This window comes from Diabrotica undecimpunctata, chromosome 5, assembly GCF_040954645.1.
Source record: "Diabrotica undecimpunctata isolate CICGRU chromosome 5, icDiaUnde3, whole genome shotgun sequence".
Classification (NCBI taxonomy): Eukaryota; Metazoa; Arthropoda; class Insecta; order Coleoptera; family Chrysomelidae; genus Diabrotica; species Diabrotica undecimpunctata.
In genome coordinates this window covers 133,148,844-133,220,932 of record NC_092807.1, presented here as the reverse complement: position 1 = coordinate 133,220,932, position 72,089 = coordinate 133,148,844, and the positions used below count along the sequence as shown (strand labels likewise).

Below are 72,089 nucleotides of genomic sequence, written 5' to 3'. Positions count from 1 at the left end.
AGATTCCAGAAACCGGTCGAACGATGACCTGGATTTACTTTCTAGTACAATCAGAGGGATTGGCCTGAATTCTACGGCTAGCTGTATTTTCATATATAATAACGGAGCTTTGATTGAAGGGAAACAGTCAAAAAAAGATATCGCGATCGGGTATTAAAAAATGTGACGCTCGGATATACAAATTATTATAAGATAAATTATTATAAATAAAATTTAAATAAATTAAATTCGTAAGTGTTATAAATATTGAACCTTTAGTAAATTAAGATAAGAATAATAAATTAGAATTAATAAAAACAATACAATACATTCAATTTTGTACTGAAATACAAAACGCACACGACAAAATACTTTAAGCCCTTCGCCGTGGTGATCTTCCAACGTTAGAGAATTCAGATATATCGCACATAAAGATGAGATTTATTTGAGGCGCCGAAAATATAGTCGAAAGTGTTAAAATCAGAAGTATAAGTAAACAACGAAAAAATAAATAAAGAGAAGCAAAGAAAAATACACCTTTTGTTATTTCTTCTGAAACAAATTATAAATATTTACTGACAGAGTAGACATAAGAAAACTAATATATGGATCATATAATTGATTTAGCTTACGTGTCAATAATTCTGTTGTGTCAGTGATGTCCATATTGCTCAGATAACGTTTCGATAAAACTTATTCAATTTAATGGAGATCGTATAACTTTTATATTTATTTAAGGTATATCAATTACTTTCCTTACGCGTGGCATAACCTTATACTTTTAATCTTGTGAAAAAATTCTTAAATTCCTAATGAGCAAATACAAAAAATCGATTGTACACATCATCTTTTTATTCTATGATTAAGAAAATAAGATTAAGACAAATATACTGGGTGTGACAAGTTTACATTAATACGGTCAACAATTGAATTTATTTTAAAGTTTACATGTGTTAAGAAAATATTATCAGCTTCTTCGAAATAATCAGCGAAATATTTAAATTAAAAGTGTTGTGCTTTTGTTATATTATTTACCATGAGTTTTTGTCAAGTACCTAAAAGCCAATTTCATAAATATTTTAACGTAAGCTAAATATTTACGTTTATGTACACAAATAATCTAGGCCCTTTTGTTCGCGTCGGAAGAGTTTAGGTGTGATTCTTTCAAAAATCATATACAAACTGTTTGTATTATCTTTAAAATTAAAATGAATTGGTCACTATCCTTTAATAGTTTACCCTCGTAAGAAAACTAGCTCAGACAAAGAAAAATTTAAAATGGAAAATTTAAAACAAAGCTAACCTTTATTATTGTGTAACGAACATTTATATACATATATATATATATATATATATATATATATATATATATATATATATATATATATATATATATATATTAGGGTAGATCGAAAAATCGAAGTTTCAAAAACTGTTTTGGAATAGTAGGGGAAAGGAGGGCAAGATGACGATAGTAAGGTTAAAAAAATCCTAGAACTGATAATAGTACTTTACATATTAAAATTAGATTACGTAAGGGTTAATATTTCAAATTAAAATTTTAAAATGTATCTACCTATGTCATATTCGTCATCTTACCCTTCGTGGAGGGTAAGATGACTAATTGTGAAGGGTAAGATGACGAGGTATGCCTATTCTAAGAAAAAAAGGAAAAAAAGTAAACAAATTAAAGTAAAATGCATTTATTCTGTAACTAATGCAACACTTTTAATAGGTCCTACATTTTTAAAAGCATCAATCACAAGTCCATTATTTTACCTTTGCTTCTTGACAATCCATTCCAGTGCATTCAGCGTGAGCCCATTCCCTACACCTGCTGCAGCAATACCATAGCTCATCTTTTCCTCTTTCATTGCAGATTATACAATCTCTTTCTTCCTCTGAATCGTTATCAGTGTCAGCATATTCCATATCTACTGACGGGTTAGACGAGTCGTCAAGTTTTATTTTTCCCTTAGTCATTTTTCCTTTGCCTTTATTGAGAGTGAATTTCCTATTTTTTTGCTGAAAATTAAAGTCTTTGCTTCTATTTTGTTTTTCAATTTTCTTCTGTTCTTTTATATTCCTTTTCCTCTCTTTTGCTAATTTTGCAGCTTCCTTTTCTTCTAAAATCTTTACTATTGGTGTACTAGAAATAACGAGAGGTGGTAATTTCTTTCTGGGTCGTTTTGCTCTCACTTCAGCAACAGGTAATTTAGGTAGACCATTATTCAATATATGATTTGATACATGAGGGGGTGTCTGGCCAGCTATTCCTGATGTAGATGGACCTGGCATATTTGGAATAGAAATTTCGTCAGATATTTGAACAGATTCTTGAGGTACTGTTTCTTTTAAAACAGATATCGGTGACATTCCTTGAATATCTGGCATTTCCTCTTCGACCTCTACATTTTCCAAAGCAGAGGTAGTTTGAACTTCCGTTGAAATTGGTTTGTCTTTATTTGTTATTAAAGATGCCTCAAAATCAAGTATATCAAACACCTGGCTATCAACAGGATATATGCCAGTGGCTCTAAAACCACTAAGAGCATTTGAAACAGTTGCTGCTTTTAAGTACGCTTCCCCAAATAGGGTTGCAATGTCATACAATGTTATAAGCCGACCCGGATTACTAATCAAAAAATCTTCGCAAGCTCGTGAGTATGCTGTTTTCAGAGGTCCATATATTGACACATCCAATGGTTGCATACGATGACTGGTATGCGGTGGGAAACCAAGTAGAGTAATGTGATTTTTCCGGCATAGCTTAATGACTTCCAAAGAAACGTGACTGGTGTGATTATCCATTAACACTAACACAGGTTTGTTTTGGACAAGCGTGTTGAATGAAATGTTCCAAATATTTAACAAAATTTTCAGAAGTCATCCATCCAGATGTTATCCAAAATATTACCAATAGGTTAAGGAATCAAAGTCTAGGCGAAGAAGACCAGAGAGATATAGACTCATTCTGGAACAGGATAAGGGAAGATATTGAGTCAGCAGCACAAGATGAAATAGGAACAGAAACTTGTACCCGAAAAAATCACTGGTTTGACGATGAATGCAAAGACGCAACACAGAAAAAAAATGAAGCCTATGCAAAAATGCTTACCCGCCGAACTAGAACAAGTATAGAGAATTACCAGACAAAGAGAAGGAAAGAAAAGAAAATACACAGAATGAAGAAACGAAACCACTTAAAAAAGGAACTTCAATATATAGAAAACCTCAACAGAGAGAAATAATTCAGAACATTCTCTATAAGAAAGTTAACATCAACAGAAAAGAATTTAAGGCAAACACAAATCAATGTAGAAGTTTAAATGGCGATCTCTTAACAACAAGAACAGACGTACTAAACCGATGGACGGAATATTTTAACCAGATACTTAATATAGAGGAAGAAGAAGAAAACCCGGAAGACGAAAGCTGCGAGGTAAGCGGAGCAGACGAGAGGGAGGAGGATCCACCAACGATCCTGGAAGTTAAAGACGCTGTAAACAAACTAGCCAGAAACAAATCACCCGGAATAGATAATCTCCCAGCGGAATTATATAAAGAAGGTGGCCACGATATCATAATAGCGCTACAGCAGCTTATAAAAGAAATATGGATACAGAAGTCCCTTCCCAATAATTGGAATACTGGAATACTTTGCACCATACACAAAAGGGGAGATATCTTTGAATGCTCTAACCATCGAGGAATTACGCTCCTAAATGCAGCGTATAAAATATTCTCCAATATACTATGCCATCGTATGGCACCATATGCAGAGCGAATAATAGGACAATACCAGGCTGGTTTCAGAGGTGGTAAATCAACAATTCATCAGATTTCAACCCTGAGACAAATTCTAGAGAAAACACTGGAATACGGTGTAGACACGCACCACATATTTATAGACTACAAGGCAGCCTACAACTCTGTAAATAGAAGAGAATTGTTTAGAGTAATGATAGACCTAGGAGTACCAAATCAGTTGGTAAGTTTAACCAAACTAACCCTTGAAAAAGTTAAATTCAAAGTACGAATCCAGGGGGAACTCTCTGAACCTTTTAAAACAAATAACGGGCTACGTCAGGGAGACCCACTCTTCTGTATACTATTCAATCTAGCTCTGGAAAAAGTAATACGTACGTCACAAATCACAACTACCGGTTCAATATATAACAAATCTGTGCAAATCTTAGCATATGCTGATGATATCAATATTGTTGGGAGAACGGAAAACGCAGCACGAGAGGCGTACGTAGCATTAAAGGAAGCGGCTAGAAAAATGGGATTAATAATAAACACCAATAAAACAAAATACATGAAAATAGGTACGCAACCACAAACACTACGACCACTTGTTATAGAAAATGACGTCATCGAAGCAGTTAACGAATTTGTATACCTGGGAACGCTCGTCAATACTGAAAATGACACTACCGCAGAGATAAACCGCAGAATTTGCACGGCTAATAGATGATATTTTGGGCTTAATCTCCTTTTTAAATCTACAGTTATATCAAGAAATACAAAAGTAAAACTCTACAAAACAACAATACGCCCAGTCCTAACATATGGTTCAGAAACCTGGACTTTAACAAAAAGCAATGAAAACATGTTAGGATGTTTCGAAAGAAAAATACTAAGGTGCATCTATGGAGCGGTAAATGAAAATGGTGTCTGGAGAAGACGACACAACTTCGAACTCTATAGGATATACCAGGAAGCAGATATCGTAAAACACATAAAGATAGGACGTCTGAGGTGGGTAGGCCATGTAATGCGGATGGAACAAACCGACCCAGCTAGAAACCGCTCCTTGATAGACCTATTGGTCAAAGAAGAAGAGGAAGACCCAGAACAAGATTCCTAGATAACATCGATGAAGACATGAGAAATATGGAAATACGTGCTTGGCGGAGGAAGGCGGTGGATAGGGACGACTGGAGAAAAATTCTTGGGGAGGCTAGGACCCACACAGGGCTGTAAAGCCAAAAAAAATGATGATGATGTAGATGGTTGCATTTTTACTCTTGGAAATATTAGGAACGGTGGTATAAAATTTCCAACGGCATTCATGCCACAAACAGCAGTCACGTTAATTCCTCTTTCTGGCGAAGAAATTTTCACAACTCGACGGTTGCCTCTTGGGGTTAATATTTTAGGATCCTTGGTAGGTACTGAAGATAAACCGGTTTCATCAATATTGTAAATTTGATTAGCAGAATATGAATAATTTTGATGCAATTCTTTGTATCCCTTAAAGAAAATTTAGGTAGATAGATTAAATTTTTTCATAAAGGATTGTGCAAAGTCTATACCAACCATTTTCTTTGTAGTGTTAAATCTATCAGCAACACCACAATGAACGGCAAAACGAAAGCAATTTTTCTAAACTGATCCGTGGTTAATCCAAATGCCCGTTTATCTATATCTATCACATATTTTTTAAGTTGATTTAGTTGTTCTTCATTAAATGTTGGTTTAAAGCGGCCAGCATTTTCAGGAAAATTCTGAAATATAAAAGTTAACTTTTAAAAATGAAAATGACTAGGATACACAAGTTACCTCATTAGGATATTTTTTAACATATCTTCTCAGAGTAGGTTCTGGAATATTATATGCTTTTGAGGCTGCATTGACACTTAACTGTTGAGCAGTTATTTCAGCCATTGCTCTTTTCATACTTTCTTTCGACCAAGATTGTCTGTCTGTCTTTCTTTTGTATATTTTGCCCATATTTAAATCTGAAATTGAAAATAGGTATGACTTACTGTTAATTTTAGTTCATTCGGGTAAGATGACGAATAACTCGTCATCTTACCCACAAGTGTCATCTTTTTTTCTAAAAATCGTAAAGTCAAATTTATTATTCATAATGAATATTTTCTGTAAGTAATTTGTTCGTAAAAGATATTAGTTTCGAACAAAAAATACAACAGTTATTCAATACTTACTAAAAACCTTTAACACCTTATTTTCGAAAACAATAATATTGTTAGCACTAACAGAATATTGGTACCAACACTTGTATCATACTAATACCAGGCGACAGTCCTTTGAAGTTACGTGGCCAAGCCGCCAATGACAGCTAACAACCAGAAAATTAATAGTCAATGGGCATATCACACAATATAAATTCTTAAGAGCGTAGGCGCAAAATTTCGGGCCAATGTTTTTTAAATGCATTCATTTTTTCCGAATCCTGAAAAAACTAATAAGTATTTTTGAAAAATTTAAACGCAGAGTGAAAGACTACATTATTACTGAGGGCCGAAAGTCCCTGAAAACTTCTATAATGTTTATTTTAATAAGTTACAGGGGTGAAAAAAAAAGAGAAAATTTAGTGTGATTTTTAATTTGAAATATCTCATTCAAAAAAACTTTTTGTTTATTCTAAGGGACTTTCGGCCCTCGGTAATAATGTAATCTTTCATTCTGTATTTAAATTTTTCAAAAATATTTGTTAGTTTTCTCAGGATTCGAAAAAAAAATGATTGCGTTTAAAAAGAATTGGCCCGAAATTTTGCGCCTACGCTCTTAAATCAAATTGAGCATTTATGTTGACTTTCAATAAATATGAAATATTGCACTAAATAGTTACCTGCAGGGCCGACTTTTGTTGACATTCTTAATGGTGTAATTATTTTTTATTTACAAAAGGTAATTTACTGATGCCACCCGGCTGTCGCGGAAGTTACGCTAAAACGTCTTTTGATTTGAATTGAACAATTATCGGTCTAATTATGTTTCCAACAATTTTTAGTTTGAGCATTTTAGTAATTTCTTTGTTTCGTTTAAGAGCGTAGACGCAAAATTTCGGGCCAATGCTTTTTAACATTTTTTTGGAATCCTGAGAAAACTAACAAATATTTTTGTAAAATTTAAACACAGAATGAAAGATTACATTATTACCGAGGGCCGAAAGTCCCTTAGAATAAACAAAAAGTTTTTTTGAATGAGATATTTGAAATTAAAAATCACACTAAATTTTCTCTTTTTTTTTCACCCCTGTAACTTATTAAAATAAACATTATAAAAGTTTTCGGGGACTTTTGGCCCTCAGTAATAATGTGGTCTTTCATTCTACGTTTAAATTTTTCAAAAATACTTATTAGTTTTTTCAGGATTCGAAAAAAATGAATACATTTAAAAAACATTTGCCCCAAATTTTGCGCCTACGCTCTTAAATCAAATATTCTCGTGTATAAAACCCTCTATATATTTTTATTTCTTAAAAATACTATATTCGTATTGTTGTCTTCGAGCGCGCCGACATTTGGCCACCATCTGTTGATTTTTTGACCTGAGCCTTCGGAGACTTGCGTCTTTCAATAAAAGAAATAGCACTGACACCAAATTTAATGTTTTCATTTTGAACTAGGTATCCCTTGGCAGAGCAAAGTTTATTTTTTTATAGCTCGGACAGACACGTCGGCGTCGGCTTACTGTTCGAAAGTCAAACCAATACTATTATGTAATTAGTAATAACTAATAATAATTACAAAGCAATAGTAATTACCTGTTATTATTCTTAGGAAATCTAAATAAACTTATTCCTTTTCCTGTCACAGATGAACATCCGCGAATCGCACAAATATATCCAGACATTTTAAATATAAATTAAACTTTTAACTATAAACTATAACTATAAACTTATATATTTAACTATAAACTATAACTATAACCTTTTAACTATAAATAAATTATATAAATGGTCAAATGCACTTGTTGTGTCGAGTATTTACCATAGACGCCTACGGACTATCGAAAACAACCAGAATTAAAGAATAAGCACTTGTTTTTGACAGTAATACAACCAGAATCGGGCATGCGTATACAAAAATGGTACACGCTTTTGGACCGCTATGTCGCTTCTATGCTAATACTAAACTCTGGCCGCTAACGTATTTGTAGTCAAAGGCGAGAAACCTTGGAACTTGAAACATCTGTTCGGTCCTGACTGAAAACAGTGTTGCCAGAATTGTATGTTGGAAAACTATCGGGAATTCGTCATCTTACCCGATTCGTCATCTTACCCCCCTTTACCCTACGCAAAAGTTGCCAATTGGTATTACAAAGCTAATCTTTATTTGCGATTTTTTAAAAAATGTTCATGTTCTGCCCTCTACTGGGGTTTAAAAAATTTAAAAAATAAAAATAAATAAAAAAATGCGAACTTATGATTTTAATTGAAAAGTTAAGTAATAAGTATATATTATTATATAATGATCCAATTGAAATATCTTTGAAATATGACATTTTTATTCCTCTACCCACTCCCTACCTTCCCTTCTAATTTTGATTATTTATTGTTTGTAGTCTTTTTTTGGCATAATTTTGACATGTATTTGTGTTAATCAATTTTTACCTTGATAAAACTGTCTCCTTTTTGTGACCCAACAACCGATGAAGATGCTTCAGTTACGAGCTTCACGAATCTCTCTACAAATTGGGTGTAACAGGGAATTGTAGCGATGTCGATGATTTTTTCAGTACAACCGCAAAAAGTATTTTTTAAATCCTCTACTTTCAGCAATGGAGGGCAAGTTATTTTATTGTTTTGCCAATCAATCAGATATCAGATCAATATAGTTATGCGACATAAATTTAAAGCAAATATTTCTGATCAGCACTCAAGTCAATTAAATCTGTTTCTGGTAACTCACAGTCAATACAATTATAGTTTACAACTGGCATATTTTTGCCCTGCACTATTTGATTTCCTATAGTTTCTGCAAAAGCTCTTGGACCTTGAGTTTGACCGTCAAGCTTTTGGAAAAGATGTCTTAAAGGCAATTCATTAGCGTAAAACTGACAAACAAATCCAAAAGGCACGTCCTAACTTTAACTCTAGTTGAGAAATTACACATTTTTTCCCGTATTTACCACAGTTCCGTTACAGCCTACTACCACTAGTTCTTCGTGATTATATCTATAACTCTCTATAAAGTTAATATTATTTTGACAAACGCTTAGAGCTGATCCAGAAAGGGGTACTGTGTAACCTAAAAATATAGAGCCTGGATCTTGAACTAATGAAACATGCTCTTCGAGTGCAGTTCTTGCAAACAATACTTTCAATAATGAAGGTTTTATCTTTCCTTCCGTCAAAATATATGACCTTCAAAGTTTCGGAGGAGTTTTCTTTTCTTGATTGGTCTCTTGCTCTTATTAATTTATTTCTGTCTATTACGTTTTTCGTGTTAGCGTTGGTACCAATTCGAAGGTATAGAACTGCCGTTGCTACAGCTGCTGCAGATCTGTCCGATAGTCCATAGCGGTCACAGACTTTGGCCAAGGTAGGAAGTTTGAAATAATTTTGTGTACACTGCATTTCTGTATTGATATTTGCATGAGAAGTGGAAGGCAATTCATGATCTATTTCTATATCAGTTTCTAGCTTTCGCTTTCTTGATTACTTCTGAATTATTATTGAATTTCTTTTCTTTGCATCTCTTTTTTCATTGTTCTGGCCTTATTTGTTAGCTTTAAGGTTTCTTTTACATCGATATTTCCAATAATCATTTTTATAGGTCTTTTATTTTTAGTTACTTTTTTCCTTGTCACAAAAACATTTTTCAAAAATTTTCCATTTGCAAGCGCTGATATCAAACAGACGAGTGTTCTCAGTTTGAAATTACTGGACACGTATTTTGTAACTATTATTTTTCTTAACTTCCAGATACCTCAAAAGTTTTAAATATTTGTCGTGATGACTTTTTATTAATTGTAAAACACGTTTTCTTGTCATGGTAGGAATTGAAGCTTTCTGCCACATACTTGTCAGACAGTAATGTTAGATATCTCAAAAACCGTTGGTTTCTTTCCCGGAGTTTGGAGATTTTAAATTATACCTTGTTCATAAATAACACTGTAAAACATCAGCTTATGAAGGAAGTACGTTACCTTAAAAATTTGCAGGGACACCACCTGATGGATAAGTACTCAATGTATTGCCTAGTATAGCGTATCTTATTACACAATCGCCAAAAACCACAAAACTGTTCAATTTTCATGATTAACTGCAAACAAATGTACGTATGTTACGTTAGGACTTACAAACATTAGGCTGAAAGTCGCAGCACCCCCGTAGCCAACATTTTTTTTTCGTTTTTCAAAAGACTGTGGAGAGCAGAGGATGTAATTTTTGCAAAAGTCATAATAATACTTTCTTATTACCGTTAATAAAAGTCACTTTCAATTGTCAATTATTTTTTAACTTCAACATTTTGTTTTCGTTTTTTAAAGTCGATCTACCCTATATATATATATATATATATATATATATATATATATATATATATATATATATATATATATATATATATATATATATATATATATATATATATATTTATATCTATTTATATATATAACTGTTTTGGATGGGTTGAAGTCAATAAAAGGGCTATCGGTTAACTATTTTTTTATAAGCTGCCCACAAATTTCTCTATTTTTAGTGCCGAGGCTGCGGCCATATATGAAGCTTTAATTTATTTTAAATTTGCATCCTATAGTTCAGCAGTAATTTTATCTGATTCATTATCTGTACTTACAGCTATTCAAAAGCCGCAACTACCATGTAGTACTTCTAATCCATACATTTTTTACATACAATCCATACAATTAAAAAATGCTTATTTGAAATTAATAAATACACCCAAAAAATACAATTGATGTGGATCAAAGCACATTCAGGACTTACATATAATGAACACGTAGACCAGTTAGTATCATCCTTGCATTATAGATGCTTTTGCTTGTTCAAGAACTGAACAAATGAACAACTGGAAAGCACACTGGGAAAAGTACTGTATTATTTCAACAACACAATATAGTTTGATACAACCAAGTATTCCAAAGAAACCTTGGTATAACAATTTCATCCTCCCTCGCAAATATATAACTACCATCAGTAGACTTAGATTTGGTCATGCATGTTATCGTGTACATTTATTTAAAATAAATATATTAGATTCCGATATTTGTCAAGAATGTCAGATTAAAAGTGACTTAAACCACATATTTTTTGAATGTCAAAAGTATAAACAACACACCAACAACCTTATTAAAAGAATGATGGACAGGAACATCCCACTTCCTGTTAATATTCTCTTTCTACTATCACTTAATGAAAAGAAAATGTTTGACTGCTTGATAAACTTTTTGTCTGATAGTAAAGTATGCCTGTAATTAGATTTGTAACCTATGTTTGGAAAAAATAAAAAAAAAAAAGATTAAAAAAAAGGAATATAAAAAAATACTTAAAAAAATAGATTAAAAAAATAAATTAAAAAAAAAATAAATTAAAAAAAAAATAAATAAAAAACAAGGATTATAAAAAAAATATTAAAAAAAAAATTAAAAAAAAAAGAAAAAAATTAAAAAAAAATAAAAATATAGTAAAACAATCACTAAGAGGATCTAAACCTCCGAGGTGTTGAATCGGGTTTATGTCCTAACGTAGTGATTAAAAAAATATATATATTACCATAGTTGTATTTATTAACATAGTAGGTAGATATTTTTATTTGTAAGATGTATACACTATGTATTTCACGTCTGTCAATAACTGAATTATAATAAAGGTATAATATAGTATTTATTAACATAGTATGTACATTAGCTAAGTACGGAATAATTATATTTTTTTATATCTCGAGCTTTCAATTGTGTTTACAATTATTATCAAGAGCTAAAAAAGACAAAATATCTTACAAGGTTGAACTAGAAAGAAAAAACAATTTTTGTTAACTTACCAAATAAAAATTAGTTTAGTAAATAAAAATTGCTGCTAATACATCTTAAAAATAATTAATATAAAAATGTCCTAATCTAATAAATGCTTCTCTGAAAATTTTTTAGTATAATTTTGAAAACATTTTTTTAATACAAAAACAATTGAATTTATAAATAAGTTAAAATAGCAACCAATTACAAATAAGCCTCAATGTCATAAAGGCCAATTTAAAATTTTTATTTTTGACAATTATATTGCATATATATTGCACAAATATATATATATATATATATATATATATATATATATATATATATATATATAAATAAATCTATATATATATATATATATATATATATATATATCGACGCTTGAAAGGTAAAACAGCTAATACGCCAATTGTGAATTTTACAGGAGAACCGTTTAAAGTTTGAAATTTTGAAAAAAAAATCATAATTTTTGTTGTAAGCATACTATCTTGACCAATCTTAGGAAAATAAATGTTATATAGTAGAATCCTTTTATGCTATAAATTTCTAAAAGAAATACCATCTAGTTTTAAAATTAATGGCGCATTATACAAAGTGATTCTTGAATGCAAACAGGAGAAATGTATTATAAACATAATGCATTATATAACTAGGTAACTGAAAACGGCTAATTTACCAAATATGAGTAACTTTGTGAGAAGGTGAAATGTTTTATAATGTATTTATGTTATGAGATGCATGCTATTAGAAGTGTCTTTTGTGAAAATTACAAGAATATAAGTCATTCTCGGTTTAAATTCTAATATTATTGTATTATATTTATTGCATCATTATTAGATATTCTAGACATTTTACATCAAAAGACGAAAAGAAATAGTTCAAGTTAATGGAAAATACTTTATTACTAGGAAAAAAAAAACAAGTGAGGTTTTTGCACAAAAATAATAAAAATCACATCAGCAATATTAAAGTTGAAGTCCATCTTCTTCGTCAGTTTCTGGAAGGACATCATTTACACTATTACCTCTAGGTAGATTTAAATATTCATTATGATATTGCAAGGGTATTACATTCGAATGACACAATTTGTTCAGATCGTTATATTTTTGTTTGGAAATTGACAAAGATGTTGGATATAAGTTGCAATTTGGTGGATTCTTTACTTTACCGCTGATTTGTATGATCTCCTCTTGAGCATCTGAAGCCATTGAAAACTTTGCATACATCTTAGTTGGTTCAGACTTCTTGAATGTAGCGACTCTTATTTTACTTATTTTTCCTGCAAGATTTCCTTTAAAATATTTGTCTGATATGTCATCCCATGAAATGAAATCTTTATGCAACATGGGGTGAACTGCATAAGGTTCAGGAATGTTACGAGCTAATTCAAAAACAGTTGGCCATTGTGAAGGTGCCCAAATAATATGCTTATCTACGCCTTTTTCTATGACAGAATGCATGCTGTCAACTGGCATGTAGGAGTGACCTGGCAGAAGATAATTAATCTGGATCACATTTATATTTTTGCAGGACATCAAGTTGTAGTGGAGAGAGGCCAAAACAGTACGGTTCTTATTTTGACCTGGGAATGAGTCACAATAAAGCAGTAGTTTCGTGATTTTCCCACGGTCATCAATTTTTTTCATGAACGATACTAGACATGTGGCTATTTCGTTAGCTCCTCTCTTTCCTTGGCTTTCATTCCAATAATAGCAGTGGCCTTTCCTTGTTGTACTTTCATAGAAAGTAAAGTTATACAATGCCAATTTTCTGGAGTAATAAAGTAGCATACTTTCCCCGTACGGTGTATTTAAAACTTTCTGTAAGTCGAAGGAGACACACAGGATACTTCTATTTTTCTCATGAATTTTTTGGTGATATTCAAATCTCTTCTTACTTTCAACTTTTTCTTTATCGTGTTCTTGCTTTTCTACTTCAGTTTCCGGTCTAGGGTTGTTTTCGAAACCAACACACTTGACACATTTGTCTTTCTTGGCAATATGAATTCCGATATTGAATTCGTTCGTAAATATTTTTCTAAATAACCTTTCTGACACAACATCTATACCTGTTTCTATTTCTCTTTTCTTATATAGATTATAAAGATTTGTAATATTCTTAAACTCATTCGGCAAATAAAGTTTGGTGGAGTCTTTTGTTGCATAGTGTGACGGCACTGCTGGCAAACTTGTAATGAAGTTTCCTACAGAGTTCAACACTTCTTCTTTTGTTTTATTCGGAGGGATAGTTTTTCCTCGCATGTCCTCTTTTCCCAAACCATAACAAGCATTAAAGAGTGTGTAATGTACATATTATCTTTGTGATACATTCAAAGTAGATAATAAAAACTTCAAACAAACTTGACGTTGTCCTTCACCTTCATTAATAAAATATAGAAATGTATTAGACTTTCTACTTTCATGTTTTACTCTCTTTCTCTTAACAGATTCTTTCTTTGACATCGAAACAAGCCAATCGCGACGTCTTTGTGGAGATAGTGACCAAAAGTAATTAAATATATTCAATCTTCTTTCCTCAGATATATCGTTACAGCGATTAGTGCATTTCTTTGGTTGGCATGGATTTGGTCCTATTTCTTTTGCTGGAACTTCTATGCCATTTTTCTTCTTATATTGTTTGCCACTTCGATATAATTTTTGCCTTTCGCTCGCTTTATTAGGCCGATTTTTCTTATATGCTGATTCTCCCACTGTTCCATTTTCAGCAGCAACCGCTTTTGTTTTCTTCTCTTTCCTTTTCAATCTCTTTTTGGCTGCTGTTTCCTCTTTACTATCTTCTTCCTCAGACGAACCTTCCCAAGAACTTGAATCGCAGTCGTACTCTAAAATTCTTTCTTCTTCATCTAAGAAGTCTGTATAGGCCGATTGCAAAACACTTTTACGGCTACGAAAGTTAGCTACCTTGCTAGGTCCAGATGTGGTATCATCAGCTGAAACGTCTCCGGCAATACCACTATACAAGTCTATACCCACGGTTTCTTCAAGAACTGGTGAATTTTGAACATCTTGTACCAATCTTTGATTTGTATTGAAGTAATTTTGCTGATAAACTGGGGTGTCAATATCCAAACATTGATTATTATTGGAGTGGATCTGCATTTCTTGGGAAACTATTGGTAAACATTCATCAGTCAATAGTGAATTTTCAGGAAAAACTTCAGACACAATAGCAGGAGCAACTACTGCAGATGCATTGTTTTGAATTGGTTGTAAATCTGTATAAATTGGCGACGCCTGATAAATAAGTTCAGAGGAACAATCAGGTACAGGTTGGCTTTGTTCTAAATAATCCATAGAAGTGCAGCTGCAAGTATTTAAATTATGTTGTTTAATCACATTGAAAGAACCAGCAGCGTGATATAAACCCGTGACCTTCTGGATTACCTTTGTGGATGAAGAACAGCTTGTTTGAAGATCTATAATCTTCTTTCTGTTTTGAACTATTTTCATAATACGATCTGCTCGCGACATTTTTATCTGCAAAAAAAAATGCTTTGAAAGTAAAAACAACCTTCATTAAGTTATTATATTTTTTCAAAATGACACTTATAATATTTCTAAAATAAATGTTCGATACTAAATTTGAATACTATCTGTAAATGAATATTACTGTTTTTTTATTCTTAATATAAATTAGTACTGTCACAAATTTCACTTTTAGTAACAAAAATTCAGAGGATTGGCTCTGAACAGAGTAATGACAAGAAACAAATAAATTATAAAACATTTTTATATCTTTTATGACACTCTCAAATTTAGCTGCTGTAAATCTTTCAATATTTTAAACTTTAGTATGAGAATACTATGTATAAAAATTAAATGTTTTTATTGCCAAGACTGAAATTCTCTTGAGCACCAAATAAGGAAGAAATGTGTCTAAGAGATTTATAATAAAACATTTCCCATTTGCCGCGAACATTTTGGCTCACATTGTGTACCTACCATAAAATAGAGCTGCTGTAGGTGAAGTATGAATTAAAACAATTGTTATTTACTTATCAGACTTATGTTATTAATATTTTATAAGTGTTTTTTGCAAAATATTAATAAACCATGTCTTTACTTCTGTGTTGAGGTTATGTTTGAAATTTTAAAAATAATAGGTATAATAAGATTAATAATAAAAATCTAACTACAGAATATTTATAATTAAAACGAAACACTTACCTTCATGAACGAAAAAAATGTATTTATTACACCATACATAAACTGGCAGAGAAAAACTAGTTGTTTACGAGCCGAATAATGTAAGACTGGCCAAAAGTATCCGTTAGAACGTTAACATTGCATATTTTGTATCATGAAAACAAAGTGTAAATTGTTTAAAATGCTTTTTATCTTTGGAAGGACCGTCTTCAAAGTAGATAATTTAGCACGTGTGATATTATTTTAAACAGATAAAATGTATAATACGCCATCTGTACCCGTAACTGCCGTAAACAAAATTGTTTTAAGCACCACTATGCAATATGTATTCTGCCATATGAAATGACTAACACGGCTTTAAGGCTCTAATACCTGAAAGTAAAATTAACTTATTTGCTAGAAGTAAACTTGTTAGGTGTGTTATACGACAGATAACATATTTTTGGACTAAAATTTGGAGCATAAGACACAGTTGCTTTCAAAACCATCCTAAAAATAAAATGTTTAATACGCCAAAAAAGTAGTTCAAACAGCCTAAATTCCCTTTGTACATACATAGAAAAATTCACTGAATCTTATGGTGTATAAAGTCTATTTTGCAAAAAGTGGCGTATTATACATTTTACCTTTCAAGCGTCGATATATATATATATATATATATATATATATGTATATATTTGTGCCATCCTATATTCTCATAAATAATGCAAAGAGAATAACAATTAAGGAACCTTTTCTAATATTATTATAAATACCTTTTCCTACCTTTCTAATATATTAGTAAAAGAAACGATTACTGAGAAATAATGAGTATTCATCTAAAATCAATCATAATCATAAGCTTTTAGTTCTCATTGAAAATAATTTTCCTTTAGACATTAATGCTCAAGTTTAATAATAGTGTGTCCAATTATAATTAGCATTTCTAAAATTTATTGTCAGCACGTTTCTTTAGTAATGTTACTAATATAAGAACATTTTTATGTCGATTATATTATTATTTTTGTTGTAAATCTTTAATTCGATTGAATATGGTAATTACAGACAGATAACCCTTGTGAATATGATATATAAAATACTCAAACATTTGGGCTCATGCTCTGAAGAAATTGTGAGCTAATATCAGAGTGGATTCAAACTGGATGATTCAACATACTTTGAAATTTTGAAGAATTTGCAAGACTAAAAAAATGTAGATCTTTTAAATCTCTAAAACGAACTTTAATTGTATAATATTTCATTTTTTAGGTGGGTTTAAGTTAAATTCTGATACCCTTGTTTCAGCTACAGAAAATGAATTATTAAAAGCTTGATCGTTACAAAATTCTTATTCTTCCCAAAACTATAGGATCTATTTCGTGTTGACAGAAATTTATGTCTAAATATTTCAGTTGTTAGATTTTGTACAATATCGCATTTATATTAAATATTTCGTTATAAAGGCAAAGAAAATTAAACCAAATTTTTAAAATTTCGTAAATTTAGCCCCACTTATAAATTCGACTCTCGAATTTTCGTCTTCGATAATTTGATTGAAAACTGGAATTAACTCATTTCATTTTGAATTAACAACGCTTACAATTTTCGACTTAAAGGTCCATCATCACAATTTGTTAGGATACTTCGATTTAGAATTGAATTCGGAATAAATGTTCTTTTTACCGAATGAAATTCCATTTAAAGAGCTGGCCATTACACTTGCACCATCGTAACATGGAGCAATAAATTTATTTTTGTAATTATATGACTCATTGATCATTTATTAAACTATATAGAGCGTCTGCAGATCTATTCTCGCTAATATCATCATCATCAGTGGCATTACAGCTCGTTATGAGTCAAAGCCTTCTTCAGAACAATCTTCCATTTGCCCCTGTCTCTGGCAACTCTTCTCCATGCTTTAACTCCGATGGATTTTAAATCATCCTCTATGTTATCTTGATACCTAAGTTTTGATCTTCCTCTGGCTCGTCTTCCCACTGGTCCTCTTCGGTCGAAAATTTTTCCGATCGTTGCATCTTCATCTCGCCTAATTACATGTCCTATCCATCGAAGGCGTGCTTTTATAACTCAAAGTTGTAGCGCCTACGCCACAAACCCTGTTCTTGGACTCCTCCATATATTTTCCTTAGAATTTGTCTCTCGAAACGTTTAAGCAATTCTTGGTCGTTCTGTGTAAGTAACCACGTTTCTGACCCGTATGTTACCACTGGCCTTATTAGTGTTTTATATATGGTAACTTTAATTTTTCTGGGTAGTTTTGGGGCCATCTGTTTCCTCAAGCCATAATAGCACTTATTGGCAAGCACTATTCTTCTTTTAATTTCTTCGCTGACATTGTTGACTTTAGTCAGCAGCGAACCCAGGTAGACGAAGGTGTCCACACCTTCCAGTTCCAGATCATCAATTAATAGTCTAGGTATCTGGTTGCCTGATCACTTGGTTTTCTGTGCTTGTATTTTTAATCCCATTCTCAGTGCAGACGCCTTTAGTGATCAAAATGCTTCGATCAGAGATTTTGTGGACCTAGCAATAATGTGGACCTGTCTGAGTTCATTTTTACAATGGAAGGGTCTTGAAAAGTAGTTTTGGATTCTGACTACACTCTCTACACCTGTGAGTGTAAGTTCCGTTAGTTGAACAAGATGAAGCGGCATTTGAAATTCCACCATAGCCTGTAGAAGTTTTTGTCTGTTGACTAAGTCGTATGCGGCTTTGAAATCCACGAATATGTGGTGGGTGTCGACTCCGAACTCAAACGTTTTCTCAAGAATCTGCCTGACTGTGAAGATTTGATCCGTTGTTGATTTATTGGGTCGAAAACCGCACTGGTAGTTCCCAACTATTTGTTCAGCATAGGGGATCAATTTTCTGTACAATACGTTGGACAATATTTTATATGCCACTTTAAGTAGGGTTTCAGCATTTTCATATGGCTCTTTATTTTTCCTTTTAAATGTCCTTTTTTCTTCTCGTCTAAGATTTTCATAGTATTCCAGGTTTGATCTCGTTCTGCGCTGCTGAAGTCTCTTATATGCTTCATTTTTCTGTTGGTTAATGGATCTACATTCTTCGTCAAACCAATCTTCGTTTATTTTAGCCTGGTTAGGTTTAAAAAGCCTTTAGCCGCTGTATTTAGCTTTCTTGCATTTGGTCCAGTGTTTATTGGGCAAACGCTGGCCCATTATAATGATTTCAAATCTTTCTTGATTTTGGCTGCTTGAAATAGGCATTTCAATCAAACTGCAGATTATAATATCGTTTAAAATATTGATAACGCGAAGGTGGAAAGCGAATTCACCGCCTTTAGAGAGAAGATATTCACTGACTAGCCATGTTGCACCTTCGTAAGCGTAAGACAGAGGTATATTGACGTTTTATTCTATTCTAAGGCGAAAATTTGAAGCGCCTTTTAACCTTTACGAGGAGCTCAAAAATATTACTTCGGAGAGAATGAACTAAGACATGAGAAGACATGAGAAATATGGAAATACGTGCTTGGCGGAGGAAGGCGATGGATAGGGACGACTGGAGAAAAATTCTTGGGGAGGCTAGGACCCACACAGGGTTGTAAAGCCAAAATGATGATGATGATGATGAGAATGAACTAAAACTTCGGAGAGAATATAAAAAAAATGCTTTTTTAATTTAAGTAGGTGGTATGTCAAAATTTATAAATCTCAATTTTGAACTACATAATTTATTATTGTACATTTTAAGAGGTAAGGCGGCATCTAACTTGCCTTCACCAACGGGCCACCAACGGCAGAGGAATAAATTATATTACGAACCTATTCGAACACGATTAGTTCATCTACGGATATTACTAACTGCGACGACCCTAATAACAAGCTCTGAGGTAATACAAGCTATAACATGATCAAAAAATGGCAAAGTGACAGGTTTTGATGAAATTCCAAGTGGAATATACAAGCTTATAAATTGCAGCAATGTTTTAAAGGCTATAACTTCGTTTTTCAATACCATTTATACCAGCGGACACCTACCCAATGGTTTATTAAATTGATTGTTCATAGCTCTACCTAAGAAAACAACAGAAAAAACCAGTGCTGGTTGTGGAACCATCAGTTTGTTAAGGCCAGGTTCCTCCAAATAATTTTCACAAAGAATCGAAACAAATTTTTTTTCCAAAAATGGCTAGAAAATACTCTTATTAAAACTGCAAAAATGGGTCGGAAAATTGAAAAGTTCGCCATTTTTTTTTTCTGTGAAAATGTTTCGTTCTAGTTCTGACCATAGAATATGAAACCCTTTTGTTTTTTGCTTTTCGATTATTCGTTTTCAAGAAGTGATGATACCCGTATACAAATTGGATGAGTTTGGGTAGCCATTTTCAGAGCGGCTATTAAAAAAATTGTTTTTCAAGTAGTTTAATATGTCTTTTCACCTATAAAAGGTTTGATTTTCAAATATCTTTTGTACTGTTGTCCATAGCTCTGCATAATAAGACAACAGCAAAAACCTGTGTTGATAGAACGATCGGTTTGTTAAAGCCAGGTTCCCCCAAGCAATTTTCAAAAAATCAAAAAAATTTTTTCAAAAATTGCTAGAAAATACTAAAAAGGGATTTTCTATAGGAAAATTTATTTAAAAAAAAACACGGTTTTTGTAGTACAGAAGTATTCTAAAGGTAATATATGGCCGTATCTATAATAAATGCGAGGAATGCCGCCCTCTACCTAGTATATCTTACTTAAAAACAAGGTGGCATCAAATTTCTTGTTTCTGAAGTGTTCTTGTGGTTTTCGTCCCAAGTAGTATTGTGACAAACAAATCTGTGCAAATCTTAGCATATGCTTGTCGGTAACTGATATAACTCCCATCTTCTTCTAAAGAGGGAGAAGGCAAGTTAACCGCTCTATCCGTCGCTTGGAGTGACCTCAGAGAGTAAGGCTCTCTGTCGGAAGCCATTATTACCTAGCTAGGGATTAAAAGCCTTTTTCAAAGAATAACACAGTTATAAAAAAGTTTATTAATTAAAATGCACAGTAATTATAATAAGTAGAAATGATATAATATAACTTATGCTAAGAATCTGAAAGAGACGTATAATTATCTCCTGATCCGGAAATCGGGAGAATAATTATACTAATTAGTCTTAAACTAAGGATCTGGAAAGGAATACACGTTAGTTATTAATAATAAACAAAATACAACAAAATTCAAATTAGTAAATATAGAAAATGTCACTTGTCAAAAGTACTTGGAGTAGGAAGGAGTTGAGCTAGAAACTCGGGATAAGGACAGGAATGTCGGTTGTTATGCCAATCGGGATAATCAACAATAAAATGGGGAAGAAGTACACTGTAAAAATAATTATAAGCAAAATTCAAATTATTTTTCAAACAAATTTTCTAAGTCAATTGGACCTGTAGAAAATAATCAAATGGTGACAAATAGGCACAAATAATGTATATCAATTCAAAATAGCAGTAAATAAAATAACAACAAGTATTAAGGTCATAAAAATAATAATAGAAATTTTAACAGTGTAGCTGGAAAAATAAATATCATTAATTCAAAGATAGAAAAAAGTACAAGTTATTTTCAATAGTGTACCTGAAAGAGAAAGAAAAGAGAAATAGCATACAAGTTATATATATATATATATCAAGGAGTTATATTCAAAGTTTAAATATCAAATACCAACCTTATGCAGTGTACCTGAAAAAGGAAAAGGAAGTAAAACACAGTTTATGTACGTTTATTTGCAAGTATCAATATGCCTGAAAGAGAAAAATAAAACAACACAGGAAGTCTTTATTAAATCTCAATCTTTGCAAAAGGATATATGCACCGTTCGGTGGCAAAGTCCCGTAAAGTAGGGACTTAGCAAATCTGTAAGAGAAAATTTTCTTACATGACCTGTAAGCCTGTCGAAATAATCAGGATTTAGACTAAGTCCAAAAACACAGATTAATTCGGCGAAAAATGGCGACGCTCTTAAAGGAATTTATCAGCAAATTTGACTAAGTCAAAAAGCATAAATAAATCCTTCAAAAATGGCCGCCGTGGTTTGTAGACAAACCGTAGTTAAAGATGTGGAACGTTAGGTTCCGGGTTTTAGAGGTGAGCTGAAAGAAAAACAAGAACTCTCTAGGAACTGAATCAACCAGAGGATCTTACTTGCCTAGAAGGCTGGACCAGCGGACATATCCTGACCCGGTCTGATTTCCTGGCCGTCGTGCACTTCTTTTATACAGAAAAAAGTAGGTCAATCGTAACGGTCGTTTTGGACCTTTTTACGATTGACCGAGCACGGCGACCAATGCCCAATTTTCAGAATTATCATTGGCTGCAGCTCGGATGCATTTCGACCAACGATAATTCAGAAAATGAGCAACAGACTTCTGAATTATGATTGGCTGCAATTACTGTTGCCATTTGACCAATCACAATTCAGCAGGCTGGGCGACATGCTGATGATATCAATATTGTTGGGAGAACGGAAAACGCAGCACGAGAGGCGTACGTAGCATTACGTCATCGAAGCAGTTAACGAATTTTTATACCTAGGAGCGCTCGTCAATACTGAAAATGACACTACCGCAGAGATAAACCGCAGAATTTGCACGGCTAATAGATGCTATTTTGGGCTTAATCTCCTTTTTAAATCTACAGTTATATCAAGAAATACAAAAGTAAAACTCTACAAAACAATAATACGCCCAGTCCTAACATATGGTTCAGAAACCTGGACTTTAACAAAAAGCAATGAAAACATGTTAGGATGTTTCGAAAGAAAAATACTAAGGCGCATCTATGGAGCGGTAAATGAAAATGGTGTCTGGAGAAGACGATACAACTTCGAACTCTATAGGATATACCAGGAACCAGATATCGTAAAACACATAAAGATAGGACGTCTGAGGTGGGTAGGCCATCTAATGCGGATGGAGCAAACCGACCCAGCTAGAAACACGCTCCTTGATAGACCTATTGGTCAAAGAAGAAGAGGAAGACCCAGAACAAGATTCCTAGATAACATCGATGAAGACATGAGAAATATGGAAATACGTGCTTGGCGGAGGAAGGCGATGGATAGGGACGACTGGAGAAAAATTCTTGGGGAGGCTAGGACCCACACAGAGTTGTAAAGCCAAAATGATGATGAGTATTATGACAATAGTTCATTTTTCGACGACCGAATCAATCGGTGGCCGACTCTGAATACGATAGAATCATTTTAATCGTTAGTTCGTTTCGATACTTTTGCGTTTAAAAGAAATAACGAGTAACCGATTGATTAAGTTGAATCGACTGAAAATTAAGAGCATTGCTTATGGTATTTCATATGTGTATTCACCTTCACCTAAATTATTGGAATATCACGTTTATTTTTATCACCTAAATATAAATTGTTTAACACAGATATTTTCCAATTCCAATATTCCCGGCCTGTAGCTGTCTCTGCCTTGCACGAAATGTTTAATTCAATATTTAGTATTTTAATTTTTCAATCATTAAAATGTACACATTCAGCCACATGGTATATATCGGTCTACGTGGCAAGTGAGGAACGGGATTTGGTCGTTCAATACTTGGAAGTTATTGAATCAAAATGAACAAATCAATCGCGATTGGTGCAACACTAGTCCCAAGCTTTCATTACATATCCTACTGGAATGTTAAAGACGTATTGGTTTGTCCGCAACCAATCTTACCGTACAGGTGACCACTCTTGTACTTCCATCCATATAAAATATCAGAAAAAGATGATATAATTTAACAGTTTATTTAATTTTAGCAAATACATAAAATTAAAAAGGCTATATTATAAATTGACAGATTTGTAATCTATAGGTACATATATTACAAAAGCTAGCACTACTTAATGTAAATCTGAATGTGTTTGATTTATTTCTTTAAACTAACTTGATTTTTGAAAAAAATATTTACGGTAGTTTGGATATCCAGCTTGGATCCCTAACACAGGCGAAAAAACTAGGATATTTTTTAAAACCTATCCCGTATGCTCAGGTCAACATAATCTGAAAAATAAGTAATATCTTGGATAAAACCAGATATATTTTCGGTTAGAGCACTTCACTGGCCTTCATACATCCTTGTGTACTGTAGGACTACGAAATAGTCAAATCTAGCAAAGAAGGTTTATAGTTTTACAGAAACTAAAATATCATCCAACATTCGGACTAACAAATACGATTTCAAATGACAAATGTAACTAAATGTGAGATTATCTAAATCAAACAGATCACAAATTTCCATTTTAATAACTAACAAGACTTTAAGATACTTCAATCACCTATTATCACAAAACAACGTAAACGGTGATTGCAAATACAAAATATCACACTATACAACAAACGTTATAAGAAAATGATAATCTAAAAACAAAATGGAAGTACATCACTAAATTAGTAATATCTGTAATGTATCCGATATATTAAACTGCTTAGTTATTAAATTTCGTAGAGTATTTTTATGCCAGAACTAATCACTCATCGATTGATTTTTGTTTTTTTTTCCCTCTAATAATTATATGAAAAGCTAAAAGGGCAATAATGTAGATTATTGCCCTTTTAGCTTTTCATGTTGTTTCATTGCACTATGTTCTGAGGAGAAAACTGAAACACCTCTCACCCTTAACCCTTTCTTGCACCATGAGCCCAAAAGGGAACCCAACATACAACCCAACTCATGGAAAATTCCATGAGTAATTCCTTTGTACAATTTTGAATATCTAAACACAATTTTCATACTTAGGAAGGCTGGTCTATAATGTAACATGTGCTGTTATTTTAAAATAAAAATGAGCTGTTCATACACGGCAACAATTTATGTATATCAGATATATTACTTATTTCTTATAAGAATATAAAAATATATAGACCAAGAGGGGCATTTTATAAACGAGCTAATATATATATATATATATATATATATATATATATATATATATATATATATATATATATATATATATATATATATATATTATACGGAGCCATCGAAAAAAATTGTAATTACGGTAGGTTGTGGAATTTAGATTTAAATAACACTTGTTGGCAATGTTGGGTTTAAACTAAACTTGTGGCTTATTCCATTCAAAAACAGAATTGTATTAACAAAATTGAATTCAATAGGTTAGCTTAGGTGGAAGGGGCTAAAAAATCCACCCACGTTATTTGTGTTGCACAATATATTCTAATTAATTTTTTTCGATGGCTTTACATCATGAACAAGGTGACAACTGTAAAAATGTAAACAAAAAAGTATTCAACCATTCATTTTTATGACACTTAAAAGTTGTTTAGCATCGAATATAGAAGCTCATAGTTATTTGGCAGATCATTCTTATGTTTAAACTATAAAAAATTAAAGCTAATTATAGAATATCAAAAAATTAAGTTTTGTTATATTTTTCATGTGCGAAAAACAATGTTATATATTTCGATGTACCAAATCCTATATTCTCAATCTCAATATTGATAAACAATTACTATAAACTGATAAACATATAAAAACCATTACTGAATCCAACCCTAAGTAGCAATTCCCACTACCACTCTAACCCCACCCTCAAGAAATACAGACATGTCTTAGAAAATGAAGAATAGAATCTCTCTCTCTCTACTGTTAAATCGCATGGACAACAGATGTTGTGTCGTTCTCGTGCTTTTCTCTCTCTGACATTGGTTTCGAAACAAAAGAGACGGCTTGTTCATCTCTCTTAATGATAACCACTAGTTACCACGCGATAAAATACCGCGAATACATTCTCAAGTTTTGACTCTTGTGGACAACAGGCGTGCTCTCCACATCTCTTAGTCATAATGATTAGTTAACGCCAACAGTACCTTAAGACACGTGGTAAAACCGCTGTTAACTATAGTCACCAATCATAGGAAGTTTTCTCCAGGTTTAAAGAAATAAAACGATAACTTCTCTTATTAATAAGATTATTTGTACTTATTATTTGAAGATATAGTTTTTGCGGCGTAATTGAAATTACTTTCTGAGTCTAATCCGGCTCAGTATCTCAAGATAGGAGAAATAGCAGCAAATTTTAAAATTGGAGACTTTAATTTTTTCAGAAATTAACATAAACTTAACTTTTCAATATAAATTGTGTAATTGTTGGATATTTGACAATATGTAAATGTTAAACAAATCTTCACATTAATTTATTAAAAAAAAAACATTATTAAAAATTACAAAATATAATAATAGTCAAACAAGGTTGTAATATATCATGGTATTAAATATTTTATGACGACAATGCCACACTTGTGATAACTATAAGCTAGCCAAAAATTTGGTCTATTATCAGTTACCTGCGTAAAATGTATCGATATATAATTTGCATCTTGCATATTTAAACTTTTAATACAGTTAAAGCTTTATAAAAACGTAAGGGTGTAGGCCCCCTTAGGCTAGATAATAAAAGATGCCATTAATAAAATATGAGTTGTATTTAGTTGAATTCGCGATCGTGTAAAATTACTGGAACTACTAAGGTCCAACCGTACAATCCTAGACAGAGCCAGCTGGAAATTGTTTTCACCCACATGGAGGCAGGATTGTAGTGAAGTTTATCCAGATTGGAGTTTGGACTAAAAACAAGAAAGGCTGTTAATATTTTTTATAACTTTACTCGCTTTCTATAATAGTTGTTTCTAAGATAGCTTGTAATTGATTAAACAAATTAACTGATTTTATCGATATGAATATTATTCTCGCTCAACTCATACAGAAATACTTAATATAACATTTAACCATTCATAATAAACACTCAAGATAAAATAATTTTGGAAAGGACTACATATGGTCCACACTTTTGTATGTGGTTGAATCGTGTTTGTATGGGGAGAACTTAAGCTTATTGAAATCATTAAAAAGCGGAAATCTGCACATTTTCAGCATGTCGAGACATAATAGATACCTAACAATAAAACACTGAAAACTTTAGTTTTCCCCTTGATTTTCCCATTGGCTTAAAACATCATGTTATTATATTATTATCTTGTTCCACTAAATATCATAAAATTAGTTTTAGCCGTAATATTTAACCTAAATAATTCTCCTTTTGTATTAATACTGTTTAAAAGTTCTTTACAAAACAAAAAACTTCAAGCATACTATTGGACAAACAAGAAAACATTTTAATGGAGACAGAACAAAAATTAGGAAGATGGACAGAATATATAGAGAAATTATTATTCCATGACCAGAGACAAGAAAATACATATGAAAATAATCAGAGTAAAGATAAAGGACCCGAAATAACAAAGTCAGAAGTCAGAAGTCTAGAATTATTTATTGTTGTTCGTTGACTCAAGTCATCGAAATTATTCTGTTGTGTATTCCACTAATTTCTTTATCTTTCCTATGTATGTTAAACTTCTTCTTTAAGTTCCGCTCCTGTCGGAGATTGGAAACCATCCTGGTGATTATGATGTTGTTTATTACTTGCCTGAATAGTTCAATTGAACTGCAGTTAAACTGCAGTTCTGAGATTTTACGTCTTTCTAAGCTTCTTCTACCTTTGATTTTGCGTTTCGATATATTAATAAAGAACTAGGTAAGAATAAAATATGAATTGACAAATAAGCGGCGGTCATATTTTGACCACAGGACATTATTGGATGCCATTTGAAACTGTGCTCTGATTGACAACGCGTACAATGTAATCAATTAGAAAAGAATAGCGTCGAATCAGTAGAATTTTTCGACCTACTAAACTAGAAAGACTGTGTCAAACACAATATCGTTGGCCCGTTTTCTATAAGAATTCCATGGGGTGCGAAAAACAAGAAGAAGAACAGCGTCGAAATCTCGGCGTGGTGTCGCATTTCAGAAGAAAGTCTTCAATGACAGATGGGAAGTAATGATATTTCGACGAGGAAAATGCCAGTTTGGTGCAAATTATAACAATTGTTCCGGTGATAAAACACGACTAACACAATCAGAAAGGTTTTGATTAGAAGGCATATAATGCCGAGTAGAGTGTGGTATCAGTTCTTGTATGTGTTTAATACGATTGACAATTAATGGGTAGAAACGTTAGACCAAGAGAGCGCAATCGTCGAGTCAGATCAAATATCGGAAGTAGAACCCTTTGACAAAGGTGACGAGATCAGCCAGCAATATGGCTGCCAAGAGTTCCAACTAGCAGTATAGCTGCCATATCAGTATAGCAGATCTTGCGATAGATGTTCTTGTATAGAAATAACACAAGAAATGTAACACATACGAGTACAGAGGTCAGATGTATCTGTTCAAATGTTTCATCATCCTAGAATACATTAAGTACCGCAACGGTTGTAGAAGACGTTTGACTAGCAAAAAGACATGGAAAAAGAATAAAAACAAGAGAATAGAAACAAAAATACGACTGATTTACGAACGAATAGCCCGCTTTGTACAAGGTTTGTCAAAGGGACGAAAAGAATAAGAAAAGAAGTCAGTCGTAGAATTCCATTTTAGGTCCAGTACCGTAAAAATGAAAGGTTCCTCTTTGTCACCGAAGAACATGTCAAAATGTCTAAGCCAAAGCCTTGAATATAAACGAAGATGGTTGTTGACGTTGTTGATTTGTCTAGCGAAAAACTATCGAGCTTTAAAAGCTAAACGAGCACTCACTGCAGAAGGTGAGTAGATAAAAGAGAATCACTTGTAGCGTGATTCTGGCGGAAGGCCGTCGAGATGGTTGCTGGACAATTGCCTAGCGAAAAACCATCGAACTTTAAAAGCTAAGCGAGTGCTCACTGCAGAAGGTGATTAGATAAAAGAGTTACTCTTGTAGAGTTTTTTAAGCGAAATAAAACGAAGAAGAAATGCCGTAAGTAACAATACGTAGTAAAAACTCTTGGAGAGGTTTAGAAAAATCAGATCTCCAGAGAATCCTTTTATAGTTCCAAAATTTCTTATTTACTTTTATTTGTCGATACGTTTGCTTCATATCGCAAATGACACAACAACGAAAATATCGAAAATTACGTCAAACGAGATGCCATTTTAGGTCCAGTATAAAAGTCCAGTATAATTAGCGACACACCTCGAACGTCCTCTAGATTGACGTCGATGCTAGTACGAATTTTGTAGAAAAGAATCGAAATAAAAATTAGTTTTCAAAAAACATTCTGTTCAGTTTTCATGTCCTGTGGTCAAAATATGACCGCCGCTTATTTTTCACTTCATATTTTATTGTTACCTAATTCTTTATTAATATATCGAAACGCAGGGCAAAATCAAAGGCAGAAGAAGCTTAGAAAGACGTAAAATCTCATGGCTACGCAATCTCGGTGAATAGTTTAACTGCAGTTCAATTGAACTACTCAGGCAAGCATTCTCTGTCGGTGTCCATATTAGTTTAGTCTTTTGGCTTCAATGGTGTCTATTATGTCTAGGTCAATTTCCATTTCTCTCCTAATGTCTACGTTTCTCACCTTCTCAAGTCTATTAAGCCGGCAACATCGTCTCCAATAGTCCATTCCCATGGCCTTAATTTTTTAATTGTTTCTTTGATTTATTTCTCACCGCCCGTACAACCCAATACTTTCTATTCTTCTTCTTCTTCTTCTTCTTGACTTTCTTTAAAACTCGAGATGAGTCTTCGCCGCATCCACTAGAGCCCTCGATCTTACACTTTCTATTATTGTTTTATAAATTCTTCTTTTATTTTCTTTTGTTATTTTATTATTCCGCAAGAGTCCGTGCAGCTGTCTAGTGGCTCACCTTGCTTGACCAATCCTAGGATGTATTTCTTCGTTACTCCCTGCTTTTAATATTATTTGGGCTCCCATGTATTTGAAGGTTTCGATTGATTTTGTACTTCCTTGTTTCTTTTATAGTTCCTTTATTTCAATTTGTAGGCTTTCTGGTTTTTCTCTTGCAACTAAATTCTCTGTTTTTGTATATTAATTGTAAGGACCCACTTGGTGTACTCATCTTCCAGTTTTCTAAGCATATAGTCTATAGAACTCTCGTCTTCAACTAGAATTGGCTTGGCCGTCAACGAAGTATATCGTGTACAATATCTCGTCTACGATTGAGATGACCATATTGGAGCATTTTCTTCTCCAAACAGATTGAGATATATTTTGAAGAGCTTTGATTTAGACCCTTACTAAAAGGAATTTCTCTAGTTAATTTGTTTCCAGTTTTAATGTTTACCTTCATATTTTTGTAAAGTTGTTGTACTGCTTTTATATATATATATATATATATATATATATATATATATATATATATATATATATATATATATATATATATATATATATATATATATATTATATATATATATATATATATATATATATATATATATATATTATATATATATATTATATATATATATATATATATATATATATATATATATATATATATATATATATATATATATATATATATATATATATATATATATATATATATATATATATATATATATATATATATATATACAGGGTGGTCCTAAAGTAATTGTACAAACAGAAACCATAGATTCTGTACTTTAAAATATTACGATTTAAGCCAACTTGCTTTAATAAAATGTTGATATTAAGAAAGATACAGGGTGTTAAAGTGGAAATTTAAAATTCTATTTTTCGCTATAACTTTTACGTTTGTAAATATTTTTGGACAAAAATTTACAATTGGGCGCTTTTAAGTAGGATAAATTATAATTTTATACATAAATTAATGTTACTGATAGATGGCGCCACATATGCCACAGGTGTGGCATAGATTTGCGCTTAACTTTTTTGCTCTTAAAGTTACCTCTATTTGTGTTAAAAAATATTAAACATACATTATTTTTACAAAGAAAAGGTATACTTGTTAGTAACCTCAAAATTTAACCGTTTTCGAGATAATCGCATTTTATAAGTCAGCTGTCTCATAATTCTTAGTTGTGATATTTGTGCGGTAAAGCACTCAATACCTGTAGATAAGCATAATTCATAGTTTATTCTTATTAAAAGAACTCAAAGATGATAATGTAACATAACAAAATTTTTGTTATGGCTGCTAAATGTCTTATTGGAGAAAATATTCTTCATCTTCTTCTTTAGGTGCCGTGTCCGTATTCAGACGCTGGCCGTCATCATGTATACATTTTCCCTTTTCTATCGCTTCTTAAATTTCTATACCTACTGGCGTTGTATTACTTTTTCCCTATTGTAAAATGCTGAAAAACCAAAATATATGGTTTATGTAAGATGGTACACCACCACATTCTAGAGAGAAGGCGTTGAGAACATAGTTAAATATACCTTTTCTGAACGTTGGATTGGACGTGGCAGTCTTATTCCTTGGCAATGTGGTGAGATATTGATATAATTATTTAATTTATAAAAAAACCCAAAATAATACTTATTATTCATTACGTAAATTGTTGTTTACCCATTTTTATTATGACAAATGGAAACTAAAGCACAGGTATGAAATAACACACGTGTCTTGTTTCATAATACTTTTGCTACAAATCTTACCTTAAAGACTCAGCATTTTTACAAAAACATCATCGTTGGCCTAATAACCGATATTGTTATAAATATAGTAAACAAACAGGCAATTTAGTTCAGCATAATATTAGTTCGTTAGTTCATAATATTATCATCATTATCATAATAGTCCATTTGTTCGATATGTAATTATAGTTACTCGTAAGCTTATATGAGTGTATATAAGTAACCAATGAATGAGATACATCACAGTTTAATACATTATTTAACCTTTGCGACATAATATACTATAAGATTTGGATATAGATTCGTCCATTATACATTATAGCCACCACGTAGCCCAGAATTTAATCCGCTTGATTTTGGTGTATGGGGCGTATTAAAACAACGTGTCTATAAGAATGCCATAAACATTTGCAACCAAATATGGGAAGAAATAAATACTGCAATAGTTTCTTTAGAACCAATGATGCTATTTAATATGAGATGATTTTTATGGAATATATTGACAAATGAATTAATGAAAATGGTAGACATATCGAACACTTACTTTAACAAAAAGTTTAGTAATTTAGTTTAACTATTTCTTAATTTGGTTTGTAAACAAAATGTTTTGATTACGACTTTAATTTAACATAAAATATAAAATGTTTGATGTAAAATCCTATTATTCTGTTTTTTATCATATCCTATTATTAATTATCCTGCTGATATATTTATTTTATTTAATATTTCGTTAACTATTAACTTTAGTTATTGGTATTTTATACCAAAATTTAGATTTATTAATGTTTTTGTCTATTTTTCCTTCGTTGCCTGGGGTAATTGCCTTAACTCAGAAATATGCAGCTGATTTATAAAATGCGATTATCTCGAAAACTATTGAGTTTAAAAGTTATTAACAGGTATACCTTTTTTTTGTTGAAATAATGTATCTTTAATATTTTGTATCACAAATACAGTTCACTCAAAGAGCAAAAAAATTAAGTGCAAATTTATGCCACATATGTGGCATATGTGGCGCCCTCTATCCGCTACATCAAAGTGTGCATCAAATTATAATTTCTCATATTTAAAAGTACCCAGTTGTAAATTTTTATGCATAAATGTTTACAAACATGAAAGTTATAGCCAAAAATAAAATTTTTAATTTGCATTTTAACACCCTGTATCTTTCTTAATATCAACATTTTATTAAAGCAATTTAGCTTAAATCGTAATATTTTAAAGTGTAGAATCTACTGTTTCTTTTTGTACAATTACTTAAGGACCACCCTGTATATATATATATATATATATATATATATATATATATATATATATATATATATATATATATTGTTTATTCCGTTATTTACATGACACGTATATTTATATACGTGTCATGTAAATAACACGAGAAAATCTAAATATTTCGAGTTATTCGCGAAAAACCGTTTAAAAACATGCTTTTCTGACGTGTAATTTGTGACCTTTCAATCACGAATAACTCAAAAAATATTGACTTTTCGAAAAATTCTAAACAACATTTTTTTCTCAAAATTCACCTCCGAGTTGGGATGGTAACTACTACAGAGGAAAGGCACATATTGGTATAGGGTAGATTTTGATCTTTGAGCTATTTTTTAAATACTGTCAAAATTCCAAGCAAATCGATGCACAAAAAAAATCAGAGCTTTTCTACTATTTTTACCGTCATATCCTGGACAACTTGTTTTATGCTTGGATCTTTCCCGCCAACTACATGTATATACTAAGTTTGGATTTGTGCAATTAATTCAGTATTGAAAAAACTCGACTTGAACCTTGGCTTCTGACCCTTGAAATATGATGTTAATTATTAAGTAACAAAAATAGAGTTATATTTGAATAGATTGGTAGAAAAGACAGTCTGGGATAAATTAACGATTGTAACAAGTTTACCGGACTACTAACGTTAATTACTATACTAGTACGAATATTGATCTAAATACTTACTTATACCAGTTGGTCAAAGTCATCATAACGTACAAAGTAGCCAAAGCAAACATAACGTGGAAGAAACTCCAACTGTATGCCACAGTTTCCTCCTCATTGTCCCATACCTTCTTGTCTCCGCCTTCACCACCATCATTACCTGCGATAGGAGCATAGGGTTCTTCTCATTTTTTAAACAGCAAGAAAAAAAAATAATAACTAAATAAAAGAAATTAAAAGTAGCGGATGGCCCTAGGCATTATGTATCTCTGGAGTGTTAAGTTGTTTTTTTATCTAACTAATATGTCTACAAGTCCTAAATTCGCATTATAACATTACATTATATTACGCGATCAGAGTAATTTATAACTAAAAAACTTTTACATTGAAGTGAAAATTTCTGTTTTAATATATTTATATGCTATATTTATTTATATTTTCATAATTTCATATAAATATAATTTCAACTAAATAAAATTAGTAAAAAATTTTAAAATGTTTCCATTTGTGTACCTAACGAGGGTGTGGCAGTTAGGTATACAAAATTATCAAAACTCACCATAATTTGTTATTGTGATTTTTCTAAGGTTTCATATTTTTTGGAAATTTAAACATACAGAAACATAGTATGAAGCTTCGCGCCAGTCTACAGTACCGCCTACTATACCACTTTTTTTTTAACTATTATGGTATACAGCCAACTCCCGAGAAGTCTCCTGCTAATTTATAACTGTTGTGAAACACGAAACTCTGTCTAATACTGACGGGTACTGTTTACCTTTTAGAGACATGACAGCCATTAAATAAAGAAGAAATACGAAATTATATATCCGATAAATCGGAATATATTTACATGAAAAACCAAACTTCCATCGATTACACAAGATAGTAAACTTTTCTCGAACAAGCAAAAAACAAAAAAATATATTTTATTCTTAATACTGCCAAGAAAAAAACATAAAACGACAGGCATATATACCTCAACTCTTAACAGGGAAATTCAAAAACACATATGGGCACCAAAGGAAGAATGGCTGAACGAGAGGTGCAAAGTGGTAGAACAAGCACACAGCAAGAACACAAAAAGCGAAATTACATCAGAAAATAAAAGAGGTTACAGATCTCTGTAAGCCCAAAAGTGTCTCTATAATAGAAGATGAAGATCAAAAACAAATTTACAAGAGATACCTCCTAGAATTATTTGCAGACAACAGACCAGATGACAGCCAACCAATAGAAAAAGGGAACAATCTACCCATATTGATAGCAGACGTTGCATGCGCTATCAAAGGACCAACGGGTAACAAAGCTCCTGAAGTTGCAGAACACTGCACACGCCTCATCGAAACAGCAGTTAACAAATTAACGTAATTTTTCAATGATATTTATGAAATAGGAACGCTCCCACAAGAACTTCCAGATGCATAGCCTTCCCAAAAAAAATGGGGCAAGAAGATATGAGGACCATACAACGATAAGCCTGATGAGTCACGCTGGAAAAATCTTTATACGGATCATTCACAAGAGAATTCATAATAAATGCGAATCTTAGTCGATCCCAATATGGTTTTCGAAAGGAAACAGGCACTAAGGATGCAATTCTTAGGTTGACGCTTTGGCAGAAACATAAAAAAGCGTAAAGGAAATTTTACGCTTGCTTTGTTGATTAGCGGAAGGAACGCTCGTATTAAGAATGAAAAATTGATTCAAGTCCTACAAAAGATCGGAACGGACGGGGGATAATTATTATCCGCAATATAACTAGTACCATAGTGGGTGTGTTGGTACTGTAAACAGCAACACCAACTTTTTCAGTATAACTGTATATAATAATTGTTAGTTTAGTGACTTTTATAGGTAATAATTTTGAAAATATTTTGTACATCGAAATAATTTATTGGAAAGTAAGGTATGTATTTATTTTATTACTTAAAACTAAAAGGAAGAAACATCCCTAACTACTCCCATATAGAATTTACAGGAAAGAGTGGCCAAAGCTTGTGATATTTCTGTCAACACGTTTAAACGTATTGTTCAAGCATCATATAAAAAATCTCCTAGTCAACGTTATAAATCACCTCGAAAAAATATTAACAAATCTTCAACTTCCAAAGGGTCCGTTAACGAGTTTGAAGAGGAAATAATTCGAAGAAATATTTATTATTAAACTGCAATCTACAAAAAAGACCTACAATGAAAAGAATTTTTGAAGAAGTAAAGAATTAAACTTTAGTGGCAAAATAGACTCGTTTAGAAAAGTAGCCAAAAAAATAGAATTTACATGAAAAAATAGTAGATATCAGAAAAGTTTTATGGGGAAATATGATATAAAATCAAAAAGAATTGAATATTTAGAAAACTTAAAAACTACAACGACGATGGACGGCCGATTATATATTGTGATGAAACATATATTTATGGTTCACCTACCGTACCAAACAAGGAACGATGGTCAAAATAAATGTTTAAAAGCACCTGTAGCTAAAGATCAAAGGCTTATTATTGTTCATGCTGGCGCCGCAGCAGGATTCGTTTCTGAGGTACTTACCATTTTTAAACTGGGGACAAAAAACGGACACTACCAATTTCATAAAATGATTAAAAAAAAATTATTCCCAACGCTAAAAAAAAAGCATATTGGTAATACACAATGGATAATAATGTACTCCTAGAATCATTCCAAATGTTTCCTGGAAGAAAGATGCACTGTTGAAGTGGCTTGATGAAAGAAATTATTTTCATAAGGAAAAAGCAATTAAGGCCGAATTATTTATAATTATAAAAATGCACAAGCCACTTTGTAAAACATAATTCATAAAGATGATATATTAACGTTGCGTCTACCACCTTATCATCTGGAGCTAAATCCTATTGAAAAAGATAGGCATTGGTAAAAAAACGAAGTTGCTGCCTGCAACGTAACTTTAAATTGAATGATGTACGGAAATTAACCGAAAAAAAAAACGAAACTTTTTACAACGTCATAGCTCTTTAGAAAATCCATTACCTCTATTATCTTATATTTAGTTATTTTACCATCCTCTTTAAAGAGTCAAAAAATATTCTCAAGCTTGCATAAAGTAAATAAATAAACGACCTATTTGGACACGTGTAAAATGTTTAATTATGTGCTACACAGGAGCTACACAGAATCCCTAAAAAAAGGACTGAAAATGAATTTCAGCAAAACTTAACTAATGTCAAACAAAGATGACAAACCTATGATAAACACCTAAGGGACAAAGATAGAACACGTGGACGAATATACATATCTGGGTCAAAATGTCTAGGTAAGCAAAGAAAATCAGACTACCGAAATAAGCAGACGTATAAAAATGGGATGAGCAGCATTCGGAAGACTCTCATACGTACTTAAAAATAAAAATATTCCTCAAATACTGCGAACCAAAGTGTTTAATTCCTGTATTATACCTTTACTTACATATGGAGCTCAAACCTGGACATTCACTAAAATAAACATGAAGAAGATCAGAAAAATTTAGAGAGCTATCGAACGACAGATGCTGGGTATCTCACTCGAAGACCATAAAACCAATGAAGACATTCGAAATAGAACAAAAGTAAAAGATGCTGTCGAACAAGAAGCTAAATTGAAATGGAAATGGGCTGGACATAACGAACGTCTTAAGGATGGCCGATGGAAAAAAGAACTGCACGACCAATGTTGTCTTACAAACAACAGAGATGAATGACAAGAATTAGGAGAGGCCTATATGCGGCAATCCGAATAGAGAGAAGGGCTTAAAAAAAATTAAGCATTGTACTAAAAATAGAAAAGACGAATTAATGCTTAGTTAAAATATTGATATAGGGCCTGCGTAGCGCAAGCGGTAGGATGCTTGCCTCGCATGCGGGTGGTCCGGAGTTCGAATCCTACCGCCGGCAAGAACAACTAGACATTTTTAAATGTCTATAGGCCCCAGGTCGACTCAGCCTGAATAAAAATGAGTACCTTGGGTAAAACCAGGGGTAATAATAGGCGGTTGAAGCGTAGCACTGGCCATGTTACCTTCCTTGTATACCGTAGGCCCTAGATATAGCAGACTACCCCGCTATATTCCCAAAGCCGCGAAGCGGTATAAAAACGGGAGACTATTTTTAAAATATTGATATACGAAATGGTTCTCAAATATTATAGACTAAAACGTACAAAAAATATAAATAACAATACAAAAAATTGTAAGAATTGACAGTGAGTTTTCCTATATAAGTAAATAAACAGAAAATATTTTCTAATTTTGCCGAAACTTGGGATTACACTCAGAATCAAATTATTTTTAGTGACCTATCGTGAAAGTATTTTTCTTTTTGACCAAATTTTAAGTCAGTTCAAATATAATCTGAATAATGTATTAATTACAGAAAATTTTACTATACTGGGCCATTCAAAACCTTATAGACACATTAATTTGCTCTAATATACTACATATAAAATACGTATAAAGCATATAAACAATAAAAAAGATTAAGACTACATTAGTGAATGTTGTAATACGAAAAGCAGAACCATTATAACTATATGTATGGAGAGCAAATACGTTAAAGTAAACATAAAAAAACAATTTTATAAATCACATGACCTTTTTTATCATCTTGACACTAGACAAACTACTTTATCTGCTACTTCCATAGTAGATTAACTTTACTTTTATTCGACTTAAAAACAAAGCAAGATGCAGTACAGGTACATACCCCGTAAGCAGTTAAATTTTTAATTTAGTCAGAGTGTTAGTTTTCCCGGTGAAAATTGAGCCTTCTCTCGCTTAAAAGATCTACCAGATAGAGTTATTGTATTATCATATCCCGAATTAACGCAAACATTTAAAATTACTTTCTGTCGAAAAGAAAATATAAATGCCTGAAGTCACCATACAGGGTAGCATACATTAAGGGAGGTAATCCTTAAAAAAAATCCTGTTTTACAAAGTACTACTACTTTATGCAACTCTGCTAAAGTGTTGATCTAGTGGCAGTTCCATACCCGGTCTTGGAGTAGTGATCTGAGACAGACCTCGTGACTAAGTATTGATTGGTCGCTGTCTGCTTCTCGCCGGTCCGATCGGCCCGTTCCATCTCTATTCCTTTGACCCGTCCTTTCCTGTCTTTGCGCGTGTGTATTAACACACCGTAATTACCGTTTAGATTTTATGACACTAAATGTATTTTATTTTCACATATACCTGTCACAATTTAGGGTTAAGACCAGGAATTTCTTTGAATGATAGCAGAGATCTGACAAAAGCCGAATAAAACCAGAATACAAACCGAATCCGAAAAAGAACTGGTCTATATCTCAGAATCTACTGAAACTATAAAAATATTTTTAAACAAATTTTTAAGGTAATGTCATACCGATTCATGCCAGTCATGTTTTCTGAAACAAATCTATATTTTTTTCATTATTTTACGAAATACAGCGCAATATTTGAAAAAATAAAGTACCTCCATTTGCATTTTTTTTGCAAAATGGAGGTACTTTGAGATTGTAAAGTTTTGTTTAATGATTAACACTTTCAGCAATATATTACCAAATTTTCATCCTTGGTGTATTTTTTTGGATTTTGGCAAAATTTTGTATTCATTGATCGGGCTAATAAACTACGGTTGTAGTTGTTATTTCAGAATAATAATGTATACTCTTACATGTATATCTTGTATACTTTTCCCTCGTGATACAAGCATAATTATAAATATTAAGATTTAATAAAAAATATACATTGATAACTTAGCACTTTAGAATAGTAATGATTTGATTAAAGGTTTTAAATTATTGGTTAAATCATTGGTTAACTAAATGTTTATTAATTTGTTGGATTTGTGAGATTCGACCAGAAATTCATATTACAACATTCATTACGTCTTTAAAAACTAATTTCAAAATCATTGTCCTACCTTCGTTGTCAACTAAATTGTCTGATCCATAGTCTTTTACTGGATAAAAAAATATATAATTAGAATTGAATTATCAACAATGTAAAATGTAAATGAAAAATAGGCAAAACATATTTATCACTACACAATGCCAAGGATAACCATTCACTAAAAAAGGAAAACAGAAAGCAAAATATAATTTAATAAGCATGCGTTATACAACACTAGATATCAACGTCAACGAAACAATAAAAATATCAACGAACAGATCATTTATAAGAAAAATTAACTAAATATAAATTTAAAAAAATATTAAACGAGGTAAGAAAAAAATGTCCACTTGGTATATAGGGTGATTCATTGGCAAATAAACATGCATTAGGGGTGGATAAATCATATATATTTAATGAGTCTTTGATTGTCTACAAGTAAGATACAGGGGGCAGGATTTATTGATTTTGCTCTCATTTATTTATTCACTAGTTATGAAACACTCTTTATAATTTATGTTTATTTACAATACATATATTATATTGTTTGTATAAATAAAAAATAATTCACATAACGAGATGTGTGTCTGTTTGTTAAAAAGGAATGACACGAAATTCAGGCCGTTTGGAACAGAAAGTTGTATAGAACAATAGAACAACTCATACCAAGAATAAGAAGTTTATTATGTTAGGTTAGGTTTATATATGTTATTTAGTATAGCTTATTATGTAAGAAGTAGATTATGTTATTTTAAATTTCTACTTTTACGTCTTACGAAATTTATAATTAGGTATAGAGTGTTTCTATTGGCGGCTAAGTATTTCATTTCAATGAGTGTACGAATTAAGTAATCAGATTTTTCTAAATATTTTTTGCAGCCGAAGCAAATTTAGCCTCCATAATGCTCCATGACTTTGATCACAACTACAGGACGAGGACTAAACAATGCCCGAAAAAATTAGGAAGGCACTTGTCAAACTCAAACAACCATCCAACGAGTGTCAAGAACATGAAGTCAAGATTCGACAAAAGATCTCTCCTCATTCATATACTGTACCAAGAGAGAAATAAGAGTTTCCTCACTCCTCTCAGAGAGGAAAATAATATGATAAATGATAAAGATGATAAAACAGGCAAAACAGATACTTTGAAGAGAAATGCAAAGAGATAGAGAACCTTCAAAAAAAATACCATATATTTAATCTACACAAGAAAGTCAAATATTGAGGAGGAAGAGGTAAAGGTAGCATTAAGGAAATTAAAAAAAAACAGAAAATCCCAAGGAGAGGACAGAATACCGAACGCACTCCTAAAGCACGAAGGACCAGATCTGACCAAACAACTACTAAAACTAATCCAAAAAAAATTTAGAACAAAACAAAATTCCTCAAGAATAGAGATCCTAATACCTCTCTTCAAAAAGGGAGACCAATCGGACAAGAAAAATTACAGAGAAATTAATTTATTAAACACAACACTAAAATTAATAACCAAAGTGATAGCAAATTAACTGAATGAAATTATAACACTAGCAGAAGAACAACAAGGTTTCAGGTCGCAAAGATCATGCACCGACGCTATATTTGTAATGAGGCAAGTGCAAGAGAAATCATTAGAATACAACAAACCAGTATATCTATGTTTCGTGAACCTTAAGAAGGCATTTGACCGGATCAAATTAAAGGACGTTATCCACTTATTGTACGCAAGAGAGATACCTCTAGGAATAATCAAAACGATCGAAAATATTTACCAAAACAACACAATAAAAGTAAAACTAGAAGAAGAACTAAGTGACCCTATTGAAGCTGATAATGGGATAAAACAGGAAGATTCCCTGAGTCCTCTATTGTTCAAACCTGATTATGGATGAAATAATAAAAAAAGTAAGAACTACAAAAGTATACCAAATGGAAGAAAAACAACTTAAAATAATCTGCTATCTGCTCTCAAAATGAAGACGATTTACAACGTATGCTGCACCAATTTAATATAACCGCCAGAAAATTTAACATGTTAATTTCCCCAAAAAAGACAAAATGCATTGTTACTACAGCAAATTTACTAAGATGTAAATTGGAGCTGGAAGGTCAGATAATAGAACAAGTGATGGAGTTTAAATATCTAGGCATCATATTGTACGATCATATACTAGTAGAATGAAACGATCATATAAACCGAATGAGAACAGATAGAGTAGTAAAGACGACAAGAGACGGTTCCCCAATAGGAAAACGATTAGTAGGAAGACCAGGAAAACGATGTCATGTCTACATAAAAAGAAGAAGAGAAAGAACTCAATTAAACAATAAATACTTTCACAAATATAAAAAAAAATTTAATATTTTTATTATAATTAAACTGTATTCCATTATATATATTTAATATTCCATTCCACGCTTTTTACAGTTAAGCTGAGTATCGTATTATTATTAAAGACGGTCTTTTCACCTCGATTAAAAAAAATTGGTTTTTTTTAATCGAGAGAGAAAAAAGAAGCGGAGAGAATTGAAATTTTTAAGCGCGACGCGATTTTGAACCCGTAAAATCTAAGGATTTTACTAATCAAAGGCCTAGGAACGCATGAAGCTCTGTTTTCACTTAATATACTGATACAAAGGTGCCTGGACGTCAATCAATATAATAAAGCATTCACATGAACAATAAACATAGGATGTACAATGGACATGAACAATAAACATACGATGACAAGGGACACGAAGAATTAATTAATGGCCTGAAATCAAGAGAGACTACAATGACCTAGGATCATATCGAATTTATACTATAAGCAACGAAAAAGGTAAATAAAGCATTCACATGAACAATAAACATAGGATGTACAATGGACATGAACAATAAACATACGATGGACAAGGGACACGAAGAATTAATTAATGTCCTGAAATCAAGATAGACTACAATGACCTAGGATTATATCAAATTTATACTATAAGCAACGAAAAAAGTACCTATTAACCAACAGCTGTCGGAGGAAATTGAAATAAGCTGGAATAATTAAACAGCTGAAATAAAGGTAAATGGAGTTCCCATTAACAACATTATATGCGGATGACTCTGTCATCTTAGACGAAAATATTAAATACCTTCAGAGACTGGTAACCAAAATAGCGGAGGATGGAAAAGAATACATTCTAATAATGAACTTCAAGAAGACAAAATTTATGAGAATACCGAAAACTCAAAGAAATAACGAAAATCTTTGAAATGAAAAAACGATCATCAATGAAAAAAACTGGAAACATTAGATTTGTTTTGTATGAAAGAATTCCAAAAATATCGCGGCAGAAGACGCCACAAGCAAAAGAGGTTCTAAAGAGGAATAAAGAAATCAAAATATTAAATACAATTAAAACAAGAATACTGGAATATCTCGGACCATATTACACGTAAAAAAGATACAACTTGCTTCAACTGAAGCATAGGAAGAGGCAGAATATAGCTGTGCAACCTGAGAGAATGGTACGGATGTACATCAAATTAATTTCTCAGACCAGCCGTCTCTAAAGTCCGAATATCTATGATGATTGCCGACCTCCGTCGCGGAGAGGGCACTTGAAGAAGAAGGAGATTGTGGTTAAGAGCGAATTTAAAAAGTATATTTAAAAAAGTACCGGTTTTTGCATTATTACATATCTTTTATATTTGTATGAATACTGATCATATTATATTTACCTGCTCCTGTATCCTTGGCTAGCATACTCTCGGACATTGTAATCTTTGATGATTTGCTTGCAGAGCGTAGAGATGAGTAAAGCACACAGCACATCCAGATGATTAAACCGATAATATCAAAATCACTGCTGGTTTTATTATTCGATTTTCCTCCAAATATACCCCACATACCAGGATTACATTCTTCTAAAAATTAAAAAAATAGTATTTTAGTACAACCAATATATTCACATATATATTCACGTTAACTTTTACGTAGACAATATATCTACAAAATATAAACAAGGAAATAAACGTCCATTGACCACCTCTGGAGGAAATAAAAACTTTCAAAACTTTCCTGGGTCGACAATTAATAATTAAAATTAGTCACTGCTTACTCTTATTTAGAAAAAGTGACTGTTATTTATTATTAGATGATATACAGATAACGACATTGTTTTGTTGACCATAGGAATTACGATTTATTGCAATCCCATCTCTAGAGTATATTTATTATAATGCTCTAAAACTAATTTTTTGGTTATTTTTTAGCCGTAATAGCAATACAAATAAATAAGTAAGTATCAAAAAGTAAGTATAAAAAAATCAGAATAAGAATCGTTTGTACTTTTAAATAAAAAAAAACAATAAAATTCTTCCAAACTTAAACATAAATATTACCTAATTAAGAACCTACAAACTTCGTAAAATGTACCTAACAAAAAATAAAAATTAGGAAAGCAGATTAATGAATTAAGTGCTCAAATATTCCACGTCCTTGTGCTAAACAGTAACCAAATCTGTCATACAGATTTCTCCTCATATTTTGGAGTTGCGCTGGTGTAATGCTTACAGAGAAATGAAGTATTTTTGCCATTTATTCGACTAGGTTTGTGGCCCTTTCAAACTGATGCCTAAACTATATTCGTTTTACATATTCCCATCCGCCAACCAACGCACGTGAAAGCCAAACAGGGTCGTGCTGAGGTATATTATATGATTTTTAAAAATATTTACTTTTGAAACTATTAGTATAAGAATTTCTTGAAATTTAATCACTGTGAGCAAAATTTAATGTTCCATTGAAGAAAAATGTGCTAAAATAAAATATTCATTAACTGAGAGATACATAACAAAGTAAACATTTTGAATAAAAAAGCAACATGCTACAATTTGAATTTAAACAGACTGGCAAGTTTGGATCTGTAACATGAGAATCCGTCTGGCTTAAGGCAATAAATTATATTTAATAGCCTCTTGACGAATTAGAGGGCGAATATCAACACGTGCTCATGTTTAAAGATGGGAATTTGCTAAATGAATAAACTTTATAAATGTTTTCTTTGAGAAAACTCCAAAGAAAGAAATCGTTACCCGCTAAGTCACAGGATCTAGCGGGCCATTTAATTGTACCACGTGTACTTATCAGTCGATCAGGAAACGTTTGATTGAGGAAGTCAATAGTTGCTCTAGAGTTGTGAGCCGAACACCCATCCTGTTGGAAATAAACCTCCTGAAAATTAACGGAAAGGCGTCGAACTGTAAAGTTGTAAATATTTGGACCCGTTTAGATTTCCACCGATAAAAAATGGACCGACAATATGGTCGCCTAACATCCCAGTCCAAACATTTAACTTTTGCGGATGCTGCGTTCGCACTGCAACACTGAGGTGCTTATTTTTCCGAAAATAATACCTTGCAGCGCATGTTTTTTATGTAAAGAAAATGAAGATTCGTCAGAAAATAAAATATTTTTTAAAAAGTGTCCATTTTCATTCTGTTTATCTAACATAAATTCACAAAACTCCATCCGCCTAAAGTTATCTTCCGGAAACAGTTCTTGTGTTGGTTGTATCTTAAAACAGTGATACCCATTCCTTTTGAGAACTCGCTGGACAGTTCGAGCATTCACGTTAACTTCCCTAGCAATTTGTACACTATTGCAGGGTTCACTAGCGTCCACAAAAGCACAAATATCAATATCCCTGTTTTGACGCTCCTCATCGACAGGTCTAACACGTGGTTCATTACCTTCATGACACTTTTTACAACTGTTTACACATCCCGAAGTTTGAAAATGTTTAATGGTATTTTTAACTGTTGTAACACTTGATGGGGGTCTATTTTCGAAAGCAACAATAAATAAATCAATTACTTCGCGTATCGAATGAACCCGAAAGTACCATGTTACAAGTTGCACTTTTTCTTAGACGGTATACAACGTAATAGGCATTTTATTAATTATTTGTTTATTCTTTCAGAATTCGTTTGAAATTTTTAATGTCAATGTGACAATTACGACAATTCGTACCTACTGTGAAGTGAATATAGAGGTGGAAACGTGTAACATGTCACAGCGATTGCCATTGTGTTGTATGGTCAATAAAACAATGTCGTGATCTGTATAGATAATTTAAATAAAAACACAAAGCAAAAGTTAAACCTTGAGGAGGATGTTACAAAGTAAAGTTAAATCATTAATTAAAAAGATGTAGAATGTTATCAAAAAAAAAACCATAAATGTCCAACAACTTAATAAAAAAAGGTGAAGTTTTGCTGTCGGTTCCGGTTAGAACTGCAGATGTTAACCGTAGGAGAACTTCTTCTTGGATGAAATAAATCCCAATCCTTGGCAGAAATTATATTCCAAAGAAAAAGTAAAGCTCCAACTTAAATATCCCAATTCTTCCCAGGTGACTTCTGATGAATGATGTTTCTTTTATTTATTTAAGGGATACCGGATGCAAGCTGTATGATGATGACGACGACTTGACTTAAATGGCTTTAAATGATGTCTGTATCGAGGCAAAATACATATTTCTGGACACTGAAATGATCAAAACGCAGACTTGCACTTTGAGAAGAGCTAGAGAGGTCATAACAGAGATAGTTATCAGTTATAGATAGTTATTGTTGACCACTGAGTGAATAAAACGGGGGAGGAAGTACAAAATATGGTCTACATCAAGAAATGAGAAAACAATTATTTACATTATTTAGTATTTTTACATAATGTTATATTTGTAACAATAATATACAAAGTCCAGCTGTCTAAAATATATACTTACTGCTTGAATTTGATACAGCTGACCAAGTAAGATAGACAACGTATACAGTCACTACAGATGATTGCAGCAGTCCAGATCGAGGTAACTTATCTTGAACAGCTGGCAAAATGGACAGCACACTTACGATTAGACAAATGATTAGGTTGATTGAAATGAAGAACTTATTTAATCCGCAATCGTGAGCCTGTAAATTAAATAAAAATATTAATATTGTGGGATATACCACATAGTACTTTTATGATAAAGCGACAACTGTTCGTGAAACGCCATAAGATAAGGTAGGTATTCTTGTCGTATAGGCCGGTAATAACATCTCTGGGGGTTCTCGTCTTCATGGTACAGAGGGTCGGATAACATATTTTATTTTATTGTTACATCTCACTATTTACAGATTCACGGTTATTGATTAACAACATACTTAATTGACGATGATATGCGGTTTACTTTGAATTCGTCTGATGTGACTATTCAGTGCGAGTAACTAGGATTGAATCTGATTAATTACAAGTAACGATTGACTATTATTTTTGAACTCGATTCCTTGTCTAGCTACTTTTATATTATATCAATATGTGACGAATCGCCTCGTTATTGGGGCAATTATTGTTGATATTATTATGCTTAGCTTGCAAGGTTCCGCTTTGCTACAACGGACTTGTTTTTATAACAGACACGCATATGTTATACAATGTGTGCTCTATATTTGTAATTGTCCTAATAAAATTTGGTAAACAACTATTTAATTGATTAAAGTATTGTTAGATCGTTGTGTTGGTGTCAATATTCCTAGAATATATATTTTATATATCACACTTTAAAGTAGATAGTACTTGAAAAGTATCTGCGTATCTATTTTATTTTGAATAAATAACTATCTTTTAACATTAAACTTCTTCTTCCTCATAAATTACGCACCATCCTGTGTAGTTCTGATTTCAATGGGTCAAAATATTCGTTATTAATTTGTGTTCTATTGAAAATCTTTTAGATTATATTAGTATACTAGATGTTCGTTTTGTAATATACCATTTAACGTTTTCTATTGTTTTTAGTATGCCTTACGCTAAATAAAAAATAAATTCTCCACTACTGACACGGTTCTTGGTAAAACTCATGGGGACAGCTAAATGATACAATAAACTTAGGTAATTACGCGTATGACTCATTTTATTTTTTATTTGTTGGAGTTTAGATAAAATAACTGAATGCCAATTGAAGACAAGTAATCGAAGACAGTAATTCGATGTTTACTAATGAAATTATCGTCTGTAGACTTCATTGTCAATGAATAAATATATACTGGAAGGATCGTACACTTGTATGGTACACTAATTGTAAATTAGTAAAGACGTTGTTGAAAAACGAAAATAAATAGATTATATATATATATATATATATATATATATATATATATATATATATATATATATATATATATATATATATATATATATATATATATATATATATATATAATTGGTATATGTAATTGGTAATCCAACGGTTGTATATATATATAAGCGAGGTTCCTAAAGTCTCTGCCACTTCTCGCATTTCGACCGCCACCGTTTTCTGTCCATCCATTCGTCTTCTTTGATTGCTCTATCTCTCATTATGTGCCATACATTTTCTTCTCAGGCAAATGAAGGCCTTGCCCTTCTTTTTCTTTGTTGTGGTATGTAATTTAAAGCTTTCTTTGTCCATCTATCTTCATTCATTCGCTTTACGTGACCATACCACACTAGTTGTCTCGTTTCAATTCTGTCTACACTGGAATATACAGTATTTATCCTCCTTCTAATATCTTCATTCCTCCTGATATGATCTTTTTTGGATACACCACACGCTCTCCTTAGAAAATCCATTTCTACTTGTTCTATTCTTTTTCCATCTTTTTTTGTGATCTGACAAACTTCTGCCCCTAAGTCATAATAGGCTCTACCAAGGTTCGATAGATTGTCAATTTCGTTTCTTGTCTAATATCATTAGACCATAGTAGAGAGTTTAGAATGTTTACCGCTTTTTTCCCTGTTGCGTTCTGTTTTCGATATCTCTTTTGGTAGTGCATTCTTTAGATATTGTCATCATCATCAATCAGCCAATCGCGTCCACTGCTGGACATAGGCCTCCCTCAGTTCTTTCGAGTGTTCTCTACACTGGGCCGCTTGTAGCCAGTTTCCCGCTACACGTTTTATATCATCGGTCCATCTAGTCGGTGGTCGTTCTCGGCTTCTTTTATAGTTTCTGGGCCTCCATTCCATAAGACGTCTTGTCCACCGTCCATCTTGTGTTCTGGCTAAGTGCCCTGCCCAGTTCCACTTAAACGTCATAGTTCTTTCGATGACGTCTTGAACTCCTGATCTTTGCCTGATTTGTTGGTTTGTTATGTGGTCTTGAAGGCTCACATTCAGCATTGCACGTTCCATGGCTCGTTGTGTAACTCTGAGTTTATTCGCAGATTTTTGCGTGAGTGTTAACGTCTCTGCTAGATATTATAGATCCGAGATATTTATATTCATTACATGTTATTGTGTTTCTAATTTCTAACTCTGGATCTTTTTAATCATCTCCTATTTTAAGATACTCTGTCTTTGACATATTCATATTGAAGCCCCATTTTTCATATTCTTTCTTCAGTTTTCTAAACATGTAGTCCATGTCTTCCTCATCATTCGCTACGACTACCTGATCATCTGCGAAAAATAAAGTTGTTAGACATTTACCATCGCCTATGTCTATTCCCATTCCGGATACTTGTTTCCTCCACAGCTCTAGCGATGATTAATATATATTTTAAATAAGGTCGGAAATAGACAACATCCTGTTTGAAGCCCCTTTGTTATTGGAAATGATTCAGATATAAAGTATCCTTCTTTAACGACACTTCTTGCATTTTTGTATATATTTGCGATAGCATCCACATACTCTCTACTGAGACCTACTTTCGTCAATGTTTGAAACAGTTTTTTCAAAGATACCGTATCGTATGCCTTCTCTAAATCTACAAACAATAGGTGGGTAGATACGTTCATAGATACTTAGATACTTTAAAATTATTATTATTTTAAGGAAGGTGACAGACATTATGAATATAAAGTTACTGGAAACTGTTTGAGTTTATTAAAACATTTTGAGATTATTACTAATATAGTAAACAAGTCAATTAGGTTACTTGTTGTCAAATAGTTATTATAAAATCACATACTAATATTAAAATATCAAGCATGTACATACTTACCTTAGTATAAAATACATATAGTAATACTATTCCAGTAATACTCAAGATATAGTTAAGCATCGTCATCCCAATCAGTGCTACATACCATCCTTTTGATCCAGTTTCTTCAAAATTACCAACCCAAGCTTCAGCCCATGAATGAGCGAAGTCTATAATTAGAATCAACTGGATTAGTATAAACAAAAAACCACCTATCATGCCGAATACCATCCAAACTGATCCAAATGAGCCCTCGGGAATGAAGAAAGCACCTATGATGCCTCCGATTACTAACAAATACTTTATTCCCCAGAACCTAAAAACCAATAAATATATTTCAATGAGTATTTCTGAAGTAAAAACTTCTTTAGCGACGTTGTGCATTGGGAAAAACAGTCACCGCTACGCAAAATGGTCGCAAAGTCGCATCTTGATTTTTGTTGATAGGACATTTGGATCAAAAGATATCAAATTTTTACCGTCAAGCTGTTACAAATTTAATGAACATTGATTTCGCGACCTTAACCGACATGCAAAATCGACGGTCGCTTCAAATGTTTCTAAGAGAACGGTTCATTCTACACAAAAAATGCATATAAACATTTTTGTTTAAAATTAACTCAGCTACATTTTATATTTGAAACATTTTTCTCTACGGTGTACAGATTCGTGATAAATCGATTTTTTTGCGTTTTTACCGCTCCCCCCCCCCCCTCTGGGGGGGTTTTAGGGGGAAGCCCGGGGGTAAAAGTGGTAAACTTTTTTGCATCTTTTTTGGGGTCCCAAAATTAATATTCTCGGCAAAATTCAGCGTACGGTCCCGAGTTCTCAGTCTATCGCCAAACTACTATACATCGCCAGTGTGCCGACATGGGCGGCATCACTGCGCGCCGTAAGACCAAAACTACATTCTAACTGTGGCTTTTACTATAGTAGGAAATTTTAGCGGATATGGCCAAATTTCCATTCGATTTTGTCACTGCAAACCGTACGCCGTGAAGCGATACAAAATTAGAATCGAACGTCAGTAGCGCTTGTATTTAGCGCTCCTTCACACGATTTGAATTTTTTCGAGCTAGTCGAATACCAACAAAGCATAGTTTTTAATTAGTCGTTCTGTATAAAGTCCGGTTCTGTATAAAGTTTTAATTCACGTATTTCAAATTTCATTCTGTATATGGTTTTAATTCGGCGTCTTACATTTAAATATTTGGACAAGAGTTTTTCATACAAACATTCCAATAGCATCTCAAAATTTGGAAGAAAAAAAAATACTTTAGTGTCTCTTCGAACGAGAATAAACAACATTTAAATGTTTATTACTATTTAAATGGGAATAAGCCACAATTAAAGGTTAAAGTAAGTTTATTGACGTTTAAATTTCGACTTCGGAAATCGTTCTTAAAATACAAACATTAGTAAATTAAAATGTTTATTTTACTTAGCTGAAATTGCCTTGTGTAAATCACTTTCCCTGTAGAATTGCGTCTCACAAATGAGCATATTAAGTGTCTGTTTAAATTTTTGCCAAATGCCTCTGCCCTATTATGCCTCTAAGCGTAACCAATGGTCTGCGAGGTGTGTGTGAATTAGCATTGCAGGAGACGAATTTTTCAATTCAGTCCCGGCTGAGATCTTGAAGGGTCGGGGCTTGGCGGTCAACTAGTCTCTATTTGGCCACTCAGGTACTGGGGTTGTCCCAAAACCATCAGATTCTCATTTTGACTTCAATCTAAGCATCGAATTATAGAGTTGTGGCCGCTTCGCAGGTTGGCACCAATGAAGCGGTAAATAAATATTTGTCGGCAAATTATGGAAGCTATGATCTGGCTTAGAAGTCAAGAACTGAGAATTACATCTGAAACCTCCGTAGAATCTTCTAATTGGTCTTCATAGATTTGACTTGCAATATGCCGATAAAAAGTGTTTTTACGAGACAAACTGTAAGTTGTAATATTTTTTTTATTCCGTTCTTCTTTTCAATAAAATAAATTAATGGAAGCTAAAATTTTCTATGGAGTGTTTCTATTCTACGTGTATTCATTGAATGGGCTTTAGAGCAGTTAGAAACTGACCCTAATTATCATCGAAAAATCATATTCGGCGATGAGGCCCATTTTTGGATGAATGTGTACGTTAACAAATAGAATTGTCGAATTTGGGACGATACCAATTCAGATGAGATCTAAGAGCGTCCAATGCATCCTCAAAAAGTTACTGATTGGTGTGGATTTTGGGCTGGTGGCATCATCGGTATATACTTCTTTGGTCTAAACCAACCATTGGAAGTAGTTGAATTACAACCGTTGGATACAACGCAGCAGGGGAAAAAGCGGTAAACATTCTAAACTCTCTATTATGGTCTAAAGATATTAGACAAGAAACTAAATTGACAATCTATCGAACCTTGGTAGAGCCTATTATGACTTATGGGGCAGAAGTTTGTCAGATCACGAAAAAAGATAGAAAAAGAATAGAAATGGTAGAAATGGATTTTCTAAGGAGAGCGTGTGGTGTATCCAAAAAAGATCATATCAGGAATGAAGATATTATAAGGAGGACAAATACTGTATATTCCAGTGTAGACAGAATTGAAACGAGACAACTAGTGTGGTATGGTCATGTAAAGCGAATGAATGAAGATAGATGGACAAAGAAAGCTTTAAATTACATACCACAACAAAGAAAAAAGGGAATGCCTTCAATTGTATATACAGATTGAACGAATTTAAAACGGAACATACAATTTAATATATGTCTGTTTGAACTGCATTTGAAATAGTGGACCAATATAAAACTTGGACAAAAATAAATCCATACCCGGTGATAGACATTTTATAAAATATCGTTCAACTATCTGTCTCCTTTAAAGGAAAGAGGAGCTTGCCTAATAGTCGGAAAGATAGAGCCGAAATTTTTAACTGATCAGTAATATGACATTTCTCTATTGGAATATATTCATTGTAACTGGGTTAAGACTTTGTCTTACAGGCGGACGCCCCTCGTGGTACAGGGGGTGGCTATACAGGGATGAAGTTGTAATTTTTTTCGGAAAAATTAACGATCGATAATATGGCTGAAAATTTGCCCAGAGTAAGATCTTGGTATAACTAGACGAAATCCCAAAGGGCGGACGCGAGAGTGGATACATAAGGGGTGGCGGACAGGGATGAAATTGCAATTTTTTGGGGAAAAATTAACGATAAGTAATATGTCCGCCATTTTCATGGCTCATTATTTAGCCCCTAAAAACTCTAAATCCAAAAGAGCGGACAGCTGGGTTGGTACAGAGAGCCATAAAACGGGGTCAAATGTACCACTTGCCTGCGCATTTTAGGTCTCGGTAACAATTTTCAAACTGATTTTATTATGATATTTTTATACCGATTGATTTGAAAATTTGTATGCTCACTTCTGTTACTATTCTGAAAAGCGTCAAGTAGAGTTTTCCTCAAAATTTTCCAAAAAAATTTCCGTAAATGAAAATTTTCGTAATTTTTTGAGGTAAAATCTAATTTGTAGAATCCTTTCGATTTTCTGTCAGTTATACCATGAATTTTTCCAAAAATTTTCAAACTATTTTTCCGATAAGAAAAAAAAATTTAGAAAAACTTTTAGTGAAAATCTGACATCGTTTACTTTTCTTTTTGGAATTGATCTTGTCAGTCCTGTTCCATATAAGTGACATATAAAAGTTTCTAAGGTTTCAAAAACTTCATTATAATCGAAGTCAGTTTCACCAAGTTGGATAAAAGCATCTTGATACTTATTACATTTAGCGCATGCGTCTAGAATTACTGATCTAAATGGAACGCGCATCATTATTATTTTAATATTTTAAAATAATAATGATGCCAAATTAATGTCCAAACAGAATTTGTAAAATTATAATTCACTAATGAAAAAAAGTTCAATCAATTTGAAAGTTAAAAAAAATATTGAAAATATCTAAGTACAAAGTAAATTTCAAAACTTAAAAAATTGATAATTCCACTATTAAATTGATTTTTATTAATAATTATTTGTAAAATGTTAAAGGAATTCTACAAATTGAATTTTACCTATTGATAAATAGAAATAATATATTTTGTATTTGTATTGTATTGTATTTTGTATTTTTTCTTATATCTGAACAACCATTATTTATGCAATATATATTTAAAAACCTTTTTATTGTAATAAAAAATAAGTAAAACTACTATTTGTTATACCAAAAATATTTAATAGTTAACATTATAAAATTACTTTAATTTAATAAAATATCAAATATCAAACATTTATTCAATTAAAAATTAATTCGTAAAATATTTATATTTAAGAAAAAAATGTGATTTGTAAAGTAAATATGTCTTTAGTTTGAAAAAAAAACATTATCATAATATCATTTTAAAACTACAAAATATTCTATAAAAGATTCAGACGATGACGTAGAGTTTTATCAAATGTTTTAGAAAAGGTTTTCTAATTTTTTTTTCTTATCGTAAAAATCGTTTGAAAATTTTTGGAAAAAAATCATGGTATAAGTTACAGAAAATCGAAAGGATTCTTAAAATTAGATTTTACCTCAAAAAATTACGAAAATTTTCATTTACGGAAATTTTTTTGGAAAATTTTGAGGAAAACTCTACTTGACGCTTCTCAGAATAGTAACAGAAGTGAGCATACAAATTGTCAAATCAATCGGTATAAAAATATCATAATAAAATCAGTTTGAAAATTGTTACCGAGACCTAAAATGCGCAGGCAAGTGGTACATTTGACCCCGTTTTATGGCTCTCTGTACCAACCCAGCTGTCCGCCCTTTTGGATTTAGAGTTTTTAGGGGCTAAATAATGAGCCATGAAAATGGCGGACATATTACTTATCGTTAATTTTTCCCCAAAAAATTGCAATTTCACCCCTGTCCGCCACCCCTATGTATCCACTCTCGCGTCCGCCCTTTGGGATTTCGTCTGGTTATACCAAGATCTTACTCTGGGCAAATTTTCAGCCATATTATCGATCGTTAATTTTTCTAAAAAAAAATTACAACTTCATCCCTATATAGCCACCCCCTGTACCACGAGGGGCGTCCGCCTGTAAGGCAAAGTCTTAACCCAGTTACAATGAATATATTCCAATAGAGAAATGTCATATTACTGATCAGTTCAAAATTTCGGCTCTATCTCTTGGACTATAAAGAAGCGATAAGTGGTTTGACAGCATAATAACTGCTTGTGTAGTCTAGTTTTCACAGTGATTCTAGGCAACCTATTTGGGTGGAGTTTTGACTTGTTCTTGAATGAATTCAGAATCCAGCAGCCCGCTGAAGTATTGGATTTTTATAATATAATTATTTGACAACCTTTTGTTGGCCAACCACCTAGAGCGGAGTTGAGCCGAAATACATTGATTTCGTATGTTCCGTTTTAAATTCGTTCAATCTGTATATATATATATATATATATATATATATATATATATATATATATACATATATATATATATATATATATATATATATATATATATATATATACATATATATATATATATATATATATATATATATATATATATATATATATATATACAACCGGTGGACTACCAACTTCTTTTGGTTTAAATATTTTGATATGAACACCAATGACTTGTGGTTTCAACAGGACAGCCCTACGTGCCACTCAGCCAAATTGGACATTTTGGATGCGCCACCCAGAAAAGGCGCGGATGGCATTTGTACAATGTTGTATTCCATACGTAATGGTATATAGAGGCTATTCAAACGAATAAAAATTTTCGATAGTATGTCACACACACAGTTTGTTTTATTTAAATTTAAGGGTAAGAAGCACTTAATTAAAGACCCTATATTTCATTTTTTTAAGGAATCTATCAGTTACTCTAGCACTTTAATTCGAAATACAAATAGTTAAGATGCAGTCTAAGTTACAATCAATAAAGTGTTAATTGATAATATTAATTCGCCACAACGGCAACGTTTGAATAATAATAAAGTGTTTTATTGATCCCAGACCAATAAATCAACAAGCCAAGAGAAGATGATACCTGCTACGGCATTCTGGTCGTAAAAGTCATTAATAATTAATAAAATTAAGATGGATCATTAATATTTATTGATGTTTTGATATGTAAAGAGACAATAACTCAGCTATTTTCATTAACACAGATTTACAATATTCACTTTGCTATTATCATTATATCATTTCTTCGTTAAATCTCTTTCATCCATTGCATAATTATATTTACATACATAAGTTTTTTGCAAAACTTACCCATTTTGAATTCCCGCTCTTGCATCTTTGGAAGTTTTTACACCGATCATCATAAGCGACATCAAAGCAAAGAAACATGTTAAAATAAAGCAAATTCTATACACTGCTAAATATCCCACAGCTTGTTTACAATCAAAAACTACCGAATCAGGAACCAGAGCAGAACTGTTTTTGCAAAACGGTACCTAAAAAAAAATTTTTTTTAATGCAAATGACATTGAAGACAGAAATAAAATCTATAATACAATAAAAAAAAAACAAATAAACATACCAATCAGTAATGTACAGACCATCGAAAACATTTAATCAAATTCGATTAAATCGTCTGTCCGTTCACAGCTGTAAAAAAGTCAATATACTATAGACATCCCCTGTATATAAAGCTTTTATGTTTGGAGTATATATTAAAGTGAAGAGGGGAAAATATGCATCCCTCTCGTACTACGCGTTGTATTGATACCAGATCTGTCAACTTTCAACTTATTTTCATATTCCCAGTTCGATTGTAGTATATTTTTTAATAACTAATATTTTTATAATCTATACACCAATTTATTTCCTTATTGATGTCAGTTTGTCACGCTTTATTCTATCGAATGCTTTTTGGTAATCTTTAAAGTCCAAAAAGAAGAAGAAGAATGTAGACATCACAGTTTACAACGGCTCTTCATCTTTTAAATTGAACCTAAGTGATAGATAGGGCTTCTCGTGTATCTCAAGCGTCACTGGATCAATCCGTGATGTATGTGTATGTTTTCATATGTGTGTAGGATAGTATTCTGCTTACTGTCATTTTAAGTGTCTACACTGATAGCTAGATTTAAGAAGATAACAAATTTATTTATTTAAAAATTCCTTTATAAAAGGTATATATTAAAATACCCTATCGGGCTACATCACAGGACGTTGTCGGAAATAATATTCCATTATCAATGCTATCTGGATGTACATGTTTTGAGCCACTAAATACATCTTCTTCTTCTTCGCGTGCCATATCAGAATTATACAACGTTGGCGATCACCATTGCGAAGGCTTCTCGATCTTCTGCAATATGGAATAATTGTCCTGCATTTGATATCTGTGTCCATTCACGAATGTTTTTTAACCAAGAAACTTGTTTTCTTCCTACACCTCTACGGCCCTCTATTTTACCTTTAAGGATCAGTTGTAATATTTTATATCGACTTCCTCTTACCATATGTCCCAGATAAGAAATTTTTGCGATGTTTAACAGTCTAGCAGTTCTCTATCTTTGTTGACGCTCCTTAGTACTTCTTCATTAGTTTTCCTTGCTGTCCAAGTTATCTTCAGCATTCGTCTATGAACCCACATTTCCAATGCTTCAATATTGTTCATGATCGATACTTTTAGCGTCCACACTACTGCACTATACAAAAGTACGGACCAAACATAACACTTAACCATTCTTTGTCTTAGTTCTAAACTGAGATGATTATTGCAAAGAAATGACTTCATTTTCATAAAAATAGTTTTAGTCATTGCTATTCTACGGTTTATTTCTATATCTGGATCTAGTTGGTCCGTTATCACAGTTCCCAAATATGTCATTTTGTGGACTTTCTCAACTTGGACTCCGTTTAATTGAAGCTTTGCATCGGGATGTGGATCACGACTAAACACTAAAAATTTGGTTTTGTTTGAGTTTATTTTTATACCTATTTCCTCTCCTACCTCATGAATACGATCAAGCAGAATTTGGAGACCTTCGATATTATCTAAAAGAATTACTGTATCGTCTGCATATCTAATCACATTAAGTAGTTCCCCGTTGATTTTTATTCCATATGGTTGCCTCTCAAGTGCCTTTTTAAATAACTGGTCCGAGTAAACATTGAACAATTTTGGCGACAAAATGCAACCTTGTCTGACTCCTCGTTGTATGGAGATTTCATCGGTGTAGTTATCTCCTATTTTTACGATAGCAGTTTGATTCCAGTACAAATTTTTAATGAGACGAATATCCTTGTCATCTATTCCGATATTTTTCAGTATTTGCGTTAATTTTACATGCTGTACTTTATCGAATGCTTTTTCGAAGTCCACAAAACAAGCAAATACATCTTTTCTTTGGTCACGGCATTTTTGTAATATGATGTTAAGCGCAAAAAGTGCCTCCGTGTTTCCCATAGCATTTCTAAAACCAAATTGAGTATCTTCGAGATCTTCTTCGCATTTGCGTCTAATTCTGTTGTGAAGTATTCTTAGCAAGATGTTAAGAGTGTGGATCATTAAGCTAATTAATCGATATTCTGAGCATTTTCTCGCATTGTGTTTTTTAGGTATTGCGACAAAGATGGATTTGAGCCAATCTGTGGGAATCACTCCGGTGTTATATATTGAAATAAAAAGTCTTACTACTACTTTTATGTTATCATCCTCTATTAGTTTCAGCAACTCAGTTGGTGTATCATCTGGACCACAAGCTTTTCTAATTTTAGCATTATTTATAGCGTGTTCTACCTCGCATTTCATAATTTCTGGGCCGTCAGTACAGTTTTGGTAGAATTCGTCAATATTATTCCTGTCATCTTCAAACAACTCTGATATATACAGCTGCCATTCTTTTCTTATTTCGTGCTCATTTACAATAGTTTTGTGATTATTGTCAACGAGTACAGAGGGAACTCGTTTTTTAAATATGTTACTCATTTCTTTTCTTCTGGATCTTCTAGTTGTTCTCCGATGTTTTTTATTCTATTGTTAAATTCTTTTTTAATGTTATGTTTTATGTTTATATCGTCAAAGTTAAGTACATTGGTTTTTGGTTTTTGTCGCTGAATTCGTTTTAACCTTAGTTTAATATCTGCTAAGTGGTTGATGATCAGATCCAATGTCTGCCCCAGGAAATGTAGTGACTTTTTTGACGGCATTTCGGAAACGCTCCTTTACAAGTATATAGTCTATTTGATTTCTTGAAGACTGAGGGTTATTGCCTGATTGATTGAAAATGATTACCTAATTGATCTACCTTAATCAATTTTCATACCACTTATGATGTCATAGATTCAACTTCAAACATTAATTCCACTAATTTAATAACTCACTTGTTTTTTCAATAATAGAGATTTGCAGATTTAAGGCAATAAATTTTATCATTTAAACAAATTTAATTTTAACTAAAGGTCCATTAATAAGATATTAGGTATTATTACAACAAAATAAAATTTTATAATTTTTAAAAATTACATTAGTCGAGGAACACACCCATATTTCGTCATGTTTAGCTGTCTTCTTAAATTATATTCCTGTCACCTCAGCCAGTTGATCTGTGTCGTTTTAACTGACAAGAACCACGTGTTAAAAACCAAGCAGGGAGACATGTAGCTTCTCAAGTATTAAATTTTATCCAATGTCATCGACCTAGAGTCACCATATAATTTAATTTTGGAATGATGTAAACCCATATATGGATGTCACAGCCACAAATTCATTGTTAGCTTCAACTACATAAGGCACTGAGGATGATCTGATTAGATCGAAAGTGTTTTAACTTCTGTATGTTTTTTTTATAATAAACTTTATTCGTTTAATCTTCGACGTAAGGTGTCTGGTGAAGCTATGGTACCATGAAACTATCTACCAGTCTCGTATTCAAAGCTGTAACAGTAACTATCCGCCATCGAAGGACCAGAAGTCTAAGAAACCGAGCTTCCACGGCGTATGTTGACGTCTTCTCTGTACAGGTCTCCCTGAGTAAGAACCAGTTTCTCGAGATGTTCGTAAAGCATCGGGTATTCTACTTCGCGGAACGCTAAGGATATCTTCGATATATCAAACGGAATGACCATCATTATGAAGAGCAACAACTTGAGCTACTTGATCTGGCCTCATTACAAATTATTCTTTGTTATTAAAAAAAATTTATTTCCCGAAAAAGCAGCCAACATACACCAAGAATCAATTTAAGAAGCATTATTTTAAGTAAGTAAATATTCAATGTATCGAGGGCACCTTAACACAAACTTTTTTCAGCCCCAAAAAATGACAAACTTGTTAACTGTTTAAAATAACAAACGAATGGATAAAAGTAACTTATATTTTGATAAATATATTTAATTATTATATAGACAATTTGACAAAACTAAAAGTAAAAAAACTATGAAATATCAGGTATCCGATTCAGTTCCAGGTCAGTGTAGAATGATAAAAGCCCACGACTACGTCGTGGACGCGCCAGACTGGAATTACCCACGTAAGCATCAGAGAAGGTGTCTCCGTGAGAAAAGTTAATAATTATATATTATATCATTTTTTAAACATTATTCCGTGATTAATATTACATTATATTATAAAATTTAACAAAAACATTTCTATATATCGCCAAATTGATACAAACCACGTTATTTATTGGTCAAGATATGATCTATTTTTGTATATCTTTATATACACCCACCTTTTGTAAAGCGCTTTCCAGTCCTGGAGACAGAGTAATACAAGCCGTCACAGTTGCAATCAACAGCATCAGTGCATACATTATACGAGAAGATGTAGAATTCCTGCATGATGGACATGCTGAACAGCATAGAGAACATGCTGTGCTGGTACAGCAACAGGCAAGCTATACGAAACAGAAAAAAATATATTAATAAATTAAACTCTTGTATCTAAAACTCTGGAAAACTCTACCTATTGTACAGATTTTTACTTTTATGAAATTTTGTTTTATATCAATAAGGATAAGAGAAAGTTTTCTTTATATCGACTAAACACAATAGTTATGATTTATACACTTCTGACTAAGTGATATGTTACATTCAATACAAAGTAAGTTTCTATCATTCTACCAATGTAATTCCTGCTTCTTAGAAAACCATCAGTTACTTATAAGTTGTCTAGTTATAGTTGGCTAGTTATATACATATTGACATAAAAATAATTTTATTTTGAGAATTAATTAAAACTTTAATCATGTCTAAAAATATGTCTTTCTTGACTTAATCTCACACCATAAAATGTGAGACGAAATGGAACCAATTGAATTATTTCAGAATAATAATTCGATTGGTTCGTTTAATAGGATCATTACGAAATTTTGTTTCCTAGTAGTGTGTACTGTGTGTACTATATGGCCGATGTTAATATGGCGGTTACGTTAGGCATAATATAGGGAACTTTAGATTTTTTTTTTTTATTATTGGCCATCTTGTATATTTTACAATTTTTTGATTATAAGTAATTCTGAATATTTTTACATTTCCAATTAGATTTTGATATGTTCCCCACTGTTTGTCCCAAGTTGTTTATTCAAAATTATATCTGTATTTTTCAATTTATTAATCTCCATAGATTGTAATAAAGATAGGTAAGGCCAATTTGCAATATGCAGAACTTGAAATTGGTGATTAAAAGAATGATTCTGAACTAGAAGGTCAAGTGCGTACGCAGAATCTGTTTTTCTATTATTGAAAGCCCTTTTGTGTACTTTTGCGTTTGTTAAAAGTACTACCAGTTTGACCGATGTAAGTTAAGAAGACCGATAAAAATTGGTCAAGTTGCCTGTTAGTTCCTGTCAAGCATATCTTGAGTAATCCTCTAAGCTTATTGCTATCAGATTTTTCTGTGTCAAAATATCCCACGTTAGAATCTTGAGATTCTCATCAGATGGTAGTGGAAACTCGGTTGAGCTCGGTCACTGCCAACTTTTTCAAGGAAACATTTTCAAAAGTTTACACCTGCAAGAAGATAAAAACTTATTGTGTTAGTTCCGTTGTATAACATTTTTGTCATGTGGATACATGGGAAAGGTAAAATTTCTAAAATTCACTAAACCCTAAATAGAGTTCACCAAGGAAATATAAATCAACAAACATATTGCATTTTGAAATCTTTTGGTAGAACGAAAACCCAACGGAAAACTTAACTAAAAACAAGAAAGGAGTCATAAAAACCATAAAAAGATCTGCTAGCCAAATAGGTACACATGTATATTTGGGAAAAGAATTAAAACATCCAGAAGAACCGTTGGGACAGAACGGTTTTGTTTGAAAAGACACCAACCGAGCTAGACATAAAAAAATCAACGGCAATATCGAACAGCAGCGAAAACCAAAAAGAAAAGCTTTCTTATCGTATATTAAAAAGGTTGCATATCGAATCGGTAAAATCTTAGCAAAATATCAAGTCAATTCCATCTTCAAACCGACGAAGAAGATAACAATGCAAACATTCACTCCAGAAATTTACTGTATTCCTTGTAGCTGTGGTTCAGTGGATATTGGAACAACAAAACAGTACAATACTCGTTTGACTTAAAACAACAGCAATTGTAGTCTTCGGTACTGCAACAACTATCAGTCGCAGCATAATATACCATCGCATAAGAGAATCACCAAATTTTATTCGAAAAAACACAAAAGTTTGGTAGAATGCTCAGAGATGCTGCTGAAATTCAAAAACACCCGATTAATTTTACGCGTAAAAAACAGGGTCTACATCTAAACAGAAGGTGGCAATCAACACTACCAAATACGAAAACTCTTCCCAGGCATACCGGAAATTCCAATACCGATTCGGATGAACCGACACATCCTACGGCACACATGCCGGCTACAGCACAGATACTCGAGGAAGGTCATCAGATGGAGATCTGATGAAAACATGTATATCAAACAAAAAGATACAAACACAAAACAGGAGTATAAGGGCAGCTGCAAATATGGCTACTACGTAGCCAACAGGTTATGAGAGTAGAGTAGAGCATGGAGTAGAAGCTCCAACCATAGAGGAAGTTCTCGATGCTATTAAGGCCCAGAAAAACAAATAATCCCGGGAGTTGACGAAATACCAGCAGAATTGTATAAGATGGGTGGCGACCACCTAGAAAGTCACATCCATACGCTCATCAAAGTTATATGGCACGGAGAGAAAATCCCCGACGACTGGAAGAAAAGTATAGTATGCCCCATCTATAAAAAAGGAGACAAACTCCAGTGCAAAAACTACCGTGGAATTTCTCTACTATGTACAGCATATAAAGTCCTCACATATATTATAAACCAGCAGCTCCAACCACTAGCAGAAAATATTATTGGAGAGTATCAGACGGGCTTCCGACGGGGAAGATCGACACTGGATCAAATATTTACAGTCAAACAGATCTTGAGTAAATCATGGGAACATGACATTGATATTCACAATGTGTTTGTAGATATCAAACAGGCATATGACTCAGTTAAAAGGAACAAACTCTACAATATATTGGCTGAATTGGTAATACCGCATAAGATAATTAGACTCATTAAAGCCACAATGGATACAACTCAGGCATGTGTACGAATACAAAAGCACTGAACAGACTTTTTCTAAATTTCGCAGTAATTAAAGCAGGGAGATGGGCTGGCCCCAACTTTGTTTAACCTGGCACTGAAGTATGCGGTTAGGCAAATGCAAACTGGACGAGGAAACATACTGACCAACCGAACGGTTCAACTGGCCGCTTATACCGATGATATTAATATTATGAGTAGAACATCAACAGGAGCACAGGAAACATACGCAGAGTTAAAAACGCAAACAAAAATGGTAGGTCTGGAAATTAACACAGAAAAAACAAAAATAATAATACAAACTAGCAAAAATATAGTCCCACAAAACATTATACATGAAGATGACATTGAAACGGTTGGAAAGTTTACATACCTGGGAGTAGAAATATATGCCGATGGATCAGAAGATGGAGAAATACATAAGAGAATAGCGCAGGCAAACAGAGCTTATTTTGCCCTCTCCCATATATTTCGGTCTAAAAATGTCCATTGAAATACAAAGATGAGAATCTATAAAACCTTAATTCGACCAATAGCATGCTATAGCAGTGAAGCATGGGTCCTGAAAGAAACATCCAAAAGCAAACTAGATACATTCGAAAGGAAAATACTGAGGAGAATACTAGGGAAAACGGAATATTCAGAAGTCGATACAACAACGAGCTTTATCAACTTTATAAGGAAGCACCACTGTCAGACTTCATTAGAATACAAAGATTGCAATGGGCCGGACATGTAATAAGAATGGGAGAAGATAGGCTACCAAAAAGAGCACTGAATGCTAGAATGCAGGAAAAGAGACCGGTTGGAAAGTCAAGAAAGCGCTGGGAAGACACAGTAAACAGCGATGCACAAGCCCTTTTAGGAGTCTGTGTGTAGAGAAGATCAGCCACAGACATGCAAGAGTGGAGGCAAAAAATAAAGGAGGCCTAGGCTCAATTTGGGCTGTAGTGCCGTAGAAAAATAAGAAGAATGAAAAAAAGGTGTATTCACTGAATACATCAAAAATACGCACGGGAATTCCAAGTCTTTAAAACAGAAAGATATTGCACTATAGGTAATCCTAGTTACCAATGTACTAGGTTTTACGTTTTTCTTTCAGCACTAGATCACAAGGAAGACAAACCCTTCAATAAAAAATATTATAAAAATACATATAACAAAATCGACTTTCGTAACAAAAAAAAATGAAAAAACCAAAAAACCGGAAGCTCCTTCCTAATCTTCCCGAGAAAACTTTTGTGGTGATACACAACGCCTCGTACCATTCAATGAGAGAAGGGATTCCGACACAAGCGCTTAATAAGGAACAAATTAAGGCATGGTTGCTGAAGAAAGATATCTTTTTTGAAGAAAATTATTTAAAATCAAAGAATACATAAAATTTCAAATCGACAAGATGTTCAAAAAGAAAAATGTTGCCATTCTGGGACTACCTCCATACCATTGTGAGTTGAATCCAGTTGAAAAGGTATGGAATCAAGTTAAAAGACATATTGCCTCACACAACACAGAGTTTAAGACCGCTGCAATGGAACAATTAATAAGAAATTCATTTGGTGTAGTAAAAGTGAACAACTGGAAAAACTATGATTGCAAATGATTCACATGAGTGGCCATTACGACGGTGCCATCTGCATAGTTAGCAATCATAGTATTATTTGAGGTAGGGATGTTATGTTATCGTAGGTAACTGTTATATATGAAATTTATTTAGAAATTAATAGTCTTCAGTTTTGATTTAGTATCAGTTACATTCACAAATTACTTTATAAGAACTATTCATCCACAATTACTGTGTCCCATTTTTTTAAATAGTTGTTAACAGATTGGTAATACATGTGTTTCTATTAAACCTGTAATAAATTAGTTCAAGGTTATATATTAACCTAAGACCTATGTGACAGAAAAAAAATGATAACACAAGATTTAACTTATTAAATCAAACAATAAAATATTGAAATGATCGCAATATGATTCATTATTTACACGAACTTACAGTCAAGAGCTGTGTTTAACCCTTAACTTAAAAAAAATTGGTTTTTGTAACAGTGAGAACAAAATAACCAAATTCAATCCCATGGTTTATTCTTGACTGTCTCACTTATACTGACACAATTACTAAACATTTTGAACATGTTATAAAACAAAAAATTTATTAAAATCCTTTATAAAAGATATATAATTAATTATTTACCTTTTATAAAGGATTTTGATAAATTTTTTGTGATACATGGTATACAGCCAGCTCCAGGAACTTAGTTTCCTTGTGGATGTTATAAAACATTTTAAATTATATGATCTCATTCATTGATTCATATGATCGCATTCACATAGGACATGCTCGACAGTTTCGTCTTCTCATTCACATACTTAAGGTGTGTCTACTAGCCCCAGTGTGTGGAGGTGTTTGCTTAGTTGACAATGGCTAGTTAAAAAACCAACTGTCAAGTGTAGGTTTTTCCTGGTCATTCCCAAGTACTTCCTTGGTGCTGACTTTTCAAGGTTACTTAGTGTTACTCTGGCAAGTCTACATCCTTGTCCTTCTTCCCATCTTTTCAGTTTGCGCATGGGAGTGATATTTGACAATTTCCGCAATTGTTGTAGTTGACCAACCAAAAAGATCCCCAGATCCTAAGAGTCTTGGCCTGTTGCTGTCTGAACTACGCTGGCATTTAAAAAAAAATTGTCTGAGTCATACTATAACATTAGTTAAGATCAGAGATAATACAAGTAGACCAGATTAAGAAAGTAAAATCTGAACTTCATTACTGAACTATACTGTTTGATACATTAATGTATCTCTAAAGTAGTAATAAAGGACAACCAGGCCAGTAACGCCCCTCGTAACACAAAAAAAACTAGTTGATACCCCATTGAAATGTGTTATCTGAACTAGGCGGGAGGAGAGGGAAGGGAGCTTCATACCAGGATTGTGGAGTTGAACAATTGATAAATTGTTTATGATATCATTGTTATCACAGAAAGCTTGCTGAACAAGGACATCTTTTCTGAGTAATTGAGCTGTAGTAATTACAATTTATTTCTTGCTGATAGATAATGTGCAAATTACAACAACAAACAGTGGAGGGGGTGTGCTGATATTGGTAAGAAGTCACATACAAGCTTTAATCATCAAAAAGACAAAATCTATGTTATCTACTTCAATGTCCAGGATTATATATCACCAGGATCTTCTGATGATCTCCAAAGTTACATGTAAGAACCATGACCAATTCTACCTGGAATTGATGGGATACAGACTCTCTATCAGACCAACAGTAGGATTGATTGATCTTGCAGGAACAATTGGCAGGGCAAACATAAAAACCCTCAACCCGTTATAGAGTACAGATCAAATATCTACTGCTTCTTAAAGGATTCTAGGAAACAAAAACTCAAAAACATGGTGATTCCCCTTCAATGAAATCCAAAACATTACAAATACCTCCACAAGCATTTAGAGAATAAACTTTCAGAATAAGAACTTATCCACACAGCCACAAAAGGGCCACACTCCAACAACCTGAAGCATTAAAAACTTACTGTTCATCTTTTGGCAACATAAGATTCCACACCCCCAAAAACAAAAAATGTCATCTACTGTCCATCTTAATGCAAACATACATTGAAAATCTCCCCCTTGATGAGTATTATATATATAATATAATATATATTATATAAATGGTAATTAAATTTTGTTACTGGAATTTATTAAAATTTTTGAAATGAACTAACTTTTTTTAATAATCAAAATTCTCAGATGGTCTGAGAAACCCAAAAACATTAGATAGTTTTCAGACAGCTTCCATAAAATTGTCAATGCACAAGCACATCTCTCTGTTAAAGAGTTGTTTGTGGACATTCTACAAATGCTTGACTCCTTAAGTTCATCATTTAATGTTAGATTCTCACTCAAAAATACACCTGCTGTTACTGTATTCTATCTTCATCCTTCAAACAAGCTAAAAATGGCTTCAGTGGAAGCTAATATTGTTTTTCCTGCAACAAGGTGTGCTCTTCCCATTTTAAGCGCTTTTCCATCCACCTAGGCTACTGTTGAATGATTCTTTAATACCTTTTAAAGGGTAAAGATCTAGCTCAGTAGTACGATGGGAGAGGACAGATTGACGATTCATGAGCATCCATTGGAAATTCATCAAGGAAAATCAAGACCTAATTGGAACAAGAATTTTTAACAAGTTTTCTTCAAATCCAAGAAAAATGATATTACTATTATAAGACATGTAACTAGAGTAAAAATAGATAATTAGTCACAATGTTTTTTTTACCTTCGCACCGAACTCTTTATAATATTGTCAGACACCTTAGTGATTTTAGTATAGGCATAAATAACTCTTTAGAGGGAAAAAATTAAACAACTAAGCTATACTAATAGACCAGATGATATATTGATGACATGACCATCACATGTAAATGTAACTACTAAATTTAATCGAAATAGAGAAAAACATTACTCAGAATTATGCTAATCGCGCAATAAAAATTGTAATGTTAAAAATGCAACTTTTGTTTACTTACTTGTGCAGCTGAACAAAGACCCAGGACGGCCCCCATTTTGATTATCTAATAACTATAATTAGTAATTTATTTTGTGGATTTAAAATTATTTTAAAAAACTATGAAACAATCAATTAATTTGATGAATAATCAGATAAGAAATAGACAATTAATTGTTTGGAAAATAAAACTCACAACTCACAATGTCACAATCATATGTCGAAATATTATCTGTCATCTGTCTTGCTTCTTGTGAATATGGTGGCCTATGTTAGCATTTTTGTAGTATAAAACTCCGGAGACATTTTTAGAAATACGATTTAGATTGGCCATATATAAAGTATTAATTACAAAAAAAAATATATTTTACAACAGAAAGTTATTTATTACTTACAGTGTTTATTTCGGACGTCGGTTTTAATTGAAACAGGACAGCAAAAAATTGTAATACCTACAAGACATGCAATACTATAAACATAAACACAGAATAATTGTTATTTATTCTGTGACATAAGCGTGATTGACAAATAAATTGATCCTAACATATAGATAAATAATATAGTATATAGGATCCTAATTCATAATAATATTTAAGAATATTATATATGTTACGGACAATAACGTAAATTTGGTCAATAACGTTAATAACCGGTCAATATCGACAATGGCCTGTTAAATTAGTTATTGTCGACCATGGCTGGATATTAACGTTATTGACCATAGTAACTGGACAATGATAATTTTAAATTTTTGATAACATTTCCATCATTGTCCGACCAATGTCAACATTTTTCGTTGTTAATCGGTCAATGTTCAAATTTTGACTAAAAGCTGAACACATTTTTTGTCATATCATTAAAAAAAAAGAAACAATCATCGTTCTTTTACCCATAAGCGTTGATAAGTTGATGAACTGGATCGCGTAAACTGACGAAAGAAAAATAACTAATCGAAAAATATACATTTAAATCAAAAAACAAATTCTAACAAAAACATGCAGAAGTAAGTTAGAAAAAACAGTTTTTTTCTTAATTTTAATTGTAACAAAATTCTCACACCAATACTCTGGCCTTCGCTTCTTTTAAGCTTAAATGCGTGTATTCAGAATGAGCCAATTTATAGCAAGTGTCACATCGAAACTATCTCATTGTTCTTGCCTTCTTCATTGCAAATCAAACGCACTTTGTCGTCTTCTTCATTGTCTGGATCTATATCGTTATCACTGTCATGGTAAGGTATTTCTATTAAACACTCTAAAAAAGAAGAATACAATAACTGTCGTTTTGTGTTTTTATTTGTTTTATTTTTTCTTATATTTTTTTAATTTGTATTTTTTTGGTGGTTTTTAGTTTCTCTGGCTTTTCAACTGACTTTAAATGTTTTTTCGTTCATTGTCTAGTTTTTCCTTTTGTTTGCCTTCCAAAGCATCTATCACAGGTGTGCTGGAAAGGATCTGAGAAGGTAGTTTTTTTCTACAGCGTCTATTTTTTTATGATTGCTTGAGGTAGAAAAGGTAATCCAATTGTAGTTTGAATTTTCTTGGTTGAGGTTCATGGTGGCTTCATTAAATTACAAGTTAAAGTTGAAGGTATGGAATAACTGTGTACTAGTGGAGACGGCTTAGCGATGTTTACTCCACAAGTTGAAGGCATTGACTCTGGCAAGATATTAGATATGAGATATAAGATCAATTGTGTCGCAACTTTCTTTGCAAAATGCAGTAGGATCTGGTTACCCATATTAAAAGATGAAGTTAATAAAAGGAAAATACCACTATTAATAAGTCAGTAATATATCGAGGATACATTATTTATGTTTTTTAAACAACATACATATAAAATCAGAATTTGGTATTTATTGAGAGTAAACTAAATATAAGACGACCAAATACTTACCATGTCGGGATAGTATTATGAGTTTTTTTCCTCTGGATGGTTTACTCTTGATGATTTACTATGGAATCACTAACAGGAACGTTTTACTGTGATCATGGCATGTGTTTGACTTTTTAAAGACGAATTACATGCTATGATTTTTTCTGACGGATATTCTCAAGTTAAAGTTGATTTCATGTAATCGAATGAACTATCTTACAAGTAAATCATCCCAGGAACGCAACTCAACAATATTGGCAATATCATTTTAAAGTCGTCCACTTTAAAGTGTATAATATATGTCTGAATTGTCAATATAAATGAGTCAGATAAAATTAAATTATTAGAAGAATTTTTCACCTAGTAACAAAAAACAAAGAACAAGATTTGTTTAGTTTATTAATGTTTGTATTTTGAGAAAGATTTTCGAAGTGAAAATTGAAACGTCAATAAAACTTATTTTAAACTTCAATTGTGGCTTATTTCCATTAAAATAGTAATTACTTTAAGATGCCACAAAGAAATAGTTTCAGAACATTCTGTAACTACAATCAGAGTATGTTGGATTCTATTTCTGACTGTTATATTAAATTTTCCGAGGGCTAAGATGACGAGGTCATCCATATAGCCCAGGAAATTATGCCTGTTGTTGCTGAGTCTAGCTATCAGCCCATCTTTGAACAAATTTCTTGAGAGAGGAGATAAAATTCCTCCTGCAGACAGACCCTGGCTACTTGTGCTGATACTGTATCCCATAGTAACGTGGCGTTCTTCACATAGCTCCTCAGCATGTAGTCTATCCATCTGCAGTTTGTTTCATCTATTCATTTTAGACGAATAGCCTTTGTGATTGCTTCCTAGGAATCGTGGGATGCTCCCTCTATATCGAGAAATGCAGTGCCGTTTCTGTGGTGCCGTCTAGTGGTATCAGTTTTGTTTTAAACTAAGGAAAGTGGACGCTAAAAATTTCTTTCATGGTCTCTTTAGCATTGTGCGTGTATTCATCTGACTCCTTTTAGAGCAAGGGAATTTAAGAGAACTTTATGGAGCTGTGACATTTTTGCAGTCTATTCTACCTGCTCGCAATGCCTTCTACACACTTCTCTTTTTGCCCTTCTTAGTTCCTTATTATATTCAGTCAGGGTTTTGCAATAATTTTCCCCACTCACCTGTTCTTCTGACGAAATTAAATTTTGCTCTGACTTCTGTCCTTTGATTTGCAAGGTTTTTATTCCATCAGGGTACTTTCCTGTTGGAATTCCTCACTTTTTGCGAACAGCTGACTTCGAACGCTCTTGAAATTTTTCGGCTGCCAAATTTAACCCTCAACTGGTATGATGGGTCAATATTGACCCTACCAAATTTAGTTTGATAATTTAACCAATATTGCAAACGGCGCACGGCACTGGCCAATTATGAATTCTCCTATTTTGTACGGTACTCTCAGTTGACCTCTGACTATTGTGCGTGCGGGCGACTGTTTTCCGAAAACACAAGAATTCGGGCCAGATTTGACCCAGTATATCCTTAGTGACACTATTTTTGTTTGACTGTTTCACACAATGATAACAGACCTCTTACGCAGCAAGAATTTGAAAAAGAGGCTTTAAATGCTTATATTAGTGACTATTCGTGTGATGAGAGCGAGTTAAGTGATCATGACAGTGATTCAGTGTAGCAGAATCAGAAAAGAAGCAAGCTGAAAATGAAATTGTTCGAGAACAATCCGATACGGTTGAAAAAGATGAAAAGGAAGAATTAGAGGTAGCATCGGCGATGTCACATGTGTTCTAACGACAACAAAAATCCAAAAATTTGCTCAGTATGTACTAAGGGTATTTGTAAGGAGCATAGCATTGAAGTCGTGAAATGTTTGCAGTGTGCGGCGGATTAAGTCTTCAAATAATTTCAAGGTACAAAATACCCTAGACTTTTTGACTAAAATTCTTAATGTTTTATTTCTTTTTTTACAGGATGAAAAAAAAATAAGTTGGAAAACGGTGTACTTAATTATACAGTAGAACCTCAATTATCCGGGCCAGCCCGGACCGAGCCTTCGCCGGATAATCGAAAACACGGATAATCCAAAGACCTCAATTTATTTTTTTAATAATTTATTTAGACAAGTACATGTGTCAAACGAAGAGCAGAAACGTGATACATACAACATACATGTAACAAAAAATAAAAGTACATACATATTATTATTTCTACATAATGTATATGCTATGAATAAACATTACATATTTAAAAAAAATCATTTAAAAAAATCACTAATTTTGGTTTGTTTTTGAGCTTCGTAACTTCTACACTTTATTATTTCCTTTATGTTTTTAAGCTGAAGTACATGAATGTCATCAGCTCCAGGCTGTTCTTCAAAATATTGAATAACTACATTTACTGCATCCCTTGCTTCCCGATGACTTGTCTTAATGACGCAATCATTGTCAGCACAATTCTCATCATCATCACTACTTGTGTCAGAACTTTCTGTAAGATAGTCGTCATTCATAATCTGATACCCTGTTTCTTGGCGATCACATTCTATCCATTCCTGTATTTCGTTATAGTTCGTTTCTTCCAAACCTTTGATTTGTGAGGCTATAGATGCTATGTTTTCGACCGATGGCTCACCTTCATTTACGTGATTGCCGTCTTCATCTTCCATATCTTCTAAGGTCATTATTTTATAAAATGATTTTTTAATATGATCCGTTTTCACTTCACTCCAAGCCCGAGCTACAGTATAAATTGCCTCTTTTAAATTTAGGCGTTTCCAAAATCCCACAATATTACATTCACCCAACAGTTGAAGCATAAGGTCTTTCCTGTAAAGCCTTTTCATGGCCTCGATAACACCTTGGTCTATTGGCTGGGCAATAGATGTTACATTCGGAGGAAATTATGCTACGAATATGTTACCATCTGCTGACTTTAGTTGCTCTACATCAGGATACGATGGCGCATTGTCCAGTAACAGTACAGCCTTTGGTG

At 32.6% G+C, this 72,089-nt stretch overlaps 2 protein-coding genes across 6 annotated transcripts; both read right to left on the bottom strand.

The window, feature by feature from the left end:
• Positions 1-14,024: 14,024 nt before the first annotated feature.
• Positions 14,025-15,964, bottom strand: LOC140442479 (uncharacterized). The gene is made up of 2 exons (XM_072533547.1): positions 15,900-15,964; positions 14,025-15,209 (listed from the first exon to the last, which is right to left on the bottom strand). The coding sequence occupies exons 1-2, from the start codon at positions 15,936-15,938 to the stop codon at positions 14,025-14,027; spliced, it is 1,224 nt and encodes a 407-aa protein (XP_072389648.1). The 5' UTR covers positions 15,939-15,964.
• Positions 15,965-23,618: 7,654 nt separating this feature from the next.
• On the bottom strand, positions 23,619-67,447 carry Serinc (serine incorporator TMS1). Of its 5 annotated transcripts, none has more exons than XM_072532725.1 (9): positions 67,243-67,447; positions 59,829-59,993; positions 55,414-55,598; positions 49,160-49,454; positions 45,922-46,105; positions 42,872-43,057; positions 39,206-39,244; positions 33,314-33,473; positions 23,619-26,476 (listed from the first exon to the last, which is right to left on the bottom strand). In XM_072532725.1, exons 1-9 carry the CDS (start codon positions 67,276-67,278, stop codon positions 26,338-26,340), a joined length of 1,389 nt encoding a protein of 462 aa, XP_072388826.1. In that variant the 5' UTR covers positions 67,279-67,447; the 3' UTR covers positions 23,619-26,337. The 5 variants fall into 5 exon arrangements, with proteins under 5 accessions (XP_072388826.1, XP_072388827.1, XP_072388828.1 ...); XM_072532726.1 differs by having other exon boundaries at positions 33,314-33,452; XM_072532727.1 differs by lacking the exon at positions 39,206-39,244 and having other exon boundaries at positions 33,314-33,476.
• Positions 67,448-72,089: the final 4,642 nt, after the last annotated feature.

Bases quoted from the DNA above. Each gene is read 5' to 3' on its own strand.
- LOC140442479 (XM_072533547.1), bottom strand. From the start codon at position 15,938: ATGTATGGTGTAATAAATACATTTTTTTCGTTCATGAAG. The intron at 15,210-15,899 runs GTAAGTGTTTCG...TTTTTTTTGCAG, and splicing joins CATTTTTTTCGTTCATGAAG to ATAAAAATGTCGCGAGCAGA.
- Serinc (XM_072532725.1), bottom strand. From the start codon at position 67,278: ATGGGGGCCGTCCTGGGTCTTTGTTCAGCTGCACAA. The intron at 46,106-49,159 runs GTAAGTATGTAC...TTTAATTTACAG, and splicing joins TATATGTATTTTATACTAAG to GCTCACGATTGCGGATTAAA. The intron at 43,058-45,921 runs GTAAGTATATAT...TTTAATTTTTAG, and splicing joins AGCTGTATCAAATTCAAGCA to AAGAATGTAATCCTGGTATG.